A 71058-nucleotide genomic window follows, 5' to 3' on the forward strand; every position below is an offset into this window, starting at 1 on the left:
GAACCACGATGTCAAGGACTTAATCAATCCCGTATACAATTCCCTTTGTCTAGCGGTACGATACTTGCCCGAGATTCGATCGTCGGTATCCCGATACCTTGTTCAATCTCGTTACCGGCAAGTCTCTTTACTCGTTCCGTAACACATCATCCCGTGATCAACTCCTTGATCACATTGTGCACATTATGATGATGTCCTACCGAGTGGGCCCAGAGATACCTCTCCGTTTACACGGAGTGACAAATCCCAGTCTCGATTCGTGCCAACCCAACAGACACTTTCGGAGATACCCGTAGTGCACCTTTATAGTCACCCGGTTACGTTGTGACGTTTGGTACACCCAAAGCACTCCTACGGTATCCGGGAGTTGCACAATCTCATGGTCTAAGGAAATGATACTTGACATTAGAAAAGCTTTAGCATACGAACTACATGATCTTGTGCTAGGCTTAGGATTGGGTCTTGTCCATCACATCATTCTCCTAATGATGTGATCCCGTTATCAATGACATCCAATGTCCATGGTCAGGAAACCGTAACCATCTATTGATCAACGAGCTAGTCAACTAGAGGCTTACTAGGGACATGGTGTTGTCTATGTATCCACACATGTATCTGAGTTTCCTATCAATACAATTCTAGCATGGATAATAAATGATTATCATGAACAAGGAAATATAATAATAACTAATTTATTATTGCCTCTAGGGCATATTTCCAACACGAATACGCTTTGCCTGGTTCTCCAGTTGTTGTTTCTTGTCCTTGAACCGCCGCCGGATCGTCCCTTTATATACACAGGTTGACGCCCGGCGGTTTACAGAATCCCGGCCGGCTCATAAATGTGTCCGGCTCGGTTTCTACCCTTTCCTATCTTACAACACAAGTTACACACCATATGGCGGTTTATGTCTATGGGCCCTAATCCGCCTTTGGGCCCTGGCCCTTTAGATCTCTATAATAAAGCACCATGCTCCTTGTCTTCATGGGCTTCAATATGGATAACTCCTTATGGGTATAACCCGGCCCCTCCTGGGCGGTTTATACTCAGTAGTTATACCCCCAACAGTTTTCTTTGATGAGTTTTTGCCATAGAAAAGTTGGAATACAGTAGATATAATGCAATAACAAAATATGAATTGGTTTGATACATCACTTATGGTAGTGATTTCTTTTCTTATACTAAGGGATCTCACGAAGGTTTTGTTGAGTTTTATGTGATTGAAGTTTTCAAGTTTTGGGTTATCTTACGATGGATGAAGGAATAAGGAGTAAGAAGAGCCTAAGCTTGGGGATGCCCCGGCATCCCAAGCTATTATCCAAAAATGAGCAACCAACTAAGCTTGGGGATGCCCCCGAGTGGCATCCCCTCTTTCTTCTAAGGACCATCGGTATTTACTCGAAGCTATATTTTTATTCGTCACATACTATGTGTTTTGCTTGGAGCGTCTTGTATGATATGAGTCTTTGCTTGTTTTATTTTGTGTTTTAAGTCTTGATCCCTTGCTGGACACATCTATTTGAGAGAGCCAAAATTATGCCATGACTTATTAGAATTGCTCACTTTGCTTCACTTAAAATTTTATGAGCTATGGACTTGCTCTAGTGCTTCACTTATATCTTTTTGAGCACAGTGTGCTTTAGTATTTTTTTGAAGAAATGCTCTCTTGCTTCACTTAGATTTATTTGAGAGTTAGTAAATTTTTCAAGAAATTCTCTCTTGTTTCACTTAAATTAATTTGAGAGAAAGAAAGAAATATTATGCTCATGATCTTCACTTATATTTGTTTGAGCTTATGAAAAGCAACACATGAAAATTAGTCCCAAAGTGATAGATATCCAAGAAGGATACAATAAAAACTTTCATGAAGATCATTGGACAAAATAAACTTGATTCTCAGTAATAGTTTTGAGGTATGATGATGTGATATGTGAGCTATGTTGATGAGTAATTATGCTTTAGTAAAAATATTAGTGTTAAGGTTTGTGATTCCCTATGCAAGCACGAAAGTCAATAGTCATGCAATGAAATTATATCCTACTTGTGGTGCATTATTCAGTGTTAATTATGCTTAATGCTTGCTTATGAGATTATCCGTTTCTTGGTTGGTCGCTTCTCAATCTTTTGCTATCCTTCATTTTGCACTAAGTATGATCTCTACTTGTGCATCCAAAATCCTTTAAACCAGTTTTGCCACACGAGTCCACTATATCTACCTATATGCGGTATTTTTTTGCCGTTATAAGCAAATTAGCATGTGCCATCTCTAATTTTCAAAATAAACTTCTCTTTTGTGTGTTCGTTTCGCTCGCAGAGCGGTGAGGGGTGGCTAATATTTTCCATGCTAGATATGTTATTCTCACGATGAGTGTTTATTCACTTGTCATTGCACGAGAGTAAGGCAAAGGTATTAGGGATGCCCGGTCCCAAAATGAAAAATGAATTTACTTTATGTTGTCAAATAATAAATTCCTTGGAAAGTGTTGGTATGGAGGGCAACCGTGGACACGGCTAGACATGGAAAGTATGGTGGAAAAAAAGAATAAACTTTATTTTTTGTTTGGGAACCGCCTATGATATATCTAGCATGGAAAGTGTTGGAAACTCTAAGTCGTTTTCGTTGGTGGGATGGATACACCTCCCAAAAAATTTTTATCTCTAAGTTTTTCACTTTGAGCTCTGGCACCTCTACAAATATAATCCCTACTTCCCTCTGCGAAGGGCCTTTCTTTTATTTTATGCATTTTTTATTTTTGAATTTGAGTCTCCATCTTCTCTTATAAAAGCACCAACTAGGAGGCAATATGATCATACTCAGTATTGGGTGTAGTTAATATGCGAGTGTGTTTCATGAATGGATCAATGGTTGAGCATGATGGGATAGGAATAATTTATTTTAGCATTGCTATTTTGAAAGACATGGTTGCTTGTTGATTTGCTTGAGTATTTAAATTATCATGTCAAAACTAGACTATTGCTTTGAATCACATAAAAGTCCAAATGTCCATGCTATAAAGAAAGAATATGATATGACATGTTAGGCGGCATTCCACATCAAAAAGTCTGTTTTTATCATTTCCATACTCAAGGACGAGTAGGAGTTAAGCTTGGGGATGCTGATACGTCTCCAACGTATCTATAATTTTTGATTGTTCCATGTTGTTATATTATCAATCTTGGATCTTTTATAGTCATTTTATATCATTATTTGGTACTAACCTATTAACATAGTGCCAAGTGTCAGTTGCTGTTTTCTGCATGTTTTTTACATCTCAATAAATCAATATCAAACGAAGTCCAAACGCAACGAAACTTTACGGATATTTTTTTGGACCAGAAGGAACATAATGGGCCCTGGCTGCACCTGGGGGTGCTCCGAGGAGAGCACAACCCAGCAGGGCGCGCCAGGAGACCCAAGCGCGCCCTGGTGGGTTGTGCCCACCTCGGGTGCCCCCCAGACCACCTCTTTGCTCTATAAATACCCCAATATTCCCAAAACCCTATGGGAGTCGACGAAATATTGATCCAGCCGTCGCAGAGTCCAGAACCACCAGATCCAATCTAGACACCATCTCAGATGGGGTTCACCACCTCCATTGGTGCCTCTCCGATGATGCGTGAGTAGTTCTTTGTAGACCTTCGGGTCTGTAGTTAGTAGCTAGATGGCTTCCTTTCTCTCTCTCTCTCTCTTGATTCTCAATATAATGTTCTCTTGGAGATCCATATGATGTAACTCTTTTGCGGTGTGTTTGTTGGGATCGATGAACTTTGAGTTTATGATCAGATCTATCTTTTTATATCCATGGAAATTATTTGAGTTTCTTTGATCTCTTATATGCATGATTTCTTATAGCCTCATATTTCTTCTCCGATATTTGGGTTTTGTTTGGCCAACTTGATCTATTTATCTTGCAATGGGAAGAGGTGTTTTGTAGTGGGTTCGATATTACGGTGCTTGATCCCAATGACAGAAGGGGAACCGACACGTATGTATCATTGCTACTAAGGATAAAACGATGGGGTCTATCTCTACATAGATAGATCTTGTCTACATCATGGCATCGTTCTTATTGTATTACTCCGTTTCTCCATGAACTTAATACACTAGATGCATGCTGGATAGCGGTCGATGTGTGGAGTAATAGTAGTAGATGCAGGAAGGAGTCGGTCTACTAATCTTGGACGTGATGCCTATATAATGATCATTGCTTGGATATCGTCATGATTATTTGAAGTTCTATCAATTGACCAACAGTAATTTGTTCTCCCACTGTTTGCTATTTTTCTCGAGAGAAGCCACTAGTGAAACCTACGGCCCCCGGGGTCTCTTTCTCATATATTTGCCTTTGCGATCTACTTTCCTTTGCATTTATTTTCAGATCTATTAAACCAAAAATACAAAAATTATCTTGCTGCAATTTATTCTTATTTATTTTATTTGGCGTTCGATCTATCAATCTACTACAATTTTATCTCATGTTCGTTTGCCTATCTTGAGGCGCCGTACCCGGAAGGGATTGACAACCCCTTTAACACGTCGGGTTGCGAGGATTTGTTATCTGTGTGCAGGGGCTGTTTTCATTGTGTTGTTTGGTTCTCCTACTGGTTCGATAAACTTGGTTTCATATCTGAGGGAAATACCTACCGCCGCTATGCTGCATCATCCCTTCCTCTTTGGGGAAATACCGACGTAGCTTGAAGCGACATCCGTAACTTACACAAAGCATACGGTCAAATTCGTATTTGAAAGGAGCTTCCAATGATATAATGTTCACATTATACATCTCGTGCACTATTAATCTTGTCAATAGTCAAAGGCGGTTTTGAAAAACGCATTATAGAATGGTTAATAATGTTGCCGGCTGTTGGCTATAAAGAGATGCCACCTCACTTAGAGCCATCATAAAATACTCATATAAGCATTTAATCTTTGCATGGTTAAGTAATAGGTTGGCTCTTAGAATGGCTATTAGGTTGGCTCTAAGCATTTAATATTTGCATGAGCAAGGTATATGATTGAAAGAGAGTTGCATGCATACTATTTTTTCTTGATCTATGTGTTATAGTCGGGCTGTAGAATAAGTGCCCGCTTCACTCTCTCTCCTCTCTTCTCACTCCTTCAAGTAGGATTTTAATGACATGGCAAGTCTTATAGCCTGCTGACTAGCATTATTAGGCTTGCTCTTAGGTCCTATATAAATGGAAGGAGGGAGTACTATGAGCACCGCATACTCTACTACAGATGTTGTCAGTACTCTACTAGTACTATTGGACAGGGAGCTTAAAAAAAAGTTACTATTGTACTGGCTATAAATGGCGAAATCCTAGTAGGAAGAGCATGCGCGAGAACAAGCACATTCACGTGGTTGAAAACAAATTGGAAACCATTTCTGTTTGAATACCAATCTAGGAGTACGTACGAATCTAACAATATTGATTGGGCGTTGTTGAATGTTGATACATTTTTCTGTAAGATTGATCAAAGTAGAGATACTTTGACTACACATAAAACTTATATGTAAACTAGAAAGGATCGAAGGGAGTATATTGTACGTTCAAAAGTGAAACGAATATTGAATACGCTTTATATATGATTTGCGGATGCTATGACCACCGGTTCAAAAATTTGAATCTGCCTTAGGTATCACACATGAACCCACTTGTTTTTTTTATTTTTTATATGATAATCAGTATTTGAGACTTTCATTGTAGAAGTATTTAGTAATTGTGTGATCCAAATTAGTCTAAGGGTAAAAGACAGTACATGTGCTTTAAGTTTCACTTTTCTTAACTAACATAATGACTTAAGTTCCACTGTTCGTAATTGACATACTTCTCAAGTTTCTAACTTTTATTTTTGGCTACTTAATAAACTCCTAGATTTGCAACCCTAGACGACCATGATTATGTGTGCTTATCTAAGATCAAGCCCGGAATTTCTTCTTACAAACAAGATAGGAAGCTAGAGATCTGAATTATTGAAACGCCAAAAACTAGTGGAACCGATAAAAGAATAAAAGATCGAATAATTAGCAACTATACACACAACTTTTCCTAACAAGAATATTCATAGAAGATACAAAATACAACATAGACTAACATGTGCGAGATGATCTTACGCAATATGTCTTGCACTGTCAATCAGTCGTCGCCGTCTCTGAGCGATTCACAAAGGAACTATGTCGATCCCTTGTCGTCTACAACAATGCTGCTAGAACACAAGAGTTCTATGAGGAGAAGCAAAGTGTGGTTGAGGAATAGACGAAAAGAGAGAAGAACACACTGAACACATTTGTGACAGGTATAACCTTTTAGTCCAGACTTGTAGCAGGAACTGTTCACCAAAATATTTGTACCTTCAATGACATACCCAAAAAATAATTATAGCACCTTAGCTTTATGATCTGTATACAAATATATAGACACTAATATACGAAAGAAAATACAAAACTACTACGATAGCGTTTTCCCCTACCCTAGCCGCCGCCACGAGCCAGGCGACTACGGAGGTGGATCTTCTTCCATCGAACTCGACCGACCAGGGCGCTGGCCCCCTCTCCTTCCAGCTGCTGCTCAGGTGGCAGGAGGGTGGAAGGATCTTGTTCCTCCGCTTGTAGTTAAAGTTTGGATTTGTAGGTCGTGGTGCGCTGCTGGGGTGGTGGGAGCGGCGTCTGGGCGAATAAATCTGCCTCAACTCCACTCCCACACAGATGGTGCTCATCATGGCGGCATCCCGGAGTTGATGTCATCATGTGTTTGCCAATCCTTCAGATCGGCGGCGTTAGGGTTCATGGATGGTGTCGGCGAGGCGGTGGCGCGACTCCACCAGGTGTGTCTCTCCTTCTGTTATGTCCCCGTTGCTGCGGCATTGTCTCCTATGTCATGGTGGAGCAGGGAGGTTTTGTTGTCCGGGAGTACGCGCAGACAGTTGTCTACGCAAGTGACAGCTGGAAGATGGTGCATCTTGTGCTGAGTTCCTGGTTGGAGGCTGGCAGTTATGGTTTCCTCCTCCGATGTCATAGTCATACGGGGGTGTCAGTTCTGGAGTTCGATGGCGTGTCCGGAAACATATTGCCCCAATCTGGTTCTTTCAACGATAATGGTTTTGCTTCAAGTAAACTACTTTGGAGATCCGTAAAGCTGCTGATCAGCGATGGAGCCGTGTTGAGCTCGGGTGAAAAGGTGACCTATCTCCTTTTTCTTAGTGGAGAGGGACATGCGTTGTTTGTTTTTGATAGGATTATCCTAACTTTTTAGTCGTGCAATGTCGATCTTTACGTCACCCGTAACTGAATCTTTATTTTATTAATGAGATGCATTATCTATATCTATACCAATATAAAGAGACCCAAATGGGCAGATCCAAACCATCTCCATCGTCAAATCATGTTATCTAGCGGTTCAAATCGCTCCAATGTTGAGCACCAAACACATTTAACGCTCTAATTACCCATTATTGCCATTGGTTATAAACACGTATTGACTCAACGTTGTCCCTTGAAATCTGTCATGTAATTAACATCCTATCATTTCTGTGAAAAAGTAATTGATATATTACCAAATATCAACGTGCAACAGATATATCTTACCCAATATAACGTGTAACTAATATCCTATTTAATATAAACATGCATTGCACGCACATTATTACTAGTCATGAAAAATATTACAAAAAGTACATAGAAAGATGGCGAATCTTAGCGTATATCAACGGTCCATAATCCACGAGGCCCCATACCTGCTGCCACGAATCCCCTCGCCGTCTAGACAGCACAAATGAAAATGAGAACTCGCAGCAAGTTGCGCGCCACTTGATTTTGATGCAGCCTCTCACTTTTTAAACGATTTCCACCCACGGTCGACGCCTCCCACCCCTCAACTCAATCCATCGCCAGCTCTCTCTCGACAGAGGACACCCGGACAGCGTAGGCAAGTCGCGGCGGGCAGCAAAATCCAAGCAGCAAGGAGCCAAAATCAGGAGGAGAAACACGGCGACGCGAGAGGGATAGAGGGCGACCGGTGCGTATATTTTAACACAGACGTCGTGTCGCATCATCAGCAAAAGCTCCCAAATACAATCAGGCCGATTCGATCCAGGGTCTCCGCTTGATGACTTTGGATATCAACACGCGCTTGTGATTAGTTAACTATAATTCTTTAATTCCCTTTTCCCCATATATTACAGGCCTGCCAAAGTAGCTACTCCAGCTCCTAGCTGACATAGCCAGAGGCACATGGGTTGAGCACGTAAAGTCAAGACCTGGCTTGATTTCGAGGCTAAGTCATAGCTAACTTTCGTGGCTCTTTCCATACGTACCTACGTGTCGTTGTCTTCATCCAGTAGCTGACATGGCAATTTACGCTCATATTCTCTAGCTCTTCTGTCGGTGTCTGAACAATTGTTTTAACTCGTACCTTCATCCCCAAGTCGCTTCACTAGAGCTGTCATCGTATGGCACTGTCCCGGTCGGTTCAAGCTGGAGTTCCCTTCTCTCTCTTTTTTTTTTGAGGGGGAGTTCCCTTCTAGAACATGCTATTTTTCGGCATTTGGAAATTTCTTTATTGATATGTGTGTATGTAGAAGGGGAGTTTTCGCACAGCGGTAAAGTAACTTGCAGAAATGCAGGGAAATACAACTCCCTCCTTTTCAAAATATAAGACGCACATTGATCTTTTTAGTCCTTGCCGCACAACTTTAACTATAGTTTTCACTTAGTTTATTTTGCAAAAATATTATAAAGACATGTGAAATATAATTGTTTTGCAAGACAAATATGATGATGATACTATTGATGCATGTTCAATCCATGTATTTTGATATGTACTAATGATCAAATCATGCATCAAAGATCGTGCAAAGTTAAGCGTATCTTATGTTTTGGAAAGGAGTGAGTACATATTAAAGATCTAGAGTGGTCGAACCCTTCTTTGAATCATGCGCAAGCGGAAGCTACGTGCATTGGGTTACCCTAATTTGTGTGCACGTACTCCTTAAAACACGCATAAGTATGTGTGACACACTATCATCTGTATGCAATATTGTCAGAATACGCAGAAGCAAGAGAAACGTCGAGCAATACTACTTTTTTTGGATACAGGGAAAATGCAATAATTCGATCTCGTCAAGTACAGTTGCAGCATGGGCATCACCGAAGTTTGGAAGAAAAGACTCATTTCCTTTTTTTAGGACAGGTTACCTTCTTTCAGTTTTGTAGAGGAACAAAGTCGTTGCTTTTTTCTGTCTCCTTTCGGAGGATTCACACTGTTTTTTCCCTCTCCTTTTAACGGTGATAGCTTGACGGCCCCACAGCAAATCCAAAACATTAACGTATGCATCAAAGACGCTCACTCGCGCGTGCCACGTAGGATCGATCGATTGGCTTAAAGAAAAACGACGAATCGAAGGAGCGCATGGGTTGGTGGCTCATCTATACGTTCATTGGAGATAAAGGCATCTCCAGCCGCGTCCCCAACAGGGCCCTTCAGGCCACTTTTTCGGCGCCGGCACAAAAAAACGGCCCAGTCGCGCTCCCAGAACGCCGAAAATCGCCGGTTCGGACCTTTTTTTCCGCCCGGCGGTCACAGGCCGAATCCAGCGCGCTGGGGAGCAGTTGGGGGCTCCGGCGCTAGGGAAAAGCACGCCTGGCCCACACCGACAGCGGAAAAGTCAAGGTTTTTTCCCCCGACTCGCCTCGCACCCCCCGCGCCCTCGGCCACCACTAGCTATATCCCGGCGACGGCCGCCGCCCTACTCTGCTAGATAGCCATTCCCCGCCGGAAAATAGCAGCGCTTCGCCGCGGCAGCCCCTCCCACAGTAGCTGGGCGTTTCCGGCCGCCGTTTCCGGCCGCGGAGGCGCGGTTTAATGGCGGGTACACGCCCACCGAGCGCAAGGTGTTCGGCGTTTTGCCTGCCTCGGCGATGGACTCGGATGAGGAGGAAAAGCTCGCCGCGCTGCTGGAGGAGGAAGCCGCGGCCGATGTCCAGGAAGAAGAGCATCTCATGGTGCTCGCCGCCCTCGGTCAGCTGCTGGCGAGCAATGAAAAGCCGCGGCGAGGTGGCTCGGCGCCGGGGCGGATGAAAGCAAAGAACCGGCATCGTCTCCAAGGCTACTGCATGCTCTACTCCGACTACTTCGCCGATGCTCCACTTCATGGCGAGAGAACATTTCGGCGCCGTTATCGGATGAGCCAAAAGCTCTTTCTCAGGATTGTGAATTCCATCCGGGAGTTCGACAACTATTTCAAGTGCAAGATGGATTGCATTGGCGCTCTTGGATTCACCTCCATCCAGAAGTGCACGACAGCGATGAGGATGCTTGCATATGGAGCTCCCAGTGATTCACTCGACGACTATGGGCGCATGGCCGAGTCCACCAGCATAGAGTGTTTCTACAAGTTCTGTCGGGCAGTGGTGGCAGTGTTTGGGCCACAATACTTGAGAACACCCAATGCGGAAGACACTGCTCGGATCCTAGCCCAGAATGCAGCAAGAGGATTTCCTGGGATGCTTGGAAGCATCGACTGCATGCATTGAAAATGGAAGAATTGCCCATTTGGTCGGCAGGGGATGTACAAAGGCGCCAAAGGCGATTGCAGTGTGGTGCTTGAGGCGGTAGCCACACAGGACCTCTGGATTTGGCACTCTTTTTTTGGTATGCCAGGAACTCACAATGACATCAACGTGCTGCAGTGCTCTCCTGTTTTTGCCAAGCTCGTTGAGGGCCATTCTCCTCCGGTGAACTTCGAGATCAATGTGCACCAATACAACAAGGGGTACTACCTAGCAGATGGCATCTATCCGAGATGGTCGACATTTGTGAAGACGATCTCAAACCCTGCGGCAGGAGGCAAGAACGCCTGGTTTGCGAAAGTTCAGGAGGCTTGCAGGAAGGATGTCGAGCGGGCATTTGGTGTGCTCCAATCTCGATTCGCTGTTGTTCGGTACCCCGCTCAGACCTGGTCCAAAGATCAAATGTGGGAGATTATGACTTGCTGTGTCATCTTGCATAACATGATCATCGAGAGCGAACAAGAAGACCCAATGTTTGACACTGAACCATACTACAGGCAGGGTCCTCTAGCCGAAGTTGATCACCAGCTACTGGCAACTTGGACTGCCTATCTCAGTATGCGTCAGGAGATCCGAGACCCACAGATGCATCATCAACTGCAGAAAGATCTGATTGAGCACCTATGGAGGCTCAAGGGGGACGCCGTGTGATGAAATACAAGTTTTTATTTGTTGAGCTATATAATTTGTATTGAACTATTTGTTGTTGTACTATTTTGCTGAAATATTTGATTTTTCTGTGATGAAATATGTGATAAGAAATAATTGTGCTAATAATTGAACGCCGAGACACGGCGAAACCACGCCGAATATGGGCCTATTCTCGCCCATATGGTCCCTTTATTCGTCGAAATTAGGCTGTAAAATGGGCCAATTTCGGCGCCTGGGGGCAAGCTGGGGGCGACGACTGGGCGCAAAACCGCCCCCAGCGCCGATTGTATCGCCGGCTCGCCTCCAGGGGGCGATTTTTATGCGTTCTGGGGTGCCAACGGCTGGAGATGCCCTAAGAGAAAAAAAACAAAAGGAAAGTTAATTTGGGCACTCCAAGCCGTCCGAGCCCTTCTTGCGCTTTCTCCACCTCTAGGTTTCCCGCCGCCGCCCCCGCGTCCGATGCACCTCCGCTGCCCGAGCAAGGAGCAGCAACTCTTCTTCTACTGCGGCGCTTCAAAACGGCGTCTCTGCAGGTATGCTAGCGCCTCGTCTTCTCTTGTTTCTTACTGATGCAAACCGGAAATGGGTAAATATGGAGATTAGCCAATGAGATATGGTTGTTAAATTTGTCTTTTGTGGTACATTTTTTTGAGGAAATCGGTGATAACGCAAGGAACTAAGACCTTCAGTGAGACTGTCTTTGGTGTATTAGCGAAATTTGTTCATCGGATAGAGCTTTGAATAGATTAGCCATCCTCCTCTCTATTTACATTCATGTGCAGAATGGGTGGTGTTGCAGCGCCTCTAGGTTGCCTGAGGTGGGGGAGACTTGATCCACCTCCTCCTTGTTTCTATAGATCTTTCGCCAAAGAAGGTTGCAGAGATATCAATCTAGAAGAAGAATGAGGGGGGATTGGGAATGTTCTGTAACTATTTTTATTGCTAACTTAGATGGGATTACAGTTCATTGGTTTCATTATTTGGTCATGTCTAATTTTGCTAGCTAAGATGCTAGCCCCTATGCTGAACAATGTTACATTTTGACTCATCTAGACCATCCTTGTTGCAACCCTCACCTTAGCTGCTAATGGTACCAATTGTGCTGCTGGGGTTGTTGTTTTTGGTTGTTGAGAAGGATGCTACCAGTTATGCCTTTGTTTGTGCAAACTTTATGATTAGCAGGTACAGTGAGCACCCTTCAGAACCTCTTGTTTCTTCTTTGCTCAAGTTACATTACGTATCAAGATGTGAGTTACTAAATGTTCATGTATGTATCATGGATGGACACTACCTCTTGTATTGTTGATTGGTTTGCAGGCTTAATGGTTCTGGTTCAGGTAGAAGAGCTTCAGCCTTAGAAGATTTCTGGGAGAATCGAGTAAGTGAATACAAAGGTATATGATCGGTTTCTTCACTCCTATTTCTCTGCATTATTTTTATCCTCAAGTAGTTCCTGCCCAACTTGTTTGTACACATGTGTGCCTGTTATTATTCTGGAGGTTAAGTGGGTGAAATAGTTGGTGATGTTTAGTGTGGAAGCCACTCAAAACCGTTGTATATAGTTGAATTTGAGATTTTTCTTCCAATGATGTGTTCGACTTTATACATTTGGATTTCAAAGTTTTCCCGAGTGATTGTTACACAGAGACAAGAAAGTTTGTTTTAGTCATGTATTAGTAAATCCTATATTTGTTTTAGTCATGTATTACACGAAGTATTTGGCCACCGACGTTTGAATTTATAGACATGTTATTACACTTGTAGTTATGAAGCTTATGCCATGTGATGGCAGTATTAACCCCTTCATGGAAATGTGTTTAAAAGGTAATTAAAAGCAGCTGCTGGATGCCCAATTATGTTCCTTTTTCCTTGTTCTTGCTGCACACACTACAAATCAGTTTTATGAATTTCTGATATGATTGCTTCAATGATGATTTTTGCAGAAGCACTTGCCTTTGGAATTAAAGATCAGTTTATGACACTGACCAGAGATCATACCAAGGGGTGAGCTAATTATGTTGTATTGTGCTTCACACTTTTCTGTTATAGTCCGCATCTTAAAAATTTCCCTACAGATTTCAGGGCTAGCAAATATGCTAAACATAAATACAGAGAGGCAATCAGGCAGTGGATTTCCGATATTGATGCGAGAAAAATTCCTTTGGCTCAAAGCCCACTTACTGATATTCTCATGGTGTTTTAACCAATATATATATACCATCGGCTCGACGGCGAGGAGGGAAACCCCGCAGACCGAGGACAGCGCGATGACTGTGCCGCATGTGAAGAGCATGGTCATGTCATGGGACCACACATCGGTGGTGGTCTGCTTGCCTGCTATGGCGTCAAACACGACTACACCCTTTTACTCGGCCTATTGTAAGATATGGTTCCCCGCCTAATTAATTTGTTCCTTCTTCCAAGCTCTTACTTAGTGTATATTCCTTTCTGTGTAGCGGATTGGATTGGGCAGGGTGCTCTTTTGCTTTAAAGATAGGATAGGTGGATATATTTGGTTTTATGATGGACAGGTTGATCAAAATCACATGGCCTTTTTTCAAGTTTGAGAAGAAAAAGACACTAGAACAGGTGATTGATCACAACCATACTTTCAGAGATTTATATTTGAACTTTTTCAGTTACAATTAAAGGCAGAAGGTAGCAGTTGACATTATTGGTAAATTAATTCTCTGCATTTACATATGTGCTGATGTAACTAACATACATCTATACATGGCTTTACTGAGCATGATCTTGCATTTGCTACAGCCTGCTATGGTCAAAATGCCTGAACCTAAGAATATGCTACCACAGTACCTACGTTTCTCTGTAGAAAAGGTCAAGTGTAATCCTAATTTGGGCTACTGAATTTTAGCCCCTTCACTGGTTATACAATGGTTATCTACATGTTTATGACCGATGTTTCACAGCGGAGGGAGTATTTAGGAATGCATACAAGCAATTCCTGTATGAAGCAACACCACATAAGCTCTATATTTCAGAACAAGCATTCTGCATTTTCAGAGATTAATCTGTGTCGATATATTCAGTGTTTAAGAAGGGCGATCGATGCGCTTTGGTGTACATGATGGTATGATCCTTTTTTTATTGATTTCTTATATGCCATCAAGACTTGTTTCACTCATATTTCTGCTTTGTTTAGAGCATACTTCATCCACCGCTGCCGCCTCCTCCCATCCCAGATCCGCTGCCGCCACCGGAGGAAGGGCCCCTCCCGAGACCCGCTTCTCCCTCGAGTCAGGTCGTGTGGGCGCCATCGTCGTCTTCTGCCTTCGGTGCGTGGCACCACTGCCGGAGAGAGCGACGAGGAGGTCCAGCAGCCCGTGCTTTCATCGTCGTGTGGCGCCAAAAGAATGACGAGGAGGCGGAGCAGTTCGTGGTGTCTTCGTCATCGCCGGCCGTGCTGGTATGTTGTGCTCCTTTCCCTGCTCAGCCGCCTATGCTACTCCACCACCACGGGATACAAGTATGGCCCTGCCATGGCTGAGTGGAGGATGATCAGTTCGTCTGAATTTTCCAATTCTTCTTGGCCGTAGTTTTTAGGTATTTCTGGCGATCTGTGATTTGTTCACTATCTCGCCTCGTATGATGCGCCTCCCCGTGTTGACGTGGTGTGATTGATACAATCTTGTGGCCGATGGCTGATAGCCCGGGCAGATTCAGCTGATACTGGTTTGGTAGGGTGAGAAAAACTGTGTAGTACACATGCTATGTGCTCGCAGTATAGACAGAACGGTGGATGTTTCTGAGCTACTGTGATTTTGCTTGCTACTTCGATTAGGAAGTGAGTACGGAGCATACAAGGATTTGTCGGCGTGCTAATTTTGACATTGAGTTATCCTTGAGGGCCATACTGGTTTGCTTGTTGGCATGTATTTTTCTCAAGCGAGTGAAGGGGTGGCAAATTGATGGTTACAACATGACCTGGAATTGCTTTGCTTCCTGGAATCCAATTGGCTGCCCTAAAAATGTATTGCAGCAACTTGAATCTGGTAGTGTTATTTTGTGTTAACAAGACTTTTAGGTCTTGCATTTGTGCCACCAGTGCACTTCATCTGATGATGCTCAAAGATTTCTTCATAGGAATCAGCTCTTCAGTTTAAGGCTTTCAGACGAAGTATATACTATTGAAATTTGCATGCAAGTTCAAGCAAATGACTCAAAAAAGAGTCTTTGCCTTAGAGCATGGAAGGACATTTGCAATTCAAAAGATGAAGGTGGCTTAGGTGTCAGAAATTTAAAAGCTATTAATGAGAGTCTTCTTATTTCTGCTGCCTGGAGGTTAGCCAAGTTCCCTTCTTCTCACTTGCATCTTGTGCTTAAGGCTAAGTACTTTCATGATGCTTCTATCTGGACAGCTACTGCTATTTCTCCCAAATCAGCTTTCTGGGCCTCTATTTTGAAATTGTTGCCTAAACTTAAAGCTCATTCTTTTTATCAGTTATCTCAAGGTAATATTTCGATTTGGAGCATACCTTGGTGCACTCTTTGGAGCTCGGTTCATGATCATCTTATTGCTCAACAACCTGGTTTTATATATCCTTCTTTAGTTAAAGATCTTTGGCTTCCAGGTCAAAAAAGTTGGAATCATGATCTTGTTTTCTCCCTTTTCCAGCAACCTTTGGCCTCTCTCATTGTTCAAACTGAAATTATTGATGACGAAAGTCCAGACTTGCTTTGTTGGGATCTTACCCCTAATGGAATTTGTTCTTCTAAATCTGCATATAAACTCTGTTTACAGGAGATTCATGCTAATCCCAGAAATGCGCCTGCTACTCTTCCTTTGGATTTGTTAGATTTTCTCAAATTAATTTGGAAACAGAAGGATTTGCTTCCTAGGGTCAAAACTTTCGCCTGGAGATTACTTAGAAAGGCCTTGCCTACGGGTTTGCGAGCTGGTCGTTTTTCCATTCATACTTCTAAAAATTGTTGTCGTTGTGGCCAGCAAGAGGATGAGTTCCATCTATTTTTTCTGTGTAACTTTTCCTGTGCGGCTTGGTTTTCCTCTCCTTGGTTCCTTCGATCGGATGCTTTAATTCAGGGCCATTCCACTATGCATTCTGTTCTTTTTGACTTGCTTCGTATGGGACATCCTCATGGTTCTATTTCTAGTGTTTTAAATTTTTTGTGGTGTCTCTGGAAGGCTAGAAATGATTTTCTCTTTGATAGAAAAAAGGCTCTTCCCCACCAAGTTCATATTGCAGCTCTTGCTTTAGCTTCTGATTGTTATGATAATCTTCCATGTTTACCTTCAAAACAGGATCAAGCTCATAATCAATTGCCTCCTAATCAGCTCCCTATGCAAGGTAGAACGCTTAAGACAGATCTGTTAATTGTTGGCCCTAAGATCTATTCTGATGCTGCTTATAGGACCAAGAAAGTTCCAGGTTTGTTGCAAGGAGAGGTTGCTACAGGTGTGGGAGTGTACATCTCTATGCCCTTCAACCAAAAGGAAATTAATGTGCAAGTTCAAGCTTCGGCTTCTCCTACTTCTACTCCTCTGCAAGCTGAAGCATTGGCTCTTTCTTTTGCTGCTCATCTTGCTTCTCAACTCAATATTGCGCAGCCCACTTTTCTTTTGGATTGTCTTGCTTTAGCTTTGGCTGTTGCCTCAGGTAATATTTGTGATTCTGCCACCCCTTGGAATATTAGAAAGTCTTTGGCTAGCTTTTTCAAATGTACATCTAATTTGCAACCGCGCGTGTTTCATATTTCTAGAGAAATCAATGGTATTGCTCACAATCTTGCGCAACAGGTTTTTCGTTCTGATGGGCACACTCAACTCTCTTGTTTTGCTGCTACTCATTCTCAAGTTTCTTGTCCTGTGTTGCCCCTTCTTTCAAATTTCCAGATTCAGGGTTTTAGAATTCATACTATACATTGCTACTAACAACCTTGTTGTGCATGGATCTTCTGCTTCTATTCACAGTGTTGCTGTGCTGGCTTCTATACTCTCTCTCTCTCTCTCTTTCAGGATGCGCCTTTGCCAGATTAAGGATGGTCTTCTTCAACCTGCTGGTTTCTCACAGGAAAAGGAATCCTCTTCCATGTTGTGCATTTTGCAGAGTTTGCCAAGCTGAGGCCAGTTGACGTCTTAAGCTCTGCAGGATTAAATTTAGAGGCTTGTATTACACCTGCCTTTGGGTGCTTCAGTACACTTTCAAGTCATCTTTGTTTGGCACACTTGTTGTTTTAGGCTGTCTGTTGTCTGTCTTTCTGTTCTTCTGATCATGGTGTTCATCAGTTGGGGTTTCCCTCTCTGTCTTCCAGGATAGTTCCTCAGCTCATATAGCCTTAGACTCTGCTTCTCTTTCTTTCAATTTCTTGGCAGGTCTATGTAATGCTTGATGTACTCTGTCAATGAGCTGAATGAAATTGGCACCTGTTGGTGCCTTCTCTTGTTCAAAAAAAAAATGTATGCAAGCTTAATCCCATGTGGAATCTAAACTAGCTGGGTTCACTCATATGTTTTAACTTTAGGTTTATAGTCTATAGTATATAGAACGCATGAAATGTCCATCTTCAAAATATTACTGTTGGTACCAGAGGAAGGGAAATGGTTTAGGCATTGTGTGGAACACGGGATTTTTTCCTTAATACTGCAGAAAACGTAGGGTTTCCTGTAAAATTTACGCTCTTAAAATATGCCATTAACTCTATCCATGCTGGTATCTTTACTACATCCATCTGTTGAAACCGAGATTCTTCTTGGCAGGTTGACCATGACACAGAGTTAGAGGCCATCAGGCAGAGGCGAGTGCAAGAGCTAATGGGACAACATGGTGGTGCGGTAAGTTAATTAAGTGCACGGTGAAAGTTGAATCTATACTGGAAAATTTCTTGATTGACTGACTGGAATATAATGATTAATTTTATAATTTTATAATTCAGGGCTAAAGTTTGGGATTTTAGGAGTGAATCATTTGAGCCATTTGTCTAACTATGTGCTTATGATAACTTCATAGATAGAATCAATACTGATGTATTTATCTCTCGCATGTGCAACTGCAGTAGCCTGACAATTAGTCCTCAGTTGGACAACCTCTCACTTATTAATTAACATGCAGCGTTGGAGGGAGTGTCGCGTCTTGTGGCAACTGCGCCACCAATCAATTGCCTAGGCCAGCTGGCCGATGCGCTCTGTGTATCCGAGGATGACGTTCGATTTGACCTGACCAGCAGCCGCTGCCGCTCCCACAACCACATCACCGGCCATCTATGTTCTTTGCAACATTGTACCGCAGAACGTAGATTTTAATTCAGTGTGTCGATCCTACATGCTTATTAATGAACATGCAGCGTTGGAGGGAGTGTCGCGTCTTGTTGTATTCAGAGATGCTCTGTATTTTGTGGTAGGAATTTTAAGCTCTAAGGACATAATTATTCAGCCTGCAAGATTTTTGCTTTGGGTTTTAGAAAACTGAACAACAGTATAGCAACATATTTACTGTAGTACCTGTGTGCATGTCTGCATGATCATCTTCTTGGTGGCCTGATTAGAATTATGCTAATTTTCTTGCTTTGCACTTGGGGTAAACAGGCTAGACTAAAAGGTACGATACTAATGGCGAACAGCATGATACCGACCTGATGTGTAATAGTTGCAACTGACCAACTCAAATGAATACTAAGTATCTTCTCGGCCTGTTATCTCAGTATGTATTGCTCTTTCATTTGCTATTTGCCCAGAATTTGGGACAGTATGGTCCCATCTATATGTTGGCTCCCATCTATTCTAGCTTGTGGCCATATCAAGGGTTCTCGCTGTCTATCTTGGTGGATATTAGCTTTGTTCTCGTAGAGATTGTCCCTGGGATCATCATTAGGCTATTGGCTATTCTTGACCGTCCTCATGAATTTATTTTAGATTTAAATTTATAATCAAACACTGCAATCTATATTTCTATCAGTATAATGGTATTTCACCTATCCTATTTTCTGCAGGTACACATGAATCTATGATCCAGATTCTAGGTACATCCTCTACTACAGCAATCCGGCATATACTGAAGTGTACTGCTTATATGGTGAATATCTTCAATTCATCACACATACTCATCTATATATGCTGCATGTTTCTGCAGTTGTAAGAATTCAACATTCAATTCTGGTTATATCTCGTGCCTTCCAGTGTTTTGTGTTTCAGTTGCCCTAATCTCTTTGTATTTGAGCGTCATTTATTTAGCTCTTTTAAAATTTGTAGTGCAACTTTTTACATGTTATGTATGTGTTACAAAATAGCAAGAAAACAAGTGGAATGGGCGCTTGCCAACCTGGCAACGCCCAAGTTCCTCCCAAGAGGCGCCACAACCCCTCAATGTGGGAGGCGCCCCTTTCACTGTCTTGTTTATACTACGTAACACATGCATATTAGGCAGCAGTAAGGCAAGATAAACCATGGATATAGAAGCAGAGCAAACTTGGGAAAGTGGCAGCAGGTTATATAGAAGATACATTACATACGGTGGCAAAATTATATATGAAGAAAATTGACACGGTAACAAAAACGAAATCTCAGAACAATGCTCAGAGATAAACCCGAGCCTTCTGTAGAACAATCGCGAATTGACCAAAGGATCTCCGTGTCGCTGCAGAGCACAAAAGTAGGAACTCTGCGCTGCTGGAGATTAACCAATGATCTCTTTCTTGCCATAGTTACCACCATCAAGCCCATCGGCATTGCAAACAATCCAGGTAAGCAACACCAAACACTAGAAAGAAAAATTTAGGAACTGCGTACAACTGCAGCCGCACCAGCTTGTAATATTTTTGGCGAGGGCTGCATGGGACATAAGCGAAAGGGAGACGGAGAGAGACCGAACTGAATCGGCAGTGACGACGACACCATCGAAGTTAGGGATGCGGTGGTGGACGTGGCGGGGGTGGCGCTCCAGTGCGCGGTTCCCTCGTCCTCACGGCCGTGCCCGGCCCGGGCGTCGGCGTCGAGGCCGAGCCTCCTGGCCTCGAAGGCGGACGCGTCGAACGAGGACGACAACGATGCGTCTCCAGGAGTCTCCTACCAGGAATACGACAGGACCAGCGAGAAGACCGCGTGTCGCCATCATGGCGGACCCTCTGCTCCGACCGCGGCCTCCTTAGACGGTCGCCGCAGACCCTCGCCGGCTTCTTTTGTGGCACTTCTCAAAACATCTGCCACCTGCTTTTCCTCAATTTTCCGGCCAGCAGGTCAGGCCAGCAGCCCCTGGTCGATCCATCCCTCCCTTACCTGCACCGCGGTGGCTATACCCATGGCTTCAAAGTCATGGATTGCTGCGGCGGCCTCCTCCTCTGCAAGTGCTTCACGTCATCTCCCCCGGGCGTGGATTACGTTGTGTGCAATCCGGCTACCGAGGATTGGACCGTGTTGCCGATCCCTCCTGCTTCGTGGTCTTCGTGATCGTGCTGGATGATGACAATGCCGGTGAAATCGATCACTGGAGTGGAGATATACTTGTCGGAAACCAGAACATGGATTCCAAAGCAAACTGGGTGGGCTCAAGAAACTAGGGTGCACCACTATCAGGCTTTAAATTCTCTCTTTATGAATGGCACTCTGCATTTGATCACTAAAGATTCTTCTATCGTCACGGTGGACACGGGTGGCAAGACTTGGCGGAAAATCTCGAGGGCATACCCTGGTTGGGAATGTATTGGGCAGTCTCGGAGATGCTTGCATGTTGTGGACATAGATCACTATAATGATGATGGATTCCTACTCTCAGTTTGGGTTCTTGAGGATGCTAGTGGAAATTGGACTCTAAAGCACACTGTAAATCTTTCAGAACTGATAGGAATGCATGTTCACAAATTTGATGAGCCCTATAGAGTTATCGGTATCCATCCGGACTGTGATTTGATTTTCTTGGTAGACATGGAACATGAGAAATTTATCTTGTACGATATGGATAGCCGGAAGGTACACGTTCTCTACGGCGATATAGGATACCACTGGCAACCGTATCGTCTTTACACTCCCTGCTTTGCTGAATGGTTATCAGATGGTAACTGAACATGCATGGAACTCGTGCCAGCCTTCATAAAATCCAGATGTTGAGTATGAATCAGATCTCTACTTCTAGAGCCTGTTGCTTGGAAATGTTATTTGCCCACTTCGATTTGACTTTTCTGTTGTAGATTTTCAGCTCTGGTGTTTTCCCTTTTATGACTTTGAATAATGTTGGTTAGCCAAGGAGAATAGAAGCCTATTGTTGTACTGTCTAGTTATTATACTATTTCAAGTTATCAAGTCACTTCATGAGCTGTGCTGATATTTCAAAATGCCACTAGTTCTTTGTAATCTTATATTTCAAAATACACATGAGATTTCTCTGTGTTATTTTGTATTCTTTTATATCACTTAATGTGTATATTTGCTTTTATGTACAGATGCTTATGGCCACAGTTAACAATGTCGAATTCAGATCATCTATCTGTACTCCCAATTTTAATGCTTGAATTAGCTTCAGTATCAGCTTAAGATGCTACTCAGGCAGTATTCCTCCCTAAATTAGTATTAGGAAGTGTCAGCTTAAGATGATTTCAGTGGAAACTCTAGACAAATATGGGCTCTTTTAGCTAGATTATCACTACATTCATAAATAACAGATCGAGCTCTCCACGCAATATGACCTGGTTCATGTCCTTTTTTAAAGGAAAACTAGAACATCAAGGCGCGCGTTGCTGCGCCTGCCTATCTTGAGGAAAGAGTACTAAGATAATGTAAATATTTATGAAACACAAATGGAAGTATATTATATTATAATTGAACATTCGAGTTCCAGTGCCACAGATTGTAGAATGAAGTACAATATATATTTAACCATAGATAGAAGAGCCAGTTCAAATAGTCAGGCAGCATGAGATTTTATAAATTATTTGCAAAACCGTATGATAGAAAACTGGCAACGAAAATATTTAAACGATCGATGGTGAGAGAAGATGATGTCATATTACTTTCACTGTACCACAGATCCATCAGTTAGAGAGCAACCTCTAATCAACACAAACCATGGATCCAAATAGGGTGAAAACATATAGATTACCTTCAGTAACATGTCCATGCTACGAGAATGCATCGTTCAGAGAACTTTCATTGGAGCCATACTGCCATGGTACCATTGGACAAACCTGCAGCTGAGTGTTGAAGAATAGCAAGCAATAAAAACATCATGAACTGTAAGTCAGCAATCCTAACATTTACATTTATACTTAAAATTAGCTAGGTTTGCAAACTGCGATCCAGGAGGAGGCACCCATGCATATCTCAAAACCAATAGGGCATTTGTGTCCTAACATGAAACAAGCTGACAATAAATTGAAAGGAATGTGTGCACAAAGAGAAGTAGAGAACCTCATGTAAATCTTACCCCCAATGGATATTTTGGAGCATGAGCAGAAAACAACAGTCCCCTGTGAAAGTTAGTTGCTCATTATCCAACACTCACCTCATGCTGACAACACTCGTCAAGCATAATATCTCCCTGAACAATAACAGTGCTTAAAATAGTTCTAGAGAAGATATTTGTGCATGAAGATGGTATGATAAAGAAAGCTTGCAAAAGAAAACTGATGAAGAAAGCTTTGCAAAAGAAATGCGCTGAATTTAATAAACCATCGACTGAACTAGCACTGTATGCTGTAGTACTACAGAAAGTGCAAATCCATCCTACCCAACGCAAACCCACTCTCTGCATTTGCATGTCAAGCGACGACAACGTGCCCATGGACGACGCCAACGCCGACGCCGGCGAGGTCCTCGACGCCATCGCCTCCGGCGCGCAGCGCCACCCCACCGCCGAGAGCGCCCTGGCCTCCGATGCGCAGCACCACCCCGCCGCCGAGAGCGCCCTGGCATCCGACGCGCGCCACCACCTCGCTGCCGAGAGCGCCCTGGCCTCCGACGCGCACCACCACCTCGCCACCGAGAGCGCCCTGGCCTCCGACACCCAGCAGCACCCGGCCGCCGTCACGACCGCTGCGCCAGCCCAGGAAGCGGTGCCGCCCGAGCTCCACCACCAGCTCATGGACCTGCGCGGGGATGACGCCGCGGGGAGTTTCCTGGCCGCCGCGGTGAAGAGGGCCGAGGACGCCATCGCCGACGAGTACGACGCGAGGGCGAGGCTCCTGGAGGCTAGGTGCGAGGAGGCGGCCACGGCGGTGCGGGCGGCGGAGCAGGACATTAGCTGCCTCAACGACGAGCTCGCCGGTAAGAATCCATGGATTGGTCGTGCTGTGAGCTCGATAATGATCTGATTATTTAGGAAAATGTTAATCTTGTTGGGTTGTTACCTGCCAGAGCTGAGGATCATATCTGAGGAGATCATACCAGAGTTGAACTGTGAGGATCCGGAGGAGCAGAATCAGAGGCTCAGGGCGTTACTGGACGCCACGACCAAAGAGCTCGAGTGGAAGATGGACAAGATTGCAGAATTGCAGGAGCTGGAGAAGGTAGGCTCATGCCATCTTTTGTCTGAACTCCAGAATGCTGTCTTACTTTCAGAGTGCTGAACCTTTCAACTCAGCTCTACAGTATCTTTTTACAAATTGACACCAGCATCAGACTATGAGTACCTAACAAAAAGTTAAGGATGCTAATGTCGGATGTGAGGCCTCAGATGGAGGCCTGTGCAAGTTAATTTATACCCAAAATTTACAGCTGAGTGCAGAATTTTGTTACTGAAGTGACCATCGACATCATATATGTCCAGAGAGACACTGAAATGAAGCAACCAAATACAGTATAAATTCAAATCATCTAGAACTAGCATCAGTATCAGTTTACTTTCAGTTTTCAGAGTGTTGAATTTTCATTTTACTTTCAGTTTTCAGAGTGTTGAATTTTCACGTCTTCAGAGTGTCGTTTTGCAAATGAACACCGACATCAGCTGTTATCAAAATAAATGGGGTTACAGATAGCAATGTCGAATGCTCAAGTCTGGCTGAAAAGGGCGTGAAATGCATTTTTATAAATTAACCCTGAATTGCTTATAGCCAAAAAATTACAGCGGCATGTCAAATTTTTTCATTGAACTGATAGTTATCAAAATGCAGCCTACAACCAACACAACACGGTGTACATATGCAGCTAGGGGCAAAAACACTATAAATTCAAATCATCTACAGAATTAGCATCAGTGTCAGTTTGCTTTCAGTTTTCAGGGTGTTGAATTTTCACCTCAACTTCATAGTGTCGTTTTGCAAAAGAACACCGATATCGGCCGTTACAAAAAACAGTTGCGTATAGTACATGGAATTTCCAAATCCGGCTAGGCTTGAAATGCATTTTTTTTCAGCCAAAAATTGGAACTGTATGCCAAATTAATATTGTATTGACCATGGACCGCAATTCAGCATATGCTCAGAGAAACAGTAACAGAGAGCACCTGCCCTGTTTACAGGCCACCATAGTTCATCTAAAAAGGTTTGATGCTCGGACCTACTCAACACTGAAGATTTGTTTGTTTGTTTGTTTGTCCACTGCCTGAATGAGGGAGTATGCTGCAGCTAGTTTGAGTGGAAATACTAAATATTCACACCAATGTTTGTTCTTTTCAGCTAGATTTTTGGTACATTAATACTCCTTAACAATACTATCCAACAAAGCCACCTCCCCTCGCAGTATGACCCGGTTTATTTGCTTTCGCGATCTTGACATAGTCTTGTATTGTTTTTATTGTCTTATTAGGATAATGGTCCCACACATGGTGCTTTGGAGGTCAACACACTGGACATGACAGGTGGAGAGAACAAGCTGCCTGTGCTGCATGAGATGGAGAAGGTAGGGTCCTGCATTTCTTACCTGAACTCTACAACATGTTAAACTTTCAGTTTTCAGACTGCTGAATTTCACCTGAACATTAGAGTATCATTTTGGAAATGAACACTGATGTCCGCAGTTATCAAAAAGAAATTATGGATGGCAATGTCAAATGCACGCTGAAAAGAGCGTGGTATGTCGAATGCCTAATTCTGTTTTTACAAGCCAAAACATGTAGGTGGGAGTTAAAACAATGTCGAATTCAGATCATCTATCTGTACTCCCAATTTAAATGCTAGAATTAGCTTCAGCATCAGTCCCTAATTCAATCCAGATGCTACTCAGGCAGTATTCCCCCTAAATTTGTATTAGGAAGCTTCAGTTTAAGATGATTTCAGTGGAAACTCTAGACAAATACTGGCTCTTTTAGCTAGATTAGCGCTACATTCATAAATAACAGACTGAGCTCTCCATGCAATATGACCCGGTTCATATCCTTTTTATGGTCTTACCGGAACTCTCCTACACATACACAGGGTGCTTTGGAGATCAACACATCGGAACTGGGAGATGGAGAATGCAAGGTGGCTGATCATGCTCTCATGCTGCATGAAAACCACAAGGTTTCTTCTTCTCTTTGATAGGACAATCGATAAGCTCATCTGCATCATATTCTTAGTAGCTCCATCAAAGTAGCTGACCATGCTAGAACTCGCCTTGTAGCAAGAGATGGAGGCTATTCATGCCAAGATAATTCAACTTGAGAGGCAACTGGAGCAAAGGGATAAAGCCCTAGTGCTCATCGCACGGCAGCTGAACATGAAACTACAAGCAGGGGAGAAGGTCCCAGAGGAAGACCATCAACGTCTTTATGCAGTAATGACGTATGTGAGAAATATTGTGGATGAGGAAGGGAAAAGGATGAAAGTTCCATTGCTAGACCTCTTCAAAAGAGAGCAGGCTAACAGCAAAGAGCTCCAAGAGAATCGCCAAGAGTTGATTCAGGTAAAAGTAAAAGCCGAAAGTTTTTAAAAATTATAGTTGCTCTGTTTCCCTCATTGGGAGGAGTTACATTGTTGCTAGATGTTTTCCTCATTGAAAGATGATGATAATGTGCAAATGTGCAGGGCTTTGAGAACATGCCGATTAGTGGGGGCGCCGTTGTTAGAATCAAAAGGATGGGCCAACTTGATGAGAATCCTTTTCGCGCCGCATGCAATTTGAAATACAGGGACAATGATCCAGAGGGCAAAGCTGCAAGGTTGGTCTCGTATTGGCAGGAGGAAATACAGAAGCCATCATGGCGTCCGTTTACTAATATTCAGGTCGATGAAGAAGATAAGGTGTCTATCCAATTTCCCTACAGCATTCATGCCCTTACATTCTCTGAATTTTGTGTGAATAATCACTAGGGTGTTTTTGGACAATTGCAGGAGGTTATAGATGACAATGATCCAAGACTAAGCAAGCTGCGGTTGGATTATGGCGACAGCGTCTGCAATGCAGTGAAGGATGCACTGAGAGAGCTCAACGAGTATAGTCCTGACGAGCGGCGCATCATGAATGAGGTCTGGAACTTCCAGGAAGGGCGGAAAGCAACAATGACAGAGGTGATCACCTGCATTTTGGAGCAGCTGGCAGTGGCGGACCCAGGATTGCGAGGACAGGAATTCAAGGTTCCCCCAAAAAAATGCTCAAATTCAATATAACCGGCTAGGTACAGCTGTTTAGTTGTATAACCGGATGACAGTAGTTCAATCAACCAACTAAAACAATTAAGACTATCATCCAAGTTACTGACATGTTGCAATTACTTGGCTAATGATGTGATACTATTACAGTGAAACAACGGAACACACTCTCCCTAAGATAACATAGAACATACTCCAAAGCAAGTTGAAAAGAACAGGCATGAACAAAATATGTAAGGTGCGAAACAATAACAGCAACGTATACCTTTAAGGATTTTGTCATATCAGCAATCTCATTGTTGTCATTGGCAGATTCAGATAGACCAACAGTGTTTTCCTGAAACAAATAACAAGAGAAAAATATTTAATAACTCTACAAGAGAAAGAGAAGCCCACTAATAAATAGATGCACACGAAAAAATAATCAGACCTTCGGTGGAACAAATGCAGCTTCTCTCTTTCTTTTCATTTATTCTGATTTCTCTGACTGCTTATCTAGCTTCTCTTGCCATTTCTTTGCTGACTTCTTCTTGTCACTCATGACTTCTGGTCAGATGACACGTGTACATTCCGCCATAAGGTATGGCGGAAAGTGCTTTCCACCATGAGCATTGGCGGAAAGGGACACATGTCGCTTTGTTGTGCTTCTGCCAGGGCATTTTGCCATTCTTACTGAAAGGGGTGTATTCCTGTCAATTGCAATGGGCAGGTGGTTAAATGTGAAAAAAGAAAAACAGATGCAACTATTTGAAGCTAGTAGTAAGTTATTTGAGGATATGTATGCGGTCAACATAAGCCGGGAATGGTTATTTGTTAGGACATTAACACTGTGTCACTACTGTGAGGTGCAAAATAGCAGCAGCGAGTGGCTTGCTTTAAGGAGGAAAGCAGTAAGCAAGTGATGGAGCAACTGCATAGAAACGCTGTCGATCAATATCAGTATAGAAGTTGAAGAACGTTCTCTACATTGACCTGGATTGACTGCACCACACTAACGGAAATACATGATGGAAAGCACACAAGTCTCAAATGTGAAGTGCAGATCTCAGAGCAGATAGCTAATACCAAATAGAAAATTAAAAATGTAACCACTATTCAAGCTTCATACCGTGTCTCTGTTGCCATCTCACTGGGTTTGTCTCAGCCTTTACACCATGTGCAGACATCCATGTCTTCGCCGTGAAGCTCGCGGTGCTGCTCTTGAAGCCCCGACACCCAAAGCAAAGGGATGTCACACATATTCTTGGTCAACCACAGCTGTTGCAAACTACCCAACCCCTCAACACGCCTCAGGTTTGGAGAATCATGTAGCCGTAACTCTCTCACTTGAGGAAGGTTCGATACTCTTTCCAGGCCCTCACAAGTCACAACCTACAATCAGAAGTTTCTCAGAGAGGAACTGGAGGTCCTCCTCCACCTTCAAGCAACTTGCTCCTCTTAAATGGAGCTCTTTCAAGCTGGTGGCATGTTGTCGTCCAAGCTGTCGTGGGAGAGCCCTCAGCTTGGGGCAGCAGATGCAACCTTGGAGACAGGGCTTCCCCTTTTCGCATCTCGGCATATATATCCCCACACTCTTCTATGGCTGCTGCTCCTGCTGCATCTTCAATAAAGGACCAATCCTCCCAGTTGTGCAAATCCCTGATGACACGTAAAGTGTGCTTTCCCACAAGATTAGGCTCCACAAGGTGACTAGTTCCCATATGCTTCAGAGTCCGAACTTCTGCTTTAGGTTGCATATTCTGATGCTTTAAAAATCTTTCACCCGACTTTGAAATCTTCTCAATCTCAAGATCGGCATTGAAGTCTCGTATTTGAACAGCAATCTTATGACGCTTCTGAACAACAGGAATGCAGGTGGAAAACGAAATACCACTACATTTAGTTGGCTTTCCTGATGATGAAGGACGTTCCGCTAGTAGCGCTTACCTCCTTCAGATCTTGCCAGGTCAATAATATCATCAGCATAATACATAGCATCTCTTAGCTCCCCAAGCCAATTGTTAACTGATGTCTCTTCTGTCCTCCTTGCCTCAGCATCATTAAGGAAGCATCGTATTTGGATCATTATCCGCTGCAGTTCTCTGAGGTCTTCTTTTACCCTAGAATCAGAACAGCCTCTTCTGTAATAACTTCTTGCAATTTTTTGGCACATGATCCAACAAGAGAACCCAGTATGGCTGCCATGAGGCAAACTTGATGAGGTTGATCCACCAAAAATACAGTGATTCCTTGGGAAGTGTTGCAAACTTGCAGGCTGATAATGAATGCACAACATGTTGTTAGGATGGTTAAAAACATAGACAATGTTCAACAAATTCATATCCTTGTAACAGAAATTCAAGATCTTACCTTTCAAAACCAATCCTTGAGCAAGAAATGAAACTCAAGAGCCAAAGCAATCATCTCGAAGAAGCAGATTGCTCCAGTGATCAGCCGATCGCCGCATTCAGATCTCAGTCAACCCGTCACTGTTTAATAAGATGTCAGAAGGGACAAACCCAAGGGAGAGGGAAAGTAAGTGGCTGGTTTGACCAGACCGCCGGAGGATCGGGAGAGGAGCTCGAGTAGGTGGCCGGCGGCGCGAGAAGACGGCGGAGGCGGCAGCGAACTTGGGCGCCGGAGGTAGAGAAAAGGGGATCGGTGCTCAGGCTGAAAGTTTCGTGGTTCTCCGTCAGTGAGTGACCATGGCACCCGCTCTCGCGACGCTCGCGCATACGCCGCCGCTGCCACCTCCACCATTCAAGCCATCTGTCGTCGCCCCCCTCGCATCCTGCCCCGTAGCACCGTCGCGCGCCTCGCGCCCGCTGCCGTCCGCTGGCTCCGATCCAGATCCAGATGCGCCGTCGCCGGCCGCCCCGGTCGGAGCTCTCCGCGTCCTCTGAGTGGGTGCCAGGCATACCTGGCCAAACGGGCCGGCCCGGCCCGGCACGGCACGGCCCGAAATGCGAACAACATGTGAAAGCTCTTAGATTTTAAAAAAAGTTCATGACCATGCAAAAAAAGTTTGTCTTTTAAAAAAGGTTCAAGAAATCGAAAGAAGTTCATGTATAAAAGAAATTTCATGAATTCAAAAAAAACATCAACTTTGAAGAAATGTTCATTGATTTTAAAGAGTTCATCATATTTGAAAAAAAGCTCATGAAAATTAAAAAAAGTCCATCAATTTGAAAAAAGTTCATCAATACTGAAAAAATACATCGATAATGAAAAAAGTTTACAAGTTTGAAAAATAGTTCATCAATAATGAAAAATGTTCATCAATTTTGGGAAAAATTCACGAATTTGATAAATAGTTCACCGACTTTGATTCTTTTTCATTTACTTTGAAAGAAATTTTATCCATTTAAAAAAAAGTTCACAAAATTTGAAAAATAGTTCACGGATTTGAGAAAAAAAGTTTTATAAATTTTAAGAAAGTACCCAGATTTTAAAATTTTAACAAATTTAAAAAAATTAAAGGAATGGAAAAAGGGAAAGAAAACATAAAGGAAAGAAAAAGAAAGTAGAAAAAATATAAAAAGTCCAGAAAACTAAAAAAATGATCGGAAGCTTCTAAAGGTTAAGGCACAACAAAAGAAGAAAAATGGGTAGGTAAACACGTAACATGTGGTGTCCGACCTGTTAACGTGGTTAGTACTTAACCGGGAGGTCGAATCCAGGTACGCCATTTTTTGATGTTTGAATGAATGAAACTAATTTATAAATGGGCCATACCCAGGACAAAGGCGGGTGCGCCTGGTAGTAAAATAGCCTTTAACAGGCGCTTACAGCACTAAATAGGAAACACCCGCATTTCAGCATCTGAGTGCCAAAGCCTATTCGGCGCCTTAAGCGCCGCTAAAAGGCCATCCCGTACAGGGCGCACACCCCCTTGTGTTGGCTCATATTTTGTTTGGTTCGTTTTTTTCTGCGTTTCCACATGGGTATTCTATGTTTTCTTTTTTGTTCGTCCTGTTTATTTTGTCTTTTTAAAATGTGTGAAAGTTTTTCAAGAGCGATGTTTTTCTTTTATAAATTTAATGAACTTTTTTTCCAGAGAGATGATTTTTTTTACAAAATTTATGAACTTCTTTTCAATATCTATGAACTTTTTTAGAAATTTCTGATTTTTTATATAAATTTATGTTTTTTCCCAAATTCACGATTTTTTTGAAAATCATCTTTTTTTTCAAATTTGATGAACTGTTTTAATATAGGTGAACTTTTTCCAATTTTTGTGATTTTTTTTTCAAAATTTATGAACTTTTTCCAAATTTGTGAATTCTTTTAAAATTCATGAACCTCTTTTTTCAAAACCCGTGATTTTTTTTCAAATCCATGAAATCACAAACAATTTTTCAAATGCATGAACAATTTTCTTTTTCATGTACTTTTTTAGTAAAGTCAATGGTCAACGACCAGCTGGTGAATAGGGAGCGGTCAACTGCTCAACACTTTTTTTTAGCAGCACCTAGCGTAGAACGTGCCTTTTTTGAGTATCATAATATGAAGAGTGGCGTAGATCAGAAGGATCCAACCTGAAGAAACACAAACATAGACGAAATACGACCAGCTCCAAGCAAATCCACCAAGGATAGATCCGCCGGAGACACACCTCCACATGCCCACTAACGATGCTAGACACACCATCGAAAAGGGGACTAGGCGGGGAGAATCTTATTGCATCTTCAGGGAGCCGCCGCCGTCTCGTCTCTCTGAGCAGAACACAAACCCTAAAAAAAGTTAAAAAAACATCTAAAAACGGAGCCCTCCCGACGGCAAGGGTCGGGATCCACCGCGGTGCCATGGCCCTAAGGCCACCAGAGACGAGGTGGACTGCAGACGGCGCCGGCGGGAGGCAAAGGAACCCTATGCTTTTCTTGGGGAGGAGGTGTTTCTAGAGTTTACTGAAAAAGTTTGAACATCTGGGGTCACGTTGGAGTCTGATTCGCCCTCAGTCATGCAGATCCTAAACTTTGAAAATTCTGACAGGCGAAACTAGGGCCCTGTATCGCGAGGCTAGAAGCAACCACATACTCGAGTTTGATAGGCATGAGTTTTTGTTCTGTCGCCGTGTATGTAACTCTGTCGCACACTCTTTAGCGCAGTTTGGTTATCTTGAGGGTGTGTCATCCACTGTTTGGAAGGAGCACATGCGGATTTGTTTTAATTTTGGTTGCTAGCGACTCTGCTGAATCAGTTGGTTATTGGAAAGTGTTTTTTTTCTACGTAAACAAAGTCAATATTATCAAGTAAAAAAAACTTGTGTAAAATAGAAATTAGTGGTATCATAGAAAAAGTATATGTTAAAAATATGAAGTCTTTTCCATCAACATAGAAAGTTTGTATGGGCTAACTGAAAGTTTTGCATGACAATCCAAAAATCACTCGTATTGCAACGATAAGACGCAAGAGATGAACCCTTAGGGTTCATTCGGTTTGCAGGAAATCAAAACGTAGGAATTAGAAATAGTATAGGAATTTGATAGAATGACACTTGTCATCCTAAAGAATTGACTTGCTTCGTTCCTACTCCTACGCGTAAATGAGCTTTGAGTGGATGTGTAGTTTCGTCCGAAAACACAAGAAATGAGTAGTATTCCTACGAAATTCCTGTATGCATTTCCTACAAACCGAATGCATATATAGAAAATTTTCCTTTGGAATCCTTGTTCCTATATTTTTCCTACAAAAATCCTTCAAACCGAATAAGGCTAGACCTTTACCCCCTCATCTCAATTGCTCGACGAGACCGCTCCCCAGCTGTCGAACTATCCATTGCTATCTACTCTCGGTTACAAGATCCACCACCAACGCCACATCCCACCACTGACATATGCCCATGTGTCCTCTCTAACGTCGTTAAACAGCCCGCCTACTTCCCCCAAATGGTTGTTCTTCCATGACCTTGAACGGCGGAGCGATCCCGGCCTCTACTTCAGCCTCTGCTCGTCCAACGGTAATCATTAATTACATGTTGATGGTGGCCCCGCCTCGAGGTTCGGCTAGCTCTTGACAGCCGGACATGAAGAAAGGGAGAGGACGAAGCTTTGTTATGAAATAAATAAATTGGTGTTCTCATATTGAAAAACATCCATATATACATATATCACAGTACATGTCTGTATATATATTTCGTGAAGGAAAAAATGCAGATATTCATAGCATGCATCCAAATACAGTACCACCAGGACGATCATGCATGGAAGAGCACGACGATTATTACATGAACACACTTAAACAAGCCAGCATTTTCCACGCATGCTAGTACACTAGTACGTTTCAAGCAACAAGTGATGTACGTAAACAGTCCCACCAATCACACACCGCACTAACAGAGTCACCAAGCATGGCAACAAACACACGAGTAGGTACGTGACAGGTCAGGCCGGGGCATGGTGTCTAGCACTTGCCATCGTCTCGTTCGTGTGTGTGCCTGACGACGACCTCGTCGACCATCACAGCCTGCTCCTGCACGCTCACGTACTCAGGAACATCCTCCTCCTCCACCGGGCACCCGGCCGGTTCCTCCCTCCTCATCCGCCTCCGCCGCGCGAGCAGGAAGAGACCCGCCAGCAGCCCAAGGAGGACCAGCCCGGCGATGGGGACCAGCACTATCACGAGGATTTGTCCACTACCCCCCGCCGTTGGTGGCGACGGCGTATAGACAGTGTTGGAGCCGGAAGGATCATAATAATCAGGCGTTGGAACATATGGGACGCCGGTGTACGGCGTCGGCGGCGGGGCTGGGACATCCGGGCCGGGAGACGACGTCCGTGGCGGAAGTGGACCATAATAAGGTGTTGGGGCATCGGGATATGGGGTTGGCGGCAGAGCGGGACCAGTCGATGGTGGGTAAGAAGGTGGTGGTGGCAGATAAGGGGGATACGGCGACGGTGGTGGCGGCGTAGGAGGTGGTGGTGGCAGATAAGTGGGGTACGGTGTAGGAGGTGGTGGTGACTGGTAAGGGGGATTCGGCGATGGCGGCGGCGGCGGCGGCGTAGGGGGTGGTGGTGAGTGCGGACCGTACCTTGAATATGGTGGTGGAGACATTTTTGCTAGCTTGGCGGTGGCTCTGCAGTCTGCATATCAATGTTTATCTCACTGAGACTACATACTGCGGGCTGGGGGTGGCGGGCTATATATACATACGATCAAGAAGTAGCAAGAGCAGTGCATGCAGTATGCTCAATCCATGCATGATTGTGAGGTGTGAAATCACACGACTGTCCCTGCTTGGTCCAATATCTCCGTTTCCGTGTGTAGTTTGTTGGCAGCACAAGCAACTGTTAATTAGCTTTTTCTTGAGGCAGCATGCACCTGTTAGTTACTACTCGTATTTCACCACTTGGATATGGCTAGCTTCTGTGGCGTAAGTACAAGCAACTCAGAGTGTGGAATCGCGTGTATTCGTGCTTGCTTGGTCTGATGGCATGTGCAGTCTGTGTGGCACAACCGTAGAAGCAACTCGCCGGTCATGAGCTTGCACTTCGAACGCCGGTTAGATAAATTTTTTTGAGGGGTCGCCGGTTAGATATTAGATCGACGATCTGCCACATTAACTAATTTTGTTGGGGCATGCACTTGAGATTTAATTATCATCTTGTTCGACATCATAACAAATACTGTATGTATGCTAACTTCTTTAATCGTCAGGAAGGCAGCAAGCAATAATGGACTCATACGGCACATATCCTTGAATACAAAGTTGACGTGCATATATATGTGCCTAGTTGATTGGCTGAGCTCCCACCACTCAGTTTCTACCAAATACAAAAGACAAGCTGAAACTAATTCAAAGCTAGACGTACTATGTAACAATGAGGTTGTTTTGTCTGGATATCCAGCTGGATATTTTTTGTATTTGCTACATCATGTGCAATTTTAGGTTTTTAAGGTGTGCTGCTTGGCATATAGTGTCAAATTTGTTGACCTGAAATTGCACAATCTTTTTCCCGCAAAAGAAAATAAACAAGTTGCACAATCTGAAATGTGAAATAGCAAATCTGTAACAGTTAAGATGGGACATTTTTTAGTTGCTTTTACAGAGGATAGGATATCTTTCTATCTCAAATTAGTTGACCTGAAGTTGCACAATCTTTTTCCCTCAAAAGAAGTTGCACAGTCTTTTTTCATACAACCGTAGGTTCAATAATGCGAAACACCAAATCTGTAATGGGACATGAAGCAAATGCACAATTTTGAGCTACTTTTACGGAGGATATGATATCCTTCTATCTCAAATTCTCACCTTAGTTGGTTTGTTCAAATGTCCAACTAGCACGCAAGCATACACACGAGCGGCACAACAATAACCAATTGCATCAGAGATGCTTATGCATGACATGCATGCGCTTGATCAACATTCCTCTGGTCATGTTTACAAAGTCGCTGCTTATTTATACTAGCTGGTCTAGTGGATGTACTGGATCAACTTTCCTACTCGGCAGCACATTCGGTCGAACACGTAATCCATTCTCGTTGACAAGAGATTACTAATTCGACAAGTGGATTGCATATCAGGGCCAAATGAAAGAACTAATGGATCAATCAAGTAAATACATGCAGGGAATGCTGCCATATAACTGTGTAAGAGCATGTCAAACAAGAGAGCAAAACTTGAGGACAGTTCAGGTGTTATCTGTTAAGTAGAAGAAGAACTCATCTCACCACCGGATATGAACAAATGGTGCAACAATCTAGCTACTGTGCACACACTGGACTGACTATCAGTGGTAGTTCAGCAAAACTGGACGAGGTTCTCTACAAATTACCTCAGATGGACACAATGATTTAGTCAAAGAAGCTGCTCAACATTCTGAGTACACCCTGACCAACTTCAGCGACTCGAACGGCGTCTGCAGACGCCATTCTCTCTGCTTCTTGCTCAGAGGCCTGCCCTTTCCGGTCTGCTGCCGGTTTATCTTCACATCGGCTATGCCCCAGGTGCACTCACACAGGTCCACGTCGTAGGAAATGAGCCTGAACACGCCGTCGCCTTCCTGGGTAGTGGCTGCATCCTCGCTTGTCATAACGTATCTGACATACATCGACCGTTCTTTGAAGCGTTCAAGGTCGTCCGGGACACGGATGACTCTCTCCACACCGGGGGATGACACCTTCAAAGTGATTAGCGGAAGTATGCCTTAGTGCTAAGCATCACATAGAGATTTTTTTAATTGATGCTATCAGTTTGTGCCAGAGTATCCAGATAAGGCTTTAGCTAGTTCTTGATATGGTTATAGAGGGAGAGTACCTCCAAGGATACGTTCTTTGGTATCCTGCCTGCTGACTCTGCATCATCCAACTTTGCACGGTACGCAATCGTGTATGCTTCAATGTCATCAATAGTCGGAGAACCATACCTAGTAACAGATGCTTAATGAGAAATCTAAGACAAATGACCGAAAATAGAAAGAAGGTTACAAAAAGACAACTTTGACACTAATGATATCAGCAACTAATACATACTATGTTCTATGCTTTCAAATGTAAGTACCATACGTTTTTTGCGAGGGGGATATAATCTTAATCCATGTTTATGTTTTTATTTCCCAAGAATGTCAATGGCCTTCTAATGAAAAAGATAATTTACATGAAAATTATGTCATCTACCAGTATCAGCTGTGTGCTTGCCTTCATATTCCCAGAATATTGGAAAATTTAAAGTTACTCACCCTTGAAACAGACGGTTAAAATCTATTAATAATCACTTTATCGATCCACTAATCCCAACCACTCGAGGCTTCAACAAACTCACATAAACAAGACAAATTCTAGAAGTTCAGCATATGCCTGTACTAATATTGATATATACCTAGTGGACATCTTCTCGATGCGAACTCTGATTTCTAAATTTGCAGTTGCCTTGAAAGCATAAATCTTCAAGTCGCCATCGAAAGAAGCTGAAACCTCCTCGGCCAAAGCCAAAGCTTCCTTGCCCCACCATGTACCAGCAAGTGACACTCCACCACCAGCACCTCCATCTCCAACCTCCAATATATCAATGCACATCCGTGGTCAATGGTTAATGGCGTAAGTTGTAGTTTCAATGGAAAAAAGAAACCATACATAAAGGTCTTGTTCATCATCACTCTCAAATTCATCTTCGAAATCATAGTCATCATCATTGTCGCTCTCATCGTCATCCACTATATCTGCAAGGTTTCGGGGACATAATTGTTTTATTGATACCAGTATACAACATATTATTTGGTTAGTCGGCGGATAAAAAATGTTAATACTAATAGTTGAGGAAAATACAAAAATACACTGGAGTGCTTTTTTTGTTCAAAGATTGGACATGCCCTACATAGATTCAACTTACATAATGGGAACAACCGCGCAACCCAGGTTTATCACTGCACTCGTCTTTTTAGACGGGTAGGACATCAACTGTGGGTTTTAGGCGAGAGATAAGGGGAGGGCTCTAGCCCCATGCGCCAGATAGAAGAATTGATTTTCTAATTCTTGCTTGATTAACTTTTCATGGAGGGTCCTCTTTATATAGAGGCCAAAAAATCCAATCAAGTAACAAATCATATATCTTATCTCTAATTTGCTTACAGCCCAAACTGAAAAATATCTTCTAGTTGAAATGATAAACTATCCAACCGAGGGATTGGGGATCTTATTCCATAACTGGGAGCTGATCTCACATCAAACATCACTGCACTGCACTCATGAAGTGTATTTCAAGCACCCAATTAAACTATGAAGTTCAATTAATAAATTGGCTACGCAAGTGATGAATGCCATCTGTTCACAACTATTGTTCCACTTGGCCTGAATTAGAGTGACAAGTGCAAATTGCCGAAGATACACACTGCTATACTCCCACGCACATACAATCTACTGCAGAGGCCTGTTCCTGACGGTGCATGTTATAGTACCTTATAACTCGCATTCAGCAGACACTACAAGTATATGAATATTTGGATCCCCAAATGCTTCATAGTACGTACAGTGATGGAAGAAATGGAGCGAAAATGCAGAATTCCTCCATCCTTCCACAGGCAACAGTAGACTGAAGTTGAACCCAAAGCTCACAAGGAAAAGAAAGCAATGAAATTCACCAGAATACAGAAAACCGTTACCGTCATCGCCGGCGTCCTCCTCGCCGACCTCCTCCTCCTCGACATCAACATCCTCGACCTCACCCCCTATCACATCAGGAACATCATCTTTCTCTTCCTCTCCATCAGGCGGCTCCACACTGTACCCCTTCCTCTTCTTCTTGGCAAAGGGCACCACCGCTGAGGCATTTCTACAAACAGCTAGCGCGCACGAGCATCCAGGAAACGCGCTGCTGCCGGCGGCAGCCCAAGAACCAAGCAGGAGAGGAAATCTCGGCGGTTTGATGCCTCTCCAGGAAGGCGAGCACCCCTGAATCACTTTCCCAGAGACCAAATCCATCTTTTAACCCAGCACGCACGCACAAGGATCAAAACAGAGCGAGAGCGGCAGAGCACCACTGAAGCGAAGTGGTGGTTGCTTATCAGAGTTATCGGTTGGTTAAAGGTATGCCGTCCCAAAAACGCCTGCCTTCGAACGGGGAAAACATGGAATCACACCACCCCGCTTCCTTTAGAAAACACAACCTAGGAGTTACTAGTAAGTGTGCACGTGCAACGCATGTCTTGACAAATATTAGAACTCTATATAAGAATTCACGTGCATAGATTATGAGCTTACGGCGGTGAGAAACCTAATTTGAAAATCAAATATACCAATACACACTTTTAGCTTTGACTTACAATAATTGATTCAATATAAAGTTAAAAACTGGAGTTTGAAATATGAACAGCCAAGAAATGTCATATACCGGATAGATTAAAAAAACATCTGCGGTGTTAGAAAGACGCAAGTGGATTTAAAAAATTCAATTAGATTTACCGGCATTCAAAGACAGAAAGTAGCTTTTAAAAAAAAGAAATAACTAAAATTTGCAAGAAGGTGAATAATATGATAGATGGTTTCGATTTGTCTGAAGAAGAAAAAAATATGAAGTATGAAACATTAACTATCACAACGTCAGTAGCAAACATTGATATGAAATAGATGTATAGTGCCCAAGATGGGTATATTATCAATTGGTTCAAGTTCTCCATTGGCACTGCATGTATATATTTTTTCTCTCATTGCAATGGAAAAATAGAAGAATTTATGTAAGCGGACTTGCCAATGTTCAGAATACATATGGTTCTAAACTTCTGCAGATTAGCATAAAGAGCAATCAATCGTAGTTTGTTAAACTGAAGAATATCAACTGACACTAATAACTGAATTCTGAAAGAGCATTTTACTTCTACATGCGAGAACAAGTATTAGATGAATTTGATGTTACCTCAGCAGTGAGCTACACATTAGTGTATTTCTTGCCAATAACAGAGGTCCAGCACTGAATGACACGGTTGTGTATTTCTTACCAAAAGTTCCTTTAAAAAACCTGCAAGTAAATGCCACTCAAAATTAATTAGATGATCATTACAAAATATTGCAGGATTTCACATCAACTCACTGTAGTACGAAATACATGCTGGCTAGACAAGAAATATTAGGGCATTTACTAACGAAGTATATAGAACAAAAGATGGCTGAAGAAAACAGTAAAAGGATAGAACAGTACTCAGTACACCTACTGTACTTAGTAGACATACAATGAAAAACACAAAAAAAGAGTCGTGAGTAAAGGAGCAACTGAACATGCGAAGAATAGAGGAGTTACTGCAGGCGGGTGTACAAGTGTTCGGCATGGAGAAGGGGAAGAGAGGAAGAAGGATTCAGGGGCTGGCGGGACTCACCTGCAACGCCGTTGCAGTCACAATCACCGCCGTCACGTCGCCTACTTGTTCTCCTCCCTATTTAGTTTGTGTGGGGAGGACTTACACTGTATATCCTGTGATGCCGGTGTGAGTTGCGACAGTAACGGGTGGCCACAAACCGACGGAGCTTGGGGTCGTACGCGGAGACGCCATCGCCGTGGTAGCGGACGAAGTGGAGAGCCAGCAGTGCTTTCTCTACCTTTGGGTCCGGTCGAGTAGCGGAGCCGCAGGCGGGCCTGATGCCGAACATGGCACGGATCTCATCGGGCGACTTCCTGTCCACCATGGCGGCGACGGTGTTGCACGCGTGGTCAAGCAGGCCCCCATTGCCGAGATCCTTGGAGGTCAAGGAGCATGGCGTGGTCCAGGCCGGGCCGGCGGCGGCCCATCCCGGGTCGGCGTGGGTATGCCTGGAGCAGTGGAGGATCAGGGAGAGGGCAGCAGAGTCGACACAGAGGTGGACACGGTGGTAGCGCTAGCCGCTGCTTCCGCCGGCTGGGGCATAGGTGTCGTACTCATACCTGATGATCATGTGCTCTAATTGGACGCCGCACTGGCTCGTCTCCGCCTCGGGCACCACCAGGTCCACGATCCAGCCATTGCAGCACCACCATCTTCTTCCCAACTTCTTCCAGTTCCTCTTCTTCGGGATCGCCCGCCATCTCCTCCTCCGCTCTCATCTTCTCCGGTGATTTATTCTTGCTTTTCTCCTGGTTATGTTCGCGTTGGATCGTAGAGGTTCCCCATGGCTCCTCAACCTCTCTGCTGATCCGATGAAGCGCGCGGCGCGGGTTAGTGATCCATCCATGATAGATTGTTGTGGCCATCCCTCTTTCCACCATCCCTTTTCCTTCCTCGTTCTGGTCGCCTCTCCACACCTCATCACCTGAGCACCTCCCGCGGCGGCGAGTTCGCTGTCCAGGAACGACACCGTGCTGTCGTGCGGCGAGGGAGGATTCGTTGTCTTGGGGGCGTCTGACACGGTGATGACAGGGAATCGTCGTGATTGAGGGTGAAGGGATCCGTTTGCGATCAGTTTCCTATTTCTACGTGCCTTCCGTAATTGTAGGGGCTGCGGGCGTGGAGTTTCACATTCCTCCGCGGTGGAGTACGGTCAGCCGTTGCAAATTGCGAAGTGCACACCACGAAACAGATTAGGTTAAAGCTAACCGTTAGATTAAGTTTATCGGGTCTAATCGTGCGATGGTAATAAATCCATATACGTTTGTGGGGTGCATGTAAGAAAGTTCTTGTTTGATTGTTTATTAGTAGCAGAGATAGAGATAGAGAAGAGAAGAGATAGAGATACTGAAAACAAAGACGAACGCAATCTAGTGCGCATCGGGATCTCCTCTCTCTCTCTGTGTGTCTCTTTCCCAAATGCCGCGGGCCCACCCCCGCCGCCGCCGCCTCCTCCCCGTCGCCGCGGCGGCGGCCGCCCTCGCGCTCCTCGCTCTGCTCGTCCTCCTGCCCACCGCGCCGCCGGGGGGACCCGCGGCCCCCGCCTCCCTCCTCCGCGCGGCCATCGCCGCGCACCCGTCCCCCGCCTCCTACGCGCACCCGTGCGCCGACCACCTCTCCCTCTCGCTCCACCGCCTCCGCGCCGCGCTCCCCGCGCTCGAGTCCGGCGACCTGCCGGCCGCGCTCCACCTCGCCTCCGCCTCGCTCCAGTGCCAGTACGACTGCTCCCACCTCCTGTCCCTCCCCGCCTTCCCCTCCCACTCGCTCACCTCCCGCTTCCTCAACTCCCTCACCCCGCAGACGCTAACCGCATACCCCAAATCCGCCTCCTTCTACTCCACGGTCGCAGCATTTCCGGCGAGGGTCCGTCCGGCCGCCACCGTCTGCAAGTCCAATCCGGCGTGCGACTTCTCCAACGTGCAAGACGCCGTCAATGCCGCGCCGAATTACACTGCCGGGCACTTCCTCATCACCGTCTCTGCAGGTATATACAAGGAAAACGTCGTAGTTCCGTTCGAGAAGACCAACGTTTTGCTGGTGGGCGAGGGAATGGGGGCTACCGTGATCACTGCCTCACGGAGCGTGGGGATCGAAGGGCTCGGCACTTATGACACCGCGACGGTGGCTGTCGTCGGCGATGGCTTCCGGGCGAGGGATATCACATTTGAGAACACTGCTGGGGCAGGAGCTCACCAGGCGGTTGCGTTCCGGTCAGACAGCGACCGGTCGGTGCTGGAGAATGTGGAGTTCCGAGGGCATCAGGACACCTTGTATGCTCGCACAATGCGGCAATTGTATCGCCGATGCCATATTACTGGAACTGTGGATTTTGTATTTGGGAATGCCGCAGCTATGTTTGAGGAATGCGTGATTGAGACGGTGCCGCGGGCAGAGGGTTCCGGGAAGAGCGCACGCAATGTGGTGGCAGCAAATGGGAGGATTGATCCAGGGCAGACCACAGGGTTTGTGTTTCAAAATTGCACAGTGGATGGTAGCAAAGATTTCGTTGTGTTGTTCCAGGCAAAGCCGCAATCGTACCGGCTCTACTTGGGGCGTCCATGGAAGGAGTATGCAAGGACACTATTTGTCAGCTGTTATTTAGGCAAGGTTGTCAGGCCGGAGGGTTGGCTTGCTTGGCGAGGGGATTTTGCACTCAAGACACTGTATTATGGGGAGTTTGATAGTCGAGGCCCTGGTGCAAATCAGACATCAAGGGTCGGGTGGAGCAGTCGGACATCAGAACAGCATGTCACATTCTACTCAGTAGAGAACTTTATTCAAGGACATGAATGGATTGCGTACTAAATATAGTATAGAGTCAATGTTCAGATTAGCGATTCTTGGTGGAGCTTCAACAGCTAAATGCTAAATATCCAACCCGTGATGTCCCTGAATTGCAAGCAAGTCACGCTCCCAGGATCTGGAGTCAAGTAACTAACTGTATTGACTTGGTACATAACCCGAAGTGATCTGTTTTCTGCTGTTCACAGGTTTTCCTTCAGTTTTTGCTTTGTATATTCAGCTACATTTTTGTAAATACATTGTGTGTTTTCTGGAGTGACTACTGAAATTTGGTTTTGCTGCAGAATATCAAGGAACTTGTCTATTGTAGTTGTGTGGTATTCAGCATATTGTACATATGAAAAGCACATCATGGTATGATGGTAGATTTGCAATTATGCATTCCAATCCAACCTGTTTATGTGTGATGGAAGCATCTTTCTGCCATCTTTTATTTTTCCTGTCCTTATTTATTTGTTAGTTGAAGGGGAGCCTTGGCGCAGTGCTAAAGTTGCTGCCTTGTGACCGTGAGGTCACGGGTTCAAGCCCTGGAAACAGCTCTTACAGAAATGTAGGGAAAGGCTGCATACAATAGACCCGAAGTGGTCGGACCCTTCCCCGCACCCTGCGCAAGCGGGAGCTACATGCACCGGGCTGCCCTTATTTATTTATTTGTTAGTTCATGTTTGTTCAGTTGGTTACTAATTTGTTGAATTTATATCAGACATCTCTCATGTTCCAAGCTAACACACATAACCTTAGCACTTTTACAATAGTTTACAAGCAAAAGTGACAAAGGGAGATTTACATGTGACAAGGATAACTGATCTGCTATATACAATATTCACTTGAGCTATGAACAAGGTGAAACCTTTTCTAATATAAGCCAGTATTTTTTTTACAGCCAACTCGACTTGGTATTGACCTGCAAAATGTTCCATCCTCATCATTGTCATAAACAGCTCAGTATGGTACACCTATTGCAACTGCAATCTACCTCCCTCCAGCAGTTAATGCACGCATTGCAAATTAAAATGAGCTCTAGTGACTGCTATGCAAGATGAAAAGAAAGAACCACACTTCATAATCACTCCACAATATATAGGGCCCATTTGTGCTTTTTGTGGAGATTAAGATGGCTTAAAGTTCTAGCCGCTTCTTTATGTTTTGTCGAGAGCTTGATCTGTAGGCTACTATTGAAGAATTGACTATGATATTTTCACGCGGCATCATTGCATTTTCTTGGAGATCTGTTCCGAAATCTGAAGCTGTTAGAAAACAAATTTGTTCAAGTGTTATCAACATAATGTAGCGGTTGTCTGGATGATACATTTTTCTCGTTACATTTTTCCAAGCATGCCTGTGTATCTTATTTCCTGCAGGATGATAACATGTTCCTGTCATTATCACTCTGACACACTACAATACACGATGATACACATCTGTTTGTGATTATGTATCCTGCAAATTAAACAAACAAGTTATTCCAGTTAATTTCTTGGGACTCGCCTAAAAATATATTCCTTGGGACTCCCAAGAAAAGGAACATTTCTTAATCTCCAATGTATCTGATGAAACGTATAGTTACTTGAGATCATAGATACTACACAGCTACAATATCAACCTGAATACTACAGATTGTTCCATGAGATTATTTTGGAAGATAACAAGTGACTACAGTACATCATTACAACAGAAATTGCCCTACAAGACAAAAATTGCAGTAGATGCGGACTACAATTTACTAAAAAGACTGTCAAGGTCTTGCATTGCAGGATCGACCATATCAAGGCCAGCATCAAGATGCGCGAGCACAGTTTCATCGGCGAGCAGCTCTGGCGTGAAGAGCGTCTTCCAGCCGGTGCACCATGCGGTGGCCTCCCCCAACGAGGGCTTCGCGGCTTGCAGCCAGTGTCGCAGCGCGCCTTCCCATTTGTCAAAGAACTGTTCGGCTTCTAGGATCGACACCACGTCTTGAGCGCGCAGGAGAGGTGCCCACAACATCACCATCCGGAACGAAGGGTCGGTTTGCTTCGGCGGCGTGATCTTCATCTCCCGTACTAACCGTGTTAGCATTGGCAGGATGTGACGCTTGCTGAAGGTGTCCCACTGCACCGGGCTAAGGTATTCCTTCCATGGCGACGCGACCTCGTAGTCGCCGTTCCTGATCTTGCTCTCCACGGTACCGTAGAGGCTCTCTGGTAAGTGGCCGATGAGGGGAATGAACGGGCGTAGCCAGTCGTGACAGTCCGGATCCCATGATGGCTTCCACTCTCGCATGTCGACGACCATCCTCGGCGTGATCACCTGCTCGATTATGTAGCGCGCGGCGGAAGAAGGCAGCCTGGCTTTCCACGTCCCCAGCATGCGCTTCCCATGGAGCCCCTTCTTGGACTCGGCCACGGCCTTGAGCGCATCCGTCGTCTCCACGCTGTCGTCCCCTTGAAGCATCATGTCATGCAGGAGCGCGAGGATGGTCTCGCAGCACTCCGTTTCGAGCCGCATAGCACGTGCAATATTCTCCCACTCACGGCACTCCTCCTCCACGGGCGGCTCCGGCGGCACGTGGAGACCATTGTCGTATGGTTTCTCACGGTAGCCGAGGCCAGCCTTTGGACGCCGCCGCACCCGCACGACGGCTTGTATAGGCACGACGATCCCTTGCCCCTGCGCGCCGAGACCCGAGCCTTCCTGGTAATTCCATCGTCGCATCATGTGCGCCACCGCCCGGCTGGGGAGGAACACGAAGCTGCCGGACATATCTGATGGATTGGGCGGCTGGTTCTCGCCGGAGTCGTTCCCGTCGAGCAGCGTAGAGAAGTCGATGTTGAACTCTAGGATCGCCATGCAGACTGAGCAGCAAAAGGGGAAAGAAACGCCCGCCGGGAAACCAGGTGCGAGATATGATGTTTGGCCATACGCCGATGCGCGTCAATATATAGAGCCCTGTTGCAACCGAAATTCCGAGTCGGACCCGTCGACGAGACTAGTCCTGGACTCCAGGTCTGAGCCGATTTCCTTTTTTCTTTTCCTTTCTGTTCCTTGAAAGCTGTCCGAGCAGAACTCTGACTAGTGAAACCGATTCTCTATGGCCTCCCGTCGTGGGGAAACTAATTTCCTTGCTTGGGCGCCAGAGAAGTCAGGTACTTTTTCAGTACGCAGTGCATATAGGCTTGCTTCGGATGAAGTGCACAGCAGTTTTGTTGCAACTTCTAGTACACATTCTGATGGAGCTCGTGAGGGCTGGAAGTCCACACTGGCACCACCAAAAGTCCTTAACTTCGCTTGGAGGCTTGCAAATGACTCACTTGTGACATGGAAAAACAAACAGAAACGCAAACTTGAGATTACTGCTATTTGTCCAATCTGCAGCTGTGAAGATGAGGACTCTTTTCATACTTTCTGTACCTTCTCTTTCGATAAAGGATGCTTTTATTATCTCAAAATGTAGCATCAAGCGATACAAAGCATTTAGAATATCACCCGGCCTCTGCATAACTAGGATGCACACAGCGAAACATCAAAAATCTAATAAGAAAAAATGACAATTCGGCAACAGTAGAGTCCTATAGACCGACACTATACCTATGTCGAAACGGTTGGTGGACCGATGCGGAGATTATGTTGCCACCCATGTTGGATAAAAAACTCCATAGCCACCTGCTCCAATCGCGTACACACCGCCTTGAATAGCGGTTGGTACTCCACACGTTGTAGCATAGACCATATACGAAGCGAGTGCGTACAACGGAAAATAACCTGCAGAGAAGAAGCATTTTTGTCATTAAATACCAAATCGTTTCTTACATAGCCAAAGCGACCATAGTAAGGCGTACGCTCCCACCCTTATTAACGTTTTGAACCTATTTGAAATACCGTCGAACCAATGACCAAAAATATTGGCAACACTTGTGGGCGGATATAAATTTGACGCTATTTGGATGACTGATCACGTAGAACGCGCAAACTTGCATTGAAAAAAGAGGCGTTTGATTGTCTCGTTATGAGTACAAAAACAATATTTCTTACTTCCTGGCCAGTTGCATCGTGCAAGGTTGTCTTTGGTTAGCACAACACCTCTACGAAGATACCACATGAATATTTTAACTTTTAGTGGAATCTTTGCCTTCCAGATTTTCTTGTTATTGCTCTCCGGTATCTCAGAATGCGTGAGCGCACGATAAATAGAGTCTACCGTGAAAGACCCCGATGTAGTAAGGTTCCAGCGAAACACATCACGACCTTGCGACAGGTTAATCAGATCCAGACGGGATAAGAGATTATGCCATGACATAAGTCGGGCGCCAACCAAATCCCGCCCGAAAGAAATATTCGGCGGGGATGAGCTGAGCACCTGCGCAATAGTGTTGTTCTTATCGCGAGCAATGTTGTACAAGGCTGGATATTGTTCTCGGAGACTGGCATTGCCTAGCCAGATATCTTCTCAGAAACGAATCTCTGACCCGTCCTTTATCGTGAAAGACCCAAAGCGAAAGAGTTGTTTCTTTGCCGCCATTAGGCCACCCCAAAAGTGTGAGTCGCCAGATTTCCAATATGCCTGAGACACCGCCTTTTGGCCTAGATACTTGTTGCGCAACATGGTTTGCCAAACACCATCCTCAGTAAGAAGTTTGAACAACCATTTACTAAGTAGGGCCTTATTCTTGACCTGCAGGTCATGAATTCCAAGGCCACCTTGGTCTTTCGGCCTACAAACCACACTTCATTTGGTCAGCCGGTATTTTTTCTTTTCACCATCTCCTTGCCAAAAGAATCTGGACCTAAAATAGTCTAATCTTTGCAAGACCCCTTTTGGGAGTTGGAAGAAAAAAAACATATAGAGAACCATATTTGTGAGGACAGAGTTTATCAAAACCAGCCGTCCTCCAACTGAGAGCAACTTGCCTTTCCAACTGCTCAACCGTTTCTCTAGCCGCTCCTCTACATGCTTCCACTCTGCAATGGTGAGACGACGATAATGAATCAGTATTCCCAGATATTTGATCGGGAATTGGCCAAGTGCGCAACCAAATAGGTCCGCGTAATCGGCTGCTACCTCGACGGCTTCTCCAAAGCAGAACACTTTGCTTTTATGGAAGTTAATTTGAAGACCTGACATTTGCTCAAACGCTGACAACAGGAGTTCATGTTTCGAGCCTTGTCCAGGTCATGTTCCATAAAAAGTGTTGTGTCATCAGCATATTGCAGAATAGAGAGGCCACCATTCACAAGGTGTGGCACTACCCCAGCAATTTGCCCGTCCTGCTTGGCGCGCTCAATCAGAATAGCCAACATGTCAGCCACAATGTTAAATAACATTGGGGACATGGGGTCACCCTGCCGTAGTCCTTTTTTTGTTTGGAAGTAATGACCTACATCATCATTGACTTTGATGGCCACGCTACCTCCAGTTACAAAATTTTGGATCAACTGGCACCATTTTTTAGAGAAATCTTTCATCCTTAGGGCCTGTTGGAGGAAAGACCATTTGGTCTTGTCATAGGCTTTTTCAAAGTCAATTTTGAATACTACTCCACTTAGGTTTTTCCGATGCATCTCGTGGACGGTCTCATGCAGGATTACTACACCATCAAGTATATTCCTTCCTTGCATGAAAGCCGTTTGAGATGGTCGGACAACATGGTCAGCTACCGAGTTAAGCCGATTCGTAGCCACTTTGATGAAAATCTTGAAACTTACATTAAGGAGGCATATGGGTCTGAACTGCTGGATCCGTCCAGCCTCCTTAATCTTTGGCAACAAGACAATCTCGCCAAAATTAAGCCTAAATAGCTCAAGTCGGTCGGCATGAAGACAATTGAACAACTCCATAAGGTCAGCCTTGATGATATATGTAACTAGACCTAGCCATGGGCAGCCCGGCCCGGCCGACCCGAAAAAGCCTGATCCGGCCCGGCCGGCCCGAAAAAGCCTGATCCGGCCTGGCCCGACGCTATAACCGGGACGGGCTCGGGCCTAGATTTTGAGCCCGGTGGCCTGGCCGGGCCGGGCCCGGGCCCGTCATTTTTGCAGTTTTCTGAAGGGGCCCGACCCGAGGCCCGGCGGGCTTTTGCATGTTCGGGCCGGGCTTGGGCCCAAAAACTAGGCCCGATGGCCGGGCCGGGCTCGGGCCCAGGTTTTTTGGCTCGGGCTTGGCTAGGCCCGGCCCGAAGCCCGGCCCGGCCCGAGGTTTGGCCAGGTATATCCATAACACCCACGATGCGGCTATATCTCCCACGTGTCGGAGCACGACTTAGAGGCATAGCCGCATAGTAGGCATGTCGCAATAGGGGTAATCTTTACACATCTCATGTACTGAATAAGAAAGGGATAAAGAGTTGGCTTACAATCGCCACTTCACACAAAACATAAATATAGCATTACATCATCCAGAATACAATCAAGACAACCCCAAATGCAATAGATCCCCGATCGCCCCAACTGGGCTCCACTACTGATTGTCTGGAAAGGAAACATAGTAACGTCCTGAATCGTCGTCGAACTCCCACTTGAGTTCGGTCACGTCCCCTGTACTAGCATCATCGGCACCTGCATCTGGTTTTGGAAGTAATCTGTGAGTCACGGGGACTCAGCAATCTCACACCCTCGCGATGAAGACTATTTAAGCTTATGGGTAGGAAAAGGTAGTGAGGTGGAGCTGCAGCAAGCGCTAGCATATATGGAGGCTAACTTACGCAAATGAGAGCGAGAAGAGAAGAAAAACACGGTCGATAAAATATCATGATCAAGAAGTGATCCTGAACTACTTACGTTCAATCATAACACGAGACCGTGTTCTCTTCCCGGACTCCGCCGAAAAGAGACCATCACGGCTACACACACTGTTGATTAATTTTAATTAGATTAAGTGTCAGGTTTTCTACAACCGGATATTAACAAATTCCCATCTGCCCATAACCGCGGGCACGGCTTTCGAAAGTTCAAAACCCTGCAGGGGTGTCCCAACTCAGCCCATCACAAGCTCTTGCGGTCAACGAAGGATATTCCTTCTCCCAGGACGACCCAATCAGGCTCGGAATCCCGGTTACAAGACATTTCGATAATGGTAAAACAAGACCAGCAAAGCCGCCTAAATGTGCCGACAAATCTCGATAGGAGCTGCACATATCTCGTTCTCAGGGCACACCAGATTGTCCAAGATTCCGGTAGGCCAACCCAGAGTTGCCCCTGGTGGCGACCGGCTGCTGACAGGTTGGACCAACACTCAGAGGAGCATTGGCCTGGGGGGTTAAAATAAAGATGACCCTTGAGTCCACGGAACCCAAGGGAAAAGGCTTAGGTGGAAAATGGTAAAACCAAGGTTGGGCCTTGCTGGGGGAGTTTTATTCAAGGCGAACTGTCAAGGGGTTCCCATTATAACCCAACCGCGTAAAGAACGCAAAATCAAGGAAAATAACACCGGTATGACGGAAACTAGGGCGGCAAGAGTGGAACAAAACACCAGACATAAGGCCGAGCCTTCCACCCTTTACCAAGTATATAGGTGCATTAAAGTAAACAAGATATAATAATGATATCCCAACAAATAAACATGTTCCAACAAGGAACAAACTCCAATCTTCATTTGCAACTAGCAACGCTATAAGAGGGGCTGAGCAAAGCGGTAACATAGCCAAACAACGGTTTGCTAGGACAAGGTGGGTTAGAGGGTTGACATGGCAATATGGGAGGCATGATATAGCAAGTGGTAGGTATCGCGGCATAGCAATAGAGCGAGCAACTAGCAAGCAAAGATAGAAGTGATTTCGAGGGTATGGTCATCTTGCCTGCAAAATTCTCCGAGTTGACGTAAGCTTGATCCTCGTAAGCATACTCAACGGGTTCCTCGATCACGTACTCGTCTCGCAACTCTACCCAAGGCAATAACACAAGCAAAGGAAACCACAGTCAACCACGATGCAATGCGCAAGCAACATGATGCAAAACATGGCATGATATGCGGGATGTGATATGCAATGCATATGCGAGCTCCGGAAGAAAAAGATATAACCAGGCCTCAACTTGGCAAACCAAGAGTGCCGCTGGAAAGATGAGTTGATTTCGGTCGAAATCGATGTAAAGATCACCGGAATCGGATGCACGTTTGCAAATGGCAAGCAAAACAATAATGGCACAATTCTGCAATTAACAGCATGATGCCGTCTAGAATGCCACAAGAAACTAAGTTACTGCACTCCAACATAGCAACAAAGCACATGTCAGTGGTGTACTCAAGATGCTTGACAAAACATGAACACTGAGCTACAGCTAAAACACACAAGAGCATGTTCAAACAAGCATGGCAAAAGTGCAAAAGATATCAGCTTCACAGACTTAGTGAAAATACTAACATGTCAGGAATTAACATCAGGAAGCAATGTTTAGAGTAAGATAACAACATGCTACAGGAACATATCATAGCAAAACAAGGCATGGCATGAATCTACTCAAAGCATATAACAAAAGTCCCTTACTGACCATAAGCCAAAAGGGCATAGAAAATATGATGGCACCCATGTAAACATAGCAAGTTTCGTTAACAGATTCAGACTTAGCAGAAAACTGGACATGGCAAAACAAAGTTATGAAGGCATGTTTGCGAGCTCGATGCACTCAACACAAGACATTGCATGACAAATTAAGCATACTCCCAGCAAGAAGACATGATCAAGAAGCTAACCATGGCAAGAACAAACTTATAGCATGTATGTATCAACTACAACAACCTTGGCAAAATTGATTAACACGTAAACAACCTGCCAGGAACAATTTATAGCAAAAGTAGAGCAAGATTGAGTCATGCTAGGGTGCTCCATAAATGCAAATAGGGACATGGATGGATAGAGCATAACCATATGTCCAAATCATCCTTACTGAATATACTCAAAAGAAGCATGGATCTCTCTGAAACAACATGAATTTATGGCATAAAAATAACAGCAGGGAAAAGACTTAGTAAAATTTCTAAGTCCCTGAAATCAGCAACATTACGAGAGCTACTTTGCATGCATGTGCTAGTCACCACATTGATCACAAAAAAACATGGTAAAAATGACAAATGCTCATAAACTGGTAAGAATCAGGAACTAACATTTTATAGCACTCTTACATCAACAATTTGGGCATCAAGATGGACTCAAACAAGCATGGTGCAATGGAACAAAATGAAGAGGACATCCTGATGAACAATTTGATATATGGCACGCACAAAATGAAGCTACGGATGCGGAGTTATGATGCAATGAACAGAGCTAGAAAATGTTAGGGGAAACCGGGGACTTAGAAGAAATAGACCTCGCCCAGATCTAGGGTTGGCACGGAATTCGAGGCGCAGACGGGGTTCTCGCCGGAGCATGGCCGGAGACGGAGGCGACGGTGGCCGGGGACGCCGCAGCTCACCAAAGAGGGCTCGGGGGAGCCGGATCTGCGAGGAGGCGGCGGCGGGACGACGACCGGCGACGAGGTAGCGACGGAGGAGCGCGGGCGGCGGGCGGCGGGTGCGGTCGCCGGCGAGGGACGGCGCGGCCAGCGGAGGAGGCGCGGCTGCGCGGGCGGGCCGCGGGGGCCGGCGGCGACGGGCGGTGGCCGGGGCCACGTGGCAGGCACTGAGAGGCTGGGAGCGGCGGCGCGGTTACGTCCGGTCCAGGACGGACATGTTCGGCGGGCGAGAGGGGAAAGATCTAGGGTTTCATCCGGGATTTCGGAGGGGAAGATGTTTTTATAGGTAGAGGGAGCTAGGAGAGTCCAAATGAGGTGCGGTTTTCGGCCAAGCGATCATGATCGAATGGCTGAGAGGATGGGGGGTGGGGGGTTGGATGGGTTTTGGGCCACTTTGGAGGGGTGTTGGGCTGCAACGCACACGAGGCCTTTACGGTTCCTCGGTTAACTGTTGGAGTATCAAACAGACTCCAAATGGCACGAAACTTGACAGGCGGTCTACCGGTGGTGTACCAAGGCCGCTTGGCAAATCTCGGTCCATTCCGAGAAAGTTTAACACCCGCACACGAAAAGAGGCAAAAGGGGGCGCCGGAGGACATAGGAGTGTCGGATCGCAAAACGGACAACGGGGAAAATGCTCGGATGCATGAGACGAATACGTATGGAAAATGTGGTGCACATGATGACATGATATGAAATGCATGACATGGACAAAATGCAAAACGAAGATAAAACCCAACCACAAGGGAATATCATAACTTAGAGCCGAAAATGGCAAGAGTCGGAGTACAATTATGGAAAATTACATATGGGGTGTTACAATATCCCAGAAATTTTGATAGAATTCTGCGGGGAAACCATATGAGCCTGGAGCTTTGTTATGTTCCATTTGGAACATTGCAGCTCTCACCTCCTCTTTCGAGAATGGTGCCGTCAGGATATCATTTTCTTCTGTCGTGACTTGTGGAATGTCATCTGTTCGGGTCTCGTCAAGGGTGAAATTCCCTCCAGCCGGCGCTCCGAACAGAGATTTGTAGTAGTCGGTGATATACTTTTTGAGCTCCTCTTGACCTTGATCCGCCCCTCATCTTGTTGGAGACTATAAATACATTTCTTCCTATGCCGCCCATTAGCGACCAATTGGAAGTATCTTGTATTACTATCACCCATCAAAACGAAATCGGCTTTGGATCTCTGGTAGTATTTGATCTCCTCTTCTCGCAGAAGACGGGCAATCTTCTCATTAGAATGATTTTTTAATCCAATCTCTTGTTGAGATAAGATGCGCGTCTCTGTAATTTTGTTGAGGTCATCAATAATGGTAGAGAGCTGTTGTTTTTCTTTTTTATAAATCCCGTTGGTATGTTTTGCCCATCTAAAGGGGTGTTGCTTCATGGCCCTTATTTTAAAGTTCCATCTCTGAATAGATGTACGACCAACATCGGGCCTCTCCGAAATATTCTTGATCATGTCTACAAATCCATCCCTATGCATCCATCCCAATTCAAATTTGAAAGGGCGTAGGGCAGCTGGTTTCATAGATTAGAATCCAGAATGATGGGTGCATGATCCGATAAAGCCTCAATACGCTCTAGGGCTCGCACGGTTACCAGAAGAAATGTTAGTTCCCATTCGGTATCCATGAGTACCCTATCAAGCTTCTCGTATGTCAGCACATGTCGGTTATTAGCCCAAGTGAACTGCCGTCCCAACATACTGGCCTCCCGAAGATCCAAACTGTCTATCACAACATTAAATAGGAAAGGCCAATGAGTGTCAAAACAGTCATTATTTTTTTCTTCCTGATACCTAAGGATATTAAAGTGCCCTCCAATAAACATTGGATGTGGGTTATCCTTAGCCAGATTTACCAATTCCCGAAGGAAAACGGACTTATGCTCATCTTGGGCAGCCCATAGACAACGACAAGAGTCGATATAAAATTATCAGCATCAATGCATGACGCTTGTGGCAAGCAATGAATGCTGAATTGGAGCTCCCGGATGTTACTAAGATATTACACACTAGCAGAGAATGGTTCGTCCAGCTTGTCTCTGATTTGAGTGAACCTGTCCGGCTACACACAATGATGTTGCTTTGGCGAATTTGGCATGTCAGAAATGAAATAGTTCACCATAAACCAGTACCACCAATTGATGTATTTTGCCGTTTTCTAACTAGCCATATTGCCTCCCTGAATTCTATTGCCATTGATCCGACGGCGGACCGCACCAAAGGCAAGTACCCAGCTCAAGTATGCTTCCCTGTGTTAGCTCCCACACACAATGTTAAGTGCCCGATCCTAGGCCTATGAGAACCACCAATGGCGGGACGTGTGAAGTTTAACACAGATGGGTCTCTGTCAAATGGGGTCGCTGGAATAGGAATGATCTTGAGAGATGATGGAGGTGGTATTATCTTTAGCTCGTGCAGGTATTTATTTGACTGTAATGATGTTCTAGAGACTGAAATTCTTGCTATACGGGAGGGACTCATGCTTACATTGCAGTGGAGCAACCGACCAATCAATATAGAATCAGACAGTCTGGAAGCAGTCAAGATGGTGCAAAGCAGAGATATTAATAGATCAAAATATGCCTTTCTGACAAAGGAGATTCAAGAAAGTTTGATCGAGCGTAATTCTTGTATTACTCATGTTGGTCACACAAAAAATTATACTAGCCATTTTCTGACAAATTTTGGAAGATCACAATGCCGAACTGTTGTGTGGCTTGGGTCTAGTCAAATGAACTTCTCGACACTGTCAGTCGTGACTGTAATTCTTGATTTTGAGTAATACAAGTATTATCCCGCAAAAAAGATTTTTTTATAACTTCTTGTAAAGGAATTAGAATCACATAGCACCATGTACGTAACGATCATTTCCAAAGGAACCCTCGTATGTGTTGGACTCTTTTTTTTTACAGTAAATAGACTTTATTCCTCATATAAGAGTATCTCCAACAGCCGCGTTATATAAGCGCCGCGCTGAAAAATCAGCATTTTTTGCGCGCGCGCTACCTCTCCGGGCGCTTCAGCGGAGGCGCAAAAATCGCACGCACGACATATTTAGTTCAGTGCGCGGGCCGAAACGCCATCGCGCACCGCTTATTTGCTGCGCCCGCTCCCGCGCGCTGGACTCTCGAGCGCTCGCTCGCAACTCCACCCACCCCATCCATCCGAGGCGCCACCGCCACCCACGCCGTCCGACGACCGTTCCGGCGCTTGCTCGGCCTATCCCCGTGCCGCGGCGGCTTCCTCCGCCTCCCTCTAGTCACCACCGCCCCTCGCGCGCGGCGGTCCTCCGACGAACAGCTCGCGGCCGCTCGCTGCCGCTCGGCGCCCGCAAGGTGTTTGACAAAACGCCTGCAAGGTATGTATTGATCAAACTTCATGAATTTGGTGCATGTTGATTGTAGTTTTTATAGCCTAGTATTCAACATTGTAGATGAGTTTGTCGTATGATTTTTCCGAAGAAGAATTTAATATGGAAGAGGAGGAGGATCTTGCAATGATCCTAGCTATGCACATCAATAAAAAACCGAAGCACGGTGGTTCGGTTATGGGTCGGCAGAAAATTTGGAGGGATATGATCGATGCCCACAACAGATTGATCATGCATTATTTTGCGGAGAATCCCACATACCCGGAGGCGTACTTTCGTCGCCGGTTTAGGATGAGCACCGAGTTGTTCAGACGCATTGCAGAGAAACTAGCGAGCCATGACCGATTTTTTCAGCAAAGGAGGAATGCCGCCAGAGAGTTTGGGCATAGCACCTTTCAGAAGGTGATAGCCGCTTTGCGTATGTTGGCATACGGTATCCCGGCTGATCTAGTTGATGATCACTTGGCTATGGGTGAGAGCCAAGCCATCTTGTGTGTCAAGCGCTTCGCAGTCGGAATTGTCTAAGTGTTTGGCCAGGAGTATTTGAGATCTCCCAATGCTGAAGACGCCGCAAGGCTATTGCAGATGAACAAAGCTCGCGGTTTCCCAGGTATGCTTGGCTCAATAGATTGCATGCATTGGAGTTGGAAGGATTGTCCAAAGGCATGGCATGGGCAATTCCACGGCCAAAAAAGGATTCCACTATAGTCCTTGAAGCGGTGGCAGATTAAGAGACTTGGATTTGGCATGCATTCTTTGGAATGCCTGGATCTTTGAATGACATCAATGTTGTCAACCGGTCACCGCTGATGAATAAGATTGCGAATGGTGATTTTCCACCGGTGCAGTTCGTAGCAAATGATCGTACATACAACTATGGATATTATCTTGCGGATGGCATCTAACCAAAGTGGCAAACATTTGTGAAGCCGTTGAACCGGAAGGTAAGAAAAATCTTGATTTCCACAATGCTCAAGCGGCGGCTAGAAAATATGTGGAGAGAGCTTTTGAGATGCAAGCCCAATTTGCTATTGTGAGAGGACCGGCTAGATTTTGGGATTAAAAAATGCTTTGGTACATCATGCACGCTTATGTGATCATGCATAATATGATCATTAAGAATGAGCGTGGCCAAAATGTAGACTACTCTCAATATGAGTTCTTGGGACATCCCGTGCGAGTGCGACGAAGGGCTGGAAGGGTGGCCCGTTTTGTTGCCTCCTATCATGCCATTCGACGTCCCGCAACGCATGATGATCTTCATAAGGATCTCATCGAGGAGTGGCGGGCATGGAATGGACGACAAAGAGCATCATGATTTGTGCGTTCGATGTTGTATTGTTGAACTATTTGTTGTGTTATTGCACTATTTGTTGTACTGAACGATAAACTGTTTGTTTGAGTTGTAATAACGAAACTGAACTATTTATTATTGATTTATTTTGTTTGTGTTTGATCTTTTTGCTTGTATTTGGAATGCATATGTTGTTTGTGCGAGAGTCGCGTGCGGTGCATTTTTGTGCGCTCCTGGAGCCAGCGCTGCCCACCACACCAAACCAGGCGATAGACGCGCGGCAAAATAGTTTTTAGCGCGCGGCGCGTTCGGCGGCTATTGGAGATACTCTAATAGTCAAGTCATTTAAAAAAATAGAAGAAATAAAGTCCGGGATAGAACTATCCCAAAATCCCAAAGATCTAATGGTAAGAGAATTTCTAGCTTGGCTATTTGCTACCTCATTCGCTTCACGAAAACAATGCACAAATGAAGTCTTTGCAAATTCCAACTCCATTTGCTTACACTCCATGATGATAACGCCTCAGGAGCAAAGTATGCTTATTGTTGATTAAAGGCTTCCACTACAATCGTACTGTCAGATTCAATGATCAGTGAATTACACCTAAATCTTTCCGCGAGAATCCTTTCATTTCGGACCGCAATTATTTCCATATATACAACTCGAAAGTAAATTTGTACTTTAATTATTAATTCCATCTTACATCAATTTTTTCCACCACTTCTTCGTCCTTCCTGCTCCGACGATTTTCTCGGGTTTTCATTTTAATCAGACCAACCTAAACCAATAAACCAGACCAACATACGGTCCATAAATAAAAAAATTCTATGGTAAAATCTAGTAGTGGTCAAACATCTTTGTTAACCCAATAAATAGCAATAATTTCATGATTTGAAAGCAAATAAATATCAATCAATATCTTATCTTTGGTCCCAATAAATCAGATCAATAACAGACGCATACTTATTTGACCAGTTTAAGAAATGACAAAATCTATACTTTATAACCAAAATATAATCTTATTTTGTCCATTTTTTGCATCAAGATTTGTCTCGTGTGGCCTTCTTATTGTGCTAAAAAAATATTTGACCTCCCTGACAATGCACATGCACATTACTATTCTTTTTTTGTGCGAGAAAAACTTCAGATCTATTCATCAACCGTCAAGGTAGTATAAAGAACACCAGAAGTAAAAAATACATCTAGGTCCGTAGACCACCTAACGATGACTACAAGCACTGGAGCGAGTTGAAGGCGCGCCACCATCATCGCACTCCCTCATCGGAGCAGGGTAAGCCTTGTTGTACGTAGTAGACAGTCGGGAAGTCATCATGCTAAGAGCCCATAGGACCAGCACACCAGAACAACAACCGCCGTCAATGAAGAGAAGCATAGATCGGAAGGACCCAACCTGTAGACACATGAACACATACGAACAAAGACCGGATCCATGTGGATCCATCGAAGACAAACGCTGACCGAATCCCATGAGATCCGTCGAAGACAAACCTCCACACGTCCTCCGATGATGCTAGAAACACCACCGGAACGGGGGCTAGGCGGGAAGGACCTTATTCCTGTTGGGGAACGTAGTAATTTCAAAAAAAATTCCTACGCACACGCAAGATCATGGTGATGCATAGCAACGAGAGGGGAGAGTTTCATCTACGTACCCTCGTAGACCATAAGCGGAAGCGTTATGACAACACGGTTGATGTAGTCGTATGTCTTCACGATCGACCGATCCTCAGTATCGAACGTACGGCACCTCCGCGTTCAGCACACATTCAGCTCGGTGACGTCCCGCGAACTCACGATCCAGTAGAGCTTTCGGGAAGAGCTTCGTCAGCACGATGGCGTGGTGACGGTGTTGATGAAGCTACCGACGCAGGGCTTCGCCTAAGCACCGCTACGATATGACCGAGGTGGATTATGGTGGAGGGGGGCACTGCACACGACTAAAAGATCAATGATCAATTGTTATGTCTATGAGGTGCCCCCTTGCCCCCGTATATAAAGTAGCTAGGGGGGAGGTGGCTGGCCAAGGAGGAGGGCGCGCCAAGGGGGGAGTCCTACTCCCACCGGGAGTAGGACTCCTTCTTTCCTAATAGGAGTAGGAGAAGGGGGAAGGGAAGGAGAGAGGAGGAAGGAAAGGGGGGCGCCGCCCCCCTCCTTGTCCAATTCGGACTAGAGGGGGAGGGGCACGCGGCCTGCCCTGGACGCCCCTCGTATTCTCCACTAAGGCCCAATAGGCCCAATATACTCCCCGGGGGTTCCGGTAACCCCCTGGTACTCCGGTATATGTCTGAAACCTCCCGAAACTCCTCCGGTGTCCGAAAATAGTCGTCCAATATATCGATATTTACGTCTCGACCATTTCGATACTCCTCGTCATGTCCATGATCATATCCGGGACTCCGAACAACCTTCGATACATCAAAACACAAAAACTCATAATACCGATCGTCATAGAACTTTAAGCGTGCGGACCCTACGGGTTCGAGAACTATGTAGACATGACCGAGACACATCTCCGGTCAATAACCAATAGCGGAACCTGGATGCTCATATTGGTTCCTACATATTCTATGAAGATCTTTATCGGTTAAACCGCATAACAACATACGTTGTTCCGTTTGTCATCGGTATGTTACTTGCCCGAGATTCGGTCGTCAGTATCTCAATACCTAGTTCAATATCGTTACCGGCAAGTCTCTTTACTCATTCCGTAATGCATCATCCCGTAACTAACTCATTAGTCACATTGCTTGCAAGGCTTATAGTGATGTGTATTACCGAGAGGGCCCATAGATACCTCTCCGACAAACGGAGTGACAAATCCTATTCTCGATCTATGCCAACTCAACAAACACCATCGGAGACACCTGTAGAGCACCTTTATAATCACCCAGTTACATTGTGACGTTTGGTAGCACACAAAGTGTTCTTCCGGTAATCGGGAGTTGCATAATCTCACAGTCATAGGAACATGTATAAGTCATGAAGAAAGCAATAGCAATAAACTAAACGATCAAGTGCTAAGCTAACGGAATGGGTCATGTCAATCACATCATTCTCCTAATGATGTGATCCCGTTGATCAAATGACAACTCATGTCTATGGCTAGGAAACTCAACCATCTTTGATCAACGAGCTAGTCAAGTAGAGGCATACTAGTGACACTATGTTTGTCTATGTATTCACACATGTATTATGTTTCTGGTTAATACAATTCTAGCATGAATAATAAACATTTATCATGATATGAGGAAATAAATAATAACTTCATTATTGCCTCTAGGGCATATTTCCTTCAGTCTCCCACTTGCACTAGAGTCAATAATCTAGATTACACAGTAATGATTCTAACACCCATGGAGTCTTGGTGCTGATCATGTTTTGCTCGTGGAAGAGGCTTAGTCAATGGGTCTGCAACATTCAGATCCGTATGTATCTTGCAAATCTCTATGTCTCCCACCTGGACTTGATCCTGGATGGAATTTAAGCATCTCTTGATGTGCTTGGTTCTTTTGTGAAATCTGGATTCCTTTGCCAAGGCAATTGCACCGGTATTGTCACAAAAGATTTTCATTGGACCCGATGCACTAGGTATGACACCTATTTCGGATATGAACTCCTTCATCCAGACTCCTTCATTTGTTGCTTCCGAAGCAGCTATGTACTCCGCTTCACACGTAGATCCTGCCACGACGCTTTGTTTAGAACTACTCCAACTTACAGCTCCATCGTTCCATATAAACATGTATCCGGTTTGCGATTTAGAATCGTTCGGATCAGTGTCAAAGCTTGCATCACCATAACCATTTACGACGAGCTCTTTGTCACCTCCATAAACGAGAAACATATCCTTAGTCCTTTTCAGGTATTTCAGGATGTTCTTGACCGCTGTCCAGTGATCCACCCCTAGATTACTTCGGTACCTCCCTGCTAAACTAATAGCAAGGCACACATCAGGTCTGGTACACAGCATTGCATACATGATAGAGCCTATGGCTGAAGCATAGGGAACACTTTTCATTTTCTCTCTATCTTTTGCAGTGGTTGGGCATTGAGTCTTACTCAACTTCACACCTTGTAACACAGGCAAGAACCCTTTCTTTGCTTGATCCATTTTGAACTTCTTCAAAACTTTATCAAGGTATGTGCTTTGTGAAAGTACAATTAAGCGTCTTGATCTATCTCTATAGATCTTGATGCCCAATATATAAGCAGCTTCTCCGAGGTCTTTCATTGAAAAACTCTTATTCAAGTATCCTTTTATGCTATCCAGAAATTCTATATCATTTCCAATCAACAATATGTCGTCCACATATAATATTAGAAATGCCACAGAGCTCCCACTCACTTTCTTGTAAATACAGGCTTCTCCAAAAGTCTGTATAAAACCATATGCTTTGATCACACTATCTAAATGTTTATTCCAACTCCGAGAGGCTTGCACCAGTCCATAAAGGGATCACTAGAGATTGCATACTTTGTTAGCACCCTTTGGATTGACAAAACCTGCTGATTGCATCATATACAGCTCTTCTTCCAGAAATCCATTCAGGAATGCAGTTTTGACATCCATTTGCCAAATTTCATAATCATAAAACGTGGCAATTGCTAACATGATTCGTACAGACTTAAGCATCGCTATGGGTGAGAAAGTCTCATCGTAGTTAACCCCTTGAACTTGTCGAAAACCTTTCGCAACAAGTCGAGCTTTGTAGATAGTAATATTACCGTCAGCGTCAGTCTTCTTCTTGAAGATCCATTTATTCTCGATGGCTTGCCGATCATTGGGCAAGTCAACCAAAGTTCATACTTTGTTCTCATACATGGATCCCATCTCAGATTTCATGCCTCAAGCCATTTTGCGAAATCTGGGCTCACCATCGCTTCTTTCATAGTTCGTAGGTTCATCATGGTCAAGTAACCTGACTTCCAGAACAGGATTACCGTATCACTCTGGTGCGGATCTTACTCTGGTTGACCTACGAGGTTCGGTAGTAACTTGATATGAAGTTTCATGATCATCATCATTAGCTTCCTCACTAATTCGTGTAGGTATCACAGGAACCAGTTTCTGTGATGAACTACTTTCCAATAAGGGAGCAGGTACAGTTACCTCATCAAGTTCTACTTTCCTCCCACTCACTTCTTTCGAGAGAAACTCCTTCTCTAGAAAGGATCCATTTTTAGCAACAAATGTCTTGCCTTCGGATCTGTGATAGAAGGTGTACCCAATAGTTTCCTTTGGGTATCCTATGAAGACACATTTCTCCGATTTGGGTTTGAGCTTATCAGGTTGAAGCTTTTTCACATAAGCATCGCAACCCCAAACTTTAAGAAACGACAACTTTGGTTTCTTGCCAAACCACAGTTCATAAGGCATCGTCTCAACGGATTTTGATGGTGCCCTATTTAACGTGAATGCATCCGTCTCTAAAGCATAACCCCAAAACGATAGCGGTAAATCAATAAGAGACATCATAGATCGCACCATATCTAGTAAAGTATGATTACGACGTTCGGACACACCATTACGCTGTGGTGTTCCAGGTGGCATGAGTTGCGAAACTATTCCACATTGTTTCAAATGTAGACCAAACTCGTAACTCAAATATTCTCCTCCACGATTAGATCGTAGAAACTTTATTTTCTTGTTATGATGATTTTCGAATTCACTCTGAAATTCTTTGAACTTTTCAACTGTTTCAGACTTATGTTTCATTAAGTAGATATACCCATATCTGCTCAAATCATCTGTGAAGGTGAGAAAATAACGATACCCGCCGCGAGCCTCAATATTCATTGGACCACATACATCAGTATGTATGATTTCCAACAAATCTGTTGCTCACTCCATAGTTCCGGAGAATGGCGTTTTAGTCATCTTGCCCATGAGGCATGGTTCGCAAGTACCAAGTGATTCATAATCAAGTGATTCCAAAAGTCCATCAGAATGGAGTTTCTTCATGCACTTTATACCAATATGACCTAAACGGCAGTTCCACAAATAAGTTGCACTATCATTATCAACTCTGCATCTTTTGGCTTCAACATTATGAATATGTGTATTACTACTATCGAGATTTAACACAAATAGACCACTCTTCAAGGGTGCATGGCCATAAAAGATATTATTCATATAAATAGAACAACCATTATTCTTAGATTTAAATGAATAACCGTCTCGCATCAAACAAGATCCAGATATAATGTTCATGCTTAACGCTGGCACCAAAAAACAATTATTCAGGTCTAAAATTAATCCCGAAGGTAGATGCAGAGGTAGAGTGCCGACGACGATCACATCGACTTTGGAACCATTTCCCATGCACATCGTCACCTCGTCCTTAACCAATCTTCGCTCAATCCCTAGTCCCTGTTTCGAGTTCCAAATATTAGCAACAGAACCAGTATCAAATACCCAGGTGCTACTGCGAGCTCTAGTAAGGTACACATCAATAACATGTATATCACATATACTTTTGTTCACTTTGCCATCCTTCTTATCCGCCAAATACTTGGGGCAGTTCCGCTTCCAGTGACCAGTCTGTTTGCAGTAGAAGCACTCAGTCTCAAGCTTAGGTCCAGACTTGGGTTTCTTCTCCTGAGTAGCAACTTGTTTGCCATTCTTTTTGAAGTTCCCCTTCTTCTTCCCTTTACCCTTTTTCTTGAAACTGGTGGTCTTGTTGACCATCAACACTTGATGCTCCTTCTTGATTTCTACCTCCGCAGCCTTTAGCATTGCAAAGAGCTCGGGAATTGTCTTATCCATCCCTTGCATATTATAGTTCATCACGAAGCTCTTGTAGCTTGGTGGCAGTGATTGAAGAACTCTTTCAATGACACTATCAACAAGAAGATTAACTCCCAGTTGAGTCAGTGATTATGGTACCCGAACATTCTGAGTATATGTTCGCTGACAGAACTATTCTCATCCATCTTGCAGCTGTAGAACTTATTGGAGACTTCATATCTCTCAATCCGGGCATTTGCTTGAAATATTAACTTCAACTCCTGGAACATCTCATATGCTCCATGACGTTCAAAACGTCGTTAAAGTCCCGGTTCTAAGCCATAAAGCATGGCACATTAAACTATCGAATAGTCATCAGCTTTGCTCTGCCAGACATTCTTAACGTCATCAGCGGCATCCGCAGCAGGTCTGGCACCCAGCGGTGCTTCCAGGACGTAATTCTTCTGTGCAGCAATGAGGATAATCCTCAAATTACGGACCCAGTCCGTGTAATGGCTACCGTCATCTTTCAACTTTGCTTTCTCAAGGAACGCATTAGAATTCAACGGAACAACATCACGGGCCATCTATCTACAATAAATAGATAAGCAAAATACTATCAGGTACTAAGTTCATGATAAATTTAAGTTCAATTAATCATATTACTTAAGAACTCCCACTTAGATAGATATCCCTCTAATCATCTAAGTGATCACGTGATCCAAATCAACTAAACCATAACCGATCATCACGTGAAATGGAGTAGTTTTCAATGGTGATCATCACTATGTTGATCATATCTACTATATGATTCACGCTCGACCTTTCGGTCTTAGTGTTCCGAGGCCATATCTGTATATGCTAGGATTGTCAAGTTTAACCTGAGTATTCTGCGTGTGCAAAACTGGCTTGCACCCGTTGTATAAGAACGTTGAGCTTATCACACCCGATCTTCATGTGGTGTCTCGGCACGACGATCTTTTGCAATGGCGCATACTCAGGGAGAACACTTGTACCTTGAAATTTGTAGTGAGAGATCATCTTATAATGCTACCGTTAAACAAAGTAGAATAAGATGCATAAAGGATAAACATCACATGTAATCAATATAAGTGATAGGATATGGCTATCATCATATTGTGCCTTTGATCTCCATCTCCAAAGCACCGTCATGATCACCATCGTCACCGGCGCGACACCTTGATCTCCATCGTAGCATCATTGTCGTCTCACCAACTATTGCTTCTACGACTTGTAGGGTTTCGTAGTAATTTCAAAAATTTTCCTACGCACACGCAAGATCATGTGATGCATAGCAACGAGAGGGGAGAGTGTTGTCTACGTACCCACGCAGACCGACTGCGGAAGCGTTGACACAACATAGAGGAAGTAGTCGTACGTCTTCACGATCTAACCGATCAAGCACCGAAACTACGGCACCTCCGAGTTCGAGCACACGTTCAGCTCGATGACGATCCCCGGACTCCGATCCAGCAAAGTGTCGGGGAAGAGTTCCGTCAGCACAACGGCGTGGTGACGATCTTGATGTACTACAGCAGCAGGGCTTCGCCTAAACTCCGCTACAGTATTATCGAGGACTATGGTGGCAGGGGGCACCGCACACGGCTAAGGAATAGATCACGTGGATCAACTTGTGTCTTTCTGGGGTGCCTCTGCCTCAGTATATAAAGGACTAGAGGGGGGAGGCTGGCCGGCCAAGGGTGGCGCGCTAGGAGAGTCCTACTCCCTCTGGGAGTAGGATTCCCCCCCAATCCTAGTTGGAATAGGACTCCTTGAGGGGGGAAAGAGAGAGAGGGGGCCGGCCACCTCTCCTAGTCCTAATAGGACTAGGGGAAGGGGGGAGGCGCACAACCACCTTGGGCTGCCCCTTTCTCCTTTCCACTAAAGCCCACTAAGGCCCATATAGCTCCCGGGGGGTTCCGGTAACCTCCCGGTACTCCGGTAAAATCCCGATTTCACCCGAAACACTTCCGATATCCAAACATAGGCTTCCAATATATCAATCTTTATGTCTCAACCATTTCGAGACTCCTCGTCATGTCTGTGATCACATCCGGGACTCCGAACAACCTTCGGTATATCAAAATGCATAAACTCATAATATATCTGTCATCGTAACCTTAAGCGTGCGGACCCTACGGGTTCGAGAACAATGTAGACATGACCGAGACACGTCTCCGGTCAATAACCAATAGCGGGACCTGGATGCCCATATTGGCTCCTACATATTCTAGAAGATCTTTATCGGTCAGACCGCATAACAACATACGTTGTTCCCTTTGTCATCGGTATGTTACTTGCCCGAGATTCGATCGTCGGTATCCAATACCTAGTTCAATCTCGTTACCGGCAAGTCTCTTTACTCGTTCTGTAATACATCATCCTGCAACTAACTCATTAGTTGCAATGCTTGCAAGGCTTATGTGATGTGCATTACCGAGAGGGCCCAGAGATACCTCTCCGACAATCGGAGTGACAAAACCTAATCTTGAAATACGCCAACCCAACATGTACCTTTGGAGACACCTGTAGTACTCCTTTATAATCACACAGTTACGTTGTGACGTTTGGTAGTACCCAAAGTGTTCCTCCGGTAAACGGGAGTTGCATAATCTCATAGTTATAGGAACATGTATAAGTCATGAAGAAAGCAATAGCAACATAGTAAACGATCGGGTGCTAAGCTAATGGAATGGGTCATGTCAATCAGATCATTCTCTTAATGATGTGATCCCGTTAATAAAATAACAACTCATTGTTCATGGTTAGGAAACATAACCATCTTTGATTAACGAGCTAGTCAAGTAGAGGCATACTAGTGACACTTTGTTTGTCTATGTATTCACACATGTATTATGTTTCCGGTTAATACAATTCTAGCATGAATAATAAACCTTTATCATGATTATAAGGAAATAAATAATAACTTTATTATTGCCTCTAGGGCATATTTCCTTCAGTCTCCCACTTGCACTAGAGTCAATAATCTAGATTACACCGTAATGATTCTAACACCCATGGAGCCTTGGTGCTGATCATGTTTTGCTCGTGGAAGAGGCTTAGTCAACGGGTCTGCAACATTCAAATCCGTATGTATCTTGCAAATCTCTATGTCTCCCACCTGGACTAGATCCCGGATGGAATTGAAGCGTCTCTTGATGTGCTTGGTTCTCTTGTGAAATCTGGATTCCTTTGCCAAGGCAATTGCACCAGTATTGTCACAAAAGATTTTCATTGGACCCGATGCACTAGGTATGACACCTAGATCGGATATGAACTCCTTCATCCAGACTCCTTCGTTTGCTGCTTCCGAAGCAGCTATGTAGTCCGCTTCACATGTAGATCCCGCTACGACGCTTTGTTTAGAACTGCACCAACTGACAGCTCCACCGTTTAATGTAAACACGTATCCGGTTTGCGATTTAGAATCGTCCGGATCAGTGTCAAAGCTTGCATCAACGTAACCTTTTACGATGAGCTCTTTGTCACCTCCATATATGAGAAACATATCCTTAGTCCTTTTCAGGTATTTCAGGATGTTCTTGACCGCTGTCCAGTGATCCACTCCTGGATTACTTTGGTACCTCCCTGCTAGACTTATAGCAAGGCACACATCGGGTCTGGTACACAGCATTGCATACATGATAGATCCTATGGCTGATGCATAGGGAACATCTTTCATATTCTCTCTATCTTCTGCGGTGGTCGGGCATTGAGTCTTACTCAACTTCACACCTTGTAACACAGGCAAGAATCCTTTCTTTGCTTGATCCATTTTGAACTTCTTCAAAATCTTGTCAAGGTATGTGCTTTGTGAAAGTCCAATTAAGCATCTTGATCTATCTCTATAGATCTTTATGCCTAATATGTAAGCAGCTTCACCGAGGTCTTTCATTGAAAAACTCTTATTCAAGTATCCCTTTATGCTATCCAGAAATTCTATATCATTTCCAATTAGTAATATGTCATCCACATATAATATCAGAAATGCTACAGAGCTCCCACTCACTTTCTTGTAAATACAGGCTTCTCCAAAAGTCTGTATAAAACCAAATGCTTTGATCACACTATCAAAGCGTTTATTCCAACTCCGAGAGTCTTGCACCAGTCCATAAATGGATCGCTGGAGCTTGCACACTTTGTTAGCTCCCTTTGGATCGACAAAACCTTCTGGTTGCATCATATACAACTCTTCTTCCAGAAATCCATTCAGGAATGCAGTTTTGACATCCATTTGCCAAATTTCATAATCATAAAATGCGGCAATTGCTAACATGATTCGGATAGACTTAAGCATCGCTACGGGTGAGAAGGTCTCATCGTAGTCAACCCCTTGAACTTGTCGAAAACCTTTTGCGACAAGTCGAGCTTTGTAAACAGTAACATTACCGTCAGCGTCAGTCTTCTTCTTGAAGATCCATTTATTCTCAATTGCTTGCCGATCATCAGGCAAGTCAACCAAAGTCCATACTTTGTTCTCATACATGGATCCCATCTCAGATTTCATGGCTTCAAGCCATTTTGCGGAATCTGGGCTCACCATCGCTTCTTCATAGTTCGTAGGTTCATCATGATCTAGCAGCATGACTTCCAGAACAGGATTACCGTACCACTCTGGCGCGGATCTCACTCTGGTTGATCTACGAGGTTCAGTAGTATCTTGATCTGAAGTTTCATGATCATTATCATTAGCTTCCTCACTAACTGGTGTAGGTGTCACTGGAACAGTTTTCTGTGATGTACTACTTTCCAGTAAGGGAGCAGGTACAGTTACCTCGTCAAGTTCTACTTTCCTCCCACTCACTTCTTTCGAGAGAAACTCCTTCTCTAGAAAGTTTCCGAATTTAGCAACAAAAGTCTTGCCTTCGGATCTGTGATAGAAGGTGTATCCAATAGTTTCCTTTGGATATCCTATGAAGACACATTTCTCCGATTTGGGGTTCGAGCTTATCAGGTTGAAGCCTTTTCACATAAGCATCGCAGCCCCAAACTTTTAGAAACGACAACTTTGGTTTCTTGCCAAACCACAGTTCATAAGGCGTCGTCTCAACGGATTTTGATGGTGCCCTATTTAACGTGAATGCGTCCGTCTCTAGAGCGTATCCCCAAAACGATAGCGGTAAATCAGTAAGAGACATCATAGATCACACCATATCTAGTAAAGTACGATTACGACGTTCGGACACACCATTACGCTGTGGTGTTCCGGGTGGCGTGAGTTGCGAAACTATTCCACAATTTTTCAAATGTACACCAAACTCGTAACTCAAATATTCTCCTCCACGATCAGATCGTAGAAACTTTATTTTCTTGTTACGATGATTTTCAACTTCACTCTAAAATTCCTTGAACTTTTCAAATGTTTCAGACTTATGTTTCATTAAGTAGATATACCCATATCTGCTTAAATCATCTGTGAAGGTGAGAAAATAACGATATCCGCCACGAGCCTCAATATTCATCGGACCACATACATCTGTATGTATGATTTCCAACAAATCTGTTGCTCTCTCCATAGTACCGGAGAACGGCGTTTTTGTCATCTTGCCCATGAGGCACGGTTCGCAAGTACCAAGTGATTCATAATCAAGTGGTTCCAAAAGTCCATCAGAATGGAGTTTCTTCATGCGCTTTACACCGATATGACCTAAACGGCAGTGCCACAAATAAGTTGCACTCTCATTATCAACTATGCATCTTTTGGCTTCAACATTATGAATATGTGTGTTACTACTATCGAGATTCAACAAGAATTGACCACTCTTCAAGGGTGCATGACCATAAAAGATATTACTCATATAAATAGAACAACCATTATTCTCTGATTTAAATGAATAACCGTCTCGCATCAAACAAGATCCAGATATAATGTTCATGCTTAACGCTGGCACCAAATAAAAATTATTTAGGTCTAATACTAATCCCGAAGGTAGATGTAGAGGTAGCGTGCCGACTGCGATCACATCGACTTTGGAACCGTTTCCCATGCGCATCGTCACCTCGTCCTTGACCAATCTTCGCTTGATCCGTAGTCCCTGTTTCAAGTTGCAAATATTAGCAACAGAACCAGTATCAAATACCCAGGTGCTACTGCGAGCATTAGTAAGGTACACATCAATAACATGTATATCACATATACCTTTGTTCACCTTGCCATCCTTCTTATCCGCCAAATACTTGGGGCAGTTCCGCTTCCAGTGACCAGTCTGCTTGCAATAGAAGCACTCAGTTTCAGGCTTAGGTCCAGGTTTGGGTTTCTTCTCTTGAGTAGCAACTTGCTTGCCGTTCTTTTTGAAGTTCCCCTTCTTCTTCCCTTTGCCCTTTTTCTTGAAACTAGTGGTCTTGTTGACCATCAACACTTGATGCTCCTTCTTGATTTCTACCTCCGCAGCTTTCAGCATCGCGAAGAGCTCGGGAATAGTCTTGTTCATCCCTTGCATATTATAGTTCATCACGAAGCTCTTGTAGCTTGGTGGCAGTGATTGAAGAATTCTGTCAATGACGCAATCATCTGGAAGATTAACTCCCAATTGAATCAAGTGATTATTATACCCAGACATTTTGAGTATATGCTCACTGACAGAACTGTTCTCCTCCATCTTGCAGCTATAGAACTTATTGGAGACTTCATATCTCTCAATCCGGGCATTTGCTTGAAATATTAACTTCAACTCCTGGAACATCTCATATGCTCCATGACGTTCAAAACGTCGTTGAAGTCCCGATTCTAAGCCTTAAAGCATGGCACACTGAACTATCGAGTAGTCATCAGCTTTGCTCTGCTAGACATTCATAACATCCGGCGTTGCTCCTGCAGCAGGCCTGGCACCCAGCGGTGCTTCCAGGACGTAATTCTTCTGTGCAGCAATGAGGATAATCCTCAAGTTACGGACCCAGTCCGTGTAATTGCTACCATCATCTTTCAACTTTGCTTTCTTAAGGAACGCATTAAAATTCAACGGAACAACAGCACGAGCCATCTATCTACAATCAAACATAAACAAGCAAGATACTAATCAGGTACTAAGTTTCATGATAAATTTAAGTTCAGTTAATCAAATTAATTAAAGAACTCCCACTTAGATAGACATCCCTCTAATCCTCTAAGTGATTACGTGATCCAAATCAACTAAACCATAACCGATCATCACGTGAGATGGAGTAGTTTTCAATGGTGAACATCGTTATGTTGATCATATCTACTATATGATTCACGCTTGACCTTTCGGTCTCCGTGTTCCGAGGCCATATCTGTATATGCTTGGCTCGTCAAGTATAACCTGAGTATTCTGCGTGTGCAACTGTTTTGCACCCGTTGTATTTGAACGTAGAACCTATCACACTCGATCATCACGTGGTGTCTCAGCACGAAGAACTTTCGCAACGGTGCATACTCAGGAAGAACACTTCTTGATAATTTAGTGAGAGATCATCTTATAATGCTACCGTCAATCAAAGCAAGATAAGATGCATAAAAGGATAAACATCACATGCAATCAATATAAGTGATATGATATGGCCATCATCATCTTGTGCTTGTGATCTCCATCTCTGAAGCACCGTCGTGATCACCATCGTCACCGGCATGACACCTTGATCTCCATCGTAGCATCGTTGTCGTCTCACCAAGCTTGTGCTTCTACGACTATCGCTACTGCTTAGTGATAAAAGTAAAGCATTACATCGCGATTGCATTGCATACAATAAAATGACAACCATAAGGCTCCTGTCAGTTGCCGATAACTCGGTTACAAAACATGATCATCTCATACAATAAAATTCAGCATCATGTCTTGACCATATCACATCACAACATGCCCTGCAAAAACAAGTTAGACGTCCTCTACTTTGTTGTTGCAAGTTTTACGTGGCTGCTACGGGCTTAAGCAAGAACCAATCTCACCTACGCATCAAAACCACAACGATAGTTTGTCA

General features: G+C 44.3%; 5 protein-coding genes and 1 long non-coding RNA gene across 30 annotated transcripts; 3 read left to right on the forward strand and 3 right to left on the reverse strand.

The window, feature by feature from the left end:
• The first annotated feature begins 11548 nt into the window (after positions 1-11548).
• On the forward strand, positions 11549-19461 carry LOC125538345 (putative ribonuclease H protein At1g65750). 19 transcript variants are annotated; one of them, XM_087544209.1, is made up of 11 exons: positions 11566-11756; positions 12277-12405; positions 12541-12617; positions 12988-13047; positions 13167-13227; positions 13299-13602; positions 13680-14314; positions 14387-14650; positions 16615-16859; positions 17219-18034; positions 18312-19461. In XM_087544209.1, the coding sequence occupies exons 2-6, from the start codon at positions 12311-12313 to the stop codon at positions 13309-13311; spliced, it is 306 nt and encodes a 101-aa protein (XP_087400335.1). In that variant the 5' UTR covers positions 11566-11756; positions 12277-12310; the 3' UTR covers positions 13312-13602; positions 13680-14314; positions 14387-14650; positions 16615-16859; positions 17219-18034; positions 18312-19461. The 19 variants fall into 19 exon arrangements, 17 of the variants coding, with proteins under 17 accessions (XP_087400337.1, XP_087400335.1, XP_087400333.1 ...); XM_087544207.1 differs by adding an exon at positions 16505-16550 and having other exon boundaries at positions 11566-12617; XM_087544208.1 differs by having other exon boundaries at positions 11566-12405.
• Positions 19462-22173: 2712 nt separating this feature from the next.
• LOC125538347 (uncharacterized) lies at positions 22174-29617 on the reverse strand. 6 transcript variants are annotated; one of them, XR_015616828.1, is made up of 6 exons: positions 29229-29617; positions 29041-29159; positions 27800-28945; positions 27122-27380; positions 23570-27028; positions 22174-23492 (listed from the first exon to the last, which is right to left on the reverse strand). It is a non-coding gene; the product is annotated as an uncharacterized LOC125538347 (long non-coding RNA). The 6 variants fall into 6 exon arrangements; XR_015616826.1 differs by having other exon boundaries at positions 23570-23776; positions 26957-27028; positions 29041-29617; XR_015616829.1 differs by having other exon boundaries at positions 23570-23814; positions 26957-27028; positions 29041-29617.
• LOC125537165 (protein INVOLVED IN DE NOVO 2-like) lies at positions 22942-26814 on the forward strand. The gene is made up of 7 exons (XM_048700472.2): positions 22942-23449; positions 23540-23691; positions 24929-25021; positions 25537-25623; positions 25724-26005; positions 26128-26343; positions 26434-26814. Exons 1-7 carry the CDS (start codon positions 22942-22944, stop codon positions 26707-26709), a joined length of 1614 nt encoding a protein of 537 aa, XP_048556429.2. The 3' UTR covers positions 26710-26814.
• Positions 29618-35200: 5583 nt separating the features above from the next.
• On the reverse strand, positions 35201-38195 carry LOC125538348 (uncharacterized). Its single transcript, XM_048701607.2, has 5 exons — positions 37767-38195; positions 36742-36827; positions 36488-36663; positions 35927-36035; positions 35201-35789 (listed from the first exon to the last, which is right to left on the reverse strand). The coding sequence occupies exons 1-5, from the start codon at positions 38083-38085 to the stop codon at positions 35481-35483; spliced, it is 999 nt and encodes a 332-aa protein (XP_048557564.2). The 5' UTR covers positions 38086-38195; the 3' UTR covers positions 35201-35480.
• Positions 38196-40814: 2619 nt separating this feature from the next.
• LOC125538349 (putative pectinesterase/pectinesterase inhibitor 51) lies at positions 40815-43416 on the forward strand. Of its 2 annotated transcripts, XM_048701608.2 has the most exons (3): positions 40815-42445; positions 42542-42611; positions 43141-43416. In XM_048701608.2, exon 1 carries the CDS (start codon positions 40875-40877, stop codon positions 42258-42260), a length of 1386 nt encoding a protein of 461 aa, XP_048557565.2. In that variant the 5' UTR covers positions 40815-40874; the 3' UTR covers positions 42261-42445; positions 42542-42611; positions 43141-43416. The 2 variants fall into 2 exon arrangements, with proteins under 2 accessions (XP_048557565.2, XP_087400339.1); XM_087544213.1 differs by lacking the exon at positions 42542-42611.
• A 331-nt stretch (positions 43417-43747) lies between these two features.
• Positions 43748-45083, reverse strand: LOC125541734 (septin and tuftelin-interacting protein 1 homolog 1-like). Its single transcript, XM_048705080.2, has one exon. It carries the CDS (start codon positions 45081-45083, stop codon positions 43971-43973), a length of 1113 nt encoding a protein of 370 aa, XP_048561037.2. The 3' UTR covers positions 43748-43970.
• Between the last annotated feature and the right edge of the window lie 25975 nt (positions 45084-71058).

Source organism: Triticum urartu, chromosome 2A (genome assembly GCF_056163025.1).
Source record: "Triticum urartu cultivar PI428250 chromosome 2A, HENAU_Tu73, whole genome shotgun sequence".
NCBI lineage: Eukaryota > Viridiplantae > Streptophyta > Magnoliopsida > Poales > Poaceae > Triticum > Triticum urartu.

Coding starts and splice junctions, on each gene's coding strand:
- LOC125537165 (XM_048700472.2), top strand. CDS start 22,942: ATGTCAAGCGACGACAACGTGCCCATGGACGACGCCAACGCCGACGCC. Junction 25,022..25,536: donor TGCTGCATGAGATGGAGAAG/GTAGGGTCCTGC, acceptor ACACATACACAG/GGTGCTTTGGAGATCAACAC. Junction 26,006..26,127: donor ATCGCCAAGAGTTGATTCAG/GTAAAAGTAAAA, acceptor GCAAATGTGCAG/GGCTTTGAGAACATGCCGAT.
- LOC125538348 (XM_048701607.2), bottom strand. CDS start 38,085: ATGGATTTGGTCTCTGGGAAAGTGATTCAGGGGTGCTCGCCTTCCTGG. Junction 36,664..36,741: donor ATGATGAACAAGACCTTTAT/GTATGGTTTCTT, acceptor GATATATTGGAG/GTTGGAGATGGAGGTGCTGG. Junction 35,790..35,926: donor CAAAGAACGTATCCTTGGAG/GTACTCTCCCTC, acceptor ATCACTTTGAAG/GTGTCATCCCCCGGTGTGGA.
- LOC125538345 (XM_087544201.1), top strand. Junction 14,651..15,327: donor CGTCATCGCCGGCCGTGCTG/GTATGTTGTGCT, acceptor ATTTCTTCATAG/GAATCAGCTCTTCAGTTTAA.
- LOC125541734 (XM_048705080.2), bottom strand. CDS start 45,083: ATGGCGATCCTAGAGTTCAACATCGACTTCTCTACGCTGCTCGACGGG.
- LOC125538349 (XM_048701608.2), top strand. CDS start 40,875: ATGCCGCGGGCCCACCCCCGCCGCCGCCGCCTCCTCCCCGTCGCCGCG.